We start from the raw sequence: 72089 nt of genomic DNA, 5'->3' as shown, positions 1-72089 counted from the left end.
TTGAGTACAACTCCCTGAAATTCTGATTTGAGCACAGATTTGGAACTTATTCGGGCGGAACGAAGTTATTTTTCCAGTGTGATATATTTCTTTTCTTCTTGAGATAAACTCAGCACGAATTCAGCAAGTTTTATCAATGTGCGTTTTTAAAGTTACTTAGTGTATAATAAATTGCTTACCTCTCTTCACGTCGAAAGAAGGAGGAAATTTTCGCTTGTTTTGACACGGCGAATTATTAACGCACGAGGAAATACTTGTAATTCACAACTAAAAAGACTGCAGCTACACTGGCAGCTTAAACATGCTTTCTAGTGCGATCGTGTTGCGCTTGCGTAGAACTGGGTTTTCGCGCCCAAACCACAGGAAGTCCATACAAGGTTAGAGAAACCCTAATGAGGCTGAGGTGACAATCTAGTTTAAAAAAAGTTAGAAAAATTACAGTGGGTGCTTTTCTAATATTCTTATGCGGCTATTGAAAACATTTGTGGTCCGACAAAGGGGGGGTCACGGGCACCCCAGGACCCCCCCAGCTACGCCCCTGAAATAGTGCACTTGCACTCATGTCATATAATTTTGTGTTTTGTTCCACTTTCTGATATTTTTTTATATTATTCTGTTGATTATCTGGAACTTCGGCACGGTGGTGTAGTGGTTAGCGCTGTCGCCTCACAGCAAGAAGGTCCGGGTTCGATCCCCGTGGCCAGTGAGGGCCTTTCTGTGCAGAGTTTGCATGTTCTCCCCGTGTCCGTGTGGGTTTCCTCCGGGTGCTCCGGTTTCCCCCACAGTCCAAAGACATGCAGGTTAGGTTAACTGGTGACTCTAAATTGACCGTAGGTGTGAATGTGAGTGTGAATGGTTGTCTGTGTCTATGTGTCAGCCCTGTGATGACCTGGCGACTTGTCCAGGGTGTACCCCGCCTTTCGCCCGTAGTCAGCTGGGATAGGCTCCAGCTTGCCTGCGACCCTGTAGAACAGGATAAAGCAGCTACAGATAATGAGATGAGATGAGATTATCTGGAACTTACAGTTGGCATATTTCTTTGGATTTTCTGGATCTCCGTGAACACTGGTAGTAGGCATCCAGTCATTTCTGCAAAATGTTTCATCGGTTATAGAAAGAAAGGGGACTTCATGAGGTAAAGTCTTTACACAAAGACCCTTAAAACTGACAGAATTCTCAGGTAGATGTTGTATATTGAAGGCTTTTTCATTTTAACTCGTAATGTAAATGTATGATATGAACACGACTGTTTTACTGGGAAGTACACCACTTGTGTTTTTCATACGCGCTCCATCCGAGACATGGAGAACCAAAACCATAACATAAATCTCTATATGTCACTTGTGATGAAATCAATGAATTGTTTTGATAAATGTGGGTACTTTTTGTTTGTGAATATGTCGATATAATAAAAAAAAATCGCATGTTGGCTTGAAAATATGAAGTTTATCTTCTTGTGTTAAAAACTTGCATTTTTCAGACAAAAGACATCGCAGATCTGAGTGAAATATTCAAATAATATTGGCTGGCTTTTTTTCATGGTATATCAGATATATTCTATTCACCTAGCATGATATTGAACGAGTTGAAGACGAGTAGCTAAATGAAATATATCTGATATACCATGAAAAACAGCCAGCCAATAATATTATTATTATTATTATTATTATTATTATTATTATTATTACACATTCCTTTCGGGTGTTCAACGCATCTTTCACTTTCAAAATTCTCTCAAAATCTTCTGTATTTAACGAAGCAAGCCTGGCAGCCATGTTTGTTTACAAATTGTCACAGTTGCTCACTAGCACGGAAGTTTTACATCTCTAACGTGTGACCTGGGATGTAGTGGTGCGTAAACGCACATGAACGCCGTTTACCCACCTCCAGATTTTAGGAAATAGCGTTTATGAACCTCTAAATATAGTTTACGCACGTCCAAGCATAGTTTACCCACCTCTAAATACAGTTTACGCACGTATGTCTCTTGTTTTATACAGATATTAAAACAGCTTTTCCGTTATTTTTCAATTGCCTACACCTAGTAGATCCTGCACAAGTTCTTGTGGGTTTTATCAACACTGCGTAGCCTACGCGTAGTAATTGTCTGTCTACCGCTTGCCCTCTTGCGGGAGCCAGCAGACTGCGAGGTTCATTAGTCACTGATTACGTGTGTGAAGAAATGGTGAAGAAATGGATATTAGGCGATTTCTGAAGCGTCGGAGCATCACCCTTCCAGCTGATACCAGCAAAACGTCTCGACACAGTGAGTCCAAAAAGAATCCTAAACTTCACGTTTTTAGGATAAACTCCCCATCGTTTTGGTTTGTGAACCATGCCACTAACTAACGTTAGGTTGTTAACTTGTGCCATCAAATTAGCCTACCTTTCTGGCAGACAAATGACATTGTTAGTGCAGTCTAAAGTTTTTGGTAATTATTATATCAACATAAATTCAGTATTTGTAGTGCATTGTAAGACAAATAGTTGTCATTTCATGTTAATCTCGAAGTCATGATGACCGCATGCTAGCTTCATGTCACGGACATAATATAGAGAACTTAGCCTAAAGTAACGTTAGGCAAGTCACTCCTCCCCGCCCTTCTCGGTGTGTGGGTGTGTGTGTTTTATTTTTTAAAGAAGGCTATAGCATTCAGATTGGGCAGAAATACTTGTCCACATGATTGGTGTACTTAGCCGTTTTAATTTAATTTTACAGATAGTGGTGGAGAGACAGACAGTGTTGCGGGGCCAGGAGAAACAGCAGGAGGAGAGACAGAAGGAGGAGAGAGTGAGAGGAGGAAAATAGGGCAAAGAGAGGATGAAACAGGATCAACTACAAGAGGAGAAAAGGGAGGAAAAGAGAGAAGGCAAATGGATGGAGAATCAGATAGGCCTTTAAGAGAAACTTTGATAGAGGAAACTGAGGGAGAAACAGAAGAAACAGAGAGGAGAAAATGAGGGAAGAAAAACATAGACGGAACAGAAGGAAGAGAAAATGAGGGAGGAGAATCAGACAGAGAAGATGCAGAGACAAACGAAATGGAGGCAGAGGAAACTGAGACAGTATCAGAAAGCATCAGATGCCATCCACACATCTGGACTGAAAGTATGTGTAATTTGCCATTCTTACACAGTCATTATTTTTCTCTCTTTATTGATTATTTAGATTTCATAAACACCACTCTACTTGGTGTCTCACACACACACACACACACACACACACACACACACACACACACACACACACATGCTTGGACTCACTCACAAATGCACACAAGTAAACACACATGCACATTCACACACACACACACACACACACACACACACACAAACACTTTCATACACACACATACAAAAGTTAACATTCTTCTAGTGCAAGGTCTACTGCTGTGATATATCTGTCAGCTTATGGATTTCATATGGCCTACTGTTGGTATGTGTAATTTGCCATTCTTTCACACTGACATTATTTTTCTCTTTATTAAGATTTAATAAACCTCAAACATACTTATTGTGTATCTTGTTTTATGAATGATATAGAGTAGAGACCTCAGGGAACCCTTGTCTCACACACACACACACACACACACACACACACACACACACATACATACATACATACATACATGCACTCACACACACAAGTACATGCACATTCACAAACACTCTGTCATATACACACACACACACATGCACTGTCATGCGCACACACACACACACACTCCTATGTGTCAGAAAAGTTGTTTCATACAATATGCATCGTAGCATCCTTGCGTCATGCTTGCGTCGACTATGAATTGGCCCTTACAACGTCGTGGTCCCCCGATCCCAAAATTTATAGTTTACCCACCTCTTTTTTTTACCACTACACCCCTGCGTGTGACGTCATGTTTTCTTGACAACCAGGCAATATCGTTAACCATATTCAACGCTTATTCTCCATTGGATAGAGTGACGTAATACACATAGGATAAGCGATATTCTAACAATATTGCATGCTGTCAAACCAAATGAATGAAACCCGCTAGAAGGGAATAGAACACGTTTTTATTCCATGGAAAAAGTGTCCTGTGTGTATAATAATTCCCAAAATTTCACTCCAACAATGTCACTCTCCGTGTTTTCCTGCTGACTAGACGTGCATTGTCAAAATGGTGAACCGGTTCAATATTAAAATTCTTTTGATTAACTTGTGTATTTTCTTGTGGATGTGTCCATATAATATAAAGAACATTACACGGTGGTGCAAAGATATAAAGTTTATCTTCTCATGTTGAAAAATATATCACTCGTTCACTTTGCTCACTTGTGAAATATACATACACCACTCACCAATAAACTTCATGTCTTTACACCATTGTGTAATATCCTCGATATATATATATTGTACCTTATGGAATCGTATTGCTGCCACAACAGAAAAAGAAAACATCAGTATCACGTTAAAACATAAAAATGTATTGTTATAACAAGATATCTTCATGTTATTGACATACAAACTTGTTATGTAATAACAAGAAACTTTTCTAGTTATATTTCAAAAAATTTGATATTATTTGAGATATAAATATCCCAGAAACTATATAGTCGAGGCAAATGAAACTGAACAGGCTTAGTGTTGAGCAATATAAGATTTATTCCTCAAAATTTGAATGAGAAATTCAAAGGTACACTACCGTTCAAAAGTTTGGAGTCACCCAGACAATTTTGTGTTTTCCATGAAAAGTCACACTTTTATTTACCACCATAAGTTGTAAAATGAATAGAAAATATAGTCAAGACATTTTTCTGGCCATTTTGAGCATTTAATCGACCCCACAAATGTGATGCTCCAGAAACTCAATCTGCTCAAAGGAAGGTCAGTTTTATAGCTTCTCTAAAGAGCTCAACTGTTTTCAGCTGTGCTAACATGATTGTACAAGGGTTTTCTAATCATCCATTAGCCTTCTGAGGCAATGAGCAAACACATTGTACCATTAGAACACTGGAGTGAGAGTTGCTGGAAATGGGCCTCTATACACCTATGGAGATATTGCACCAAAAACCAGACATTTGCAGCTAGAATAGTCATTTACCACATTAGCAATGTATAGAGTGGATTTCTGATTAGTTTAAAGTGATCTTCATTGAAAAGAACAGTGCTTTTCTTTCAAAAATAAGGACATTTCAAAGTGACCCCAAACTTTTGAATGGTAGTGTATGTGGATTCCATGAACGATTTCACAAATTTTCTAACACACAACACCTTTTCTTTTCCAGTGAATGGCATTTCTATACCTAAAAAGATAAAAACAAAAAACATTAAACATAACATTTTGACCACACATGCTGTTAAAATTTGAGGTCAATTGAACGAGAATTGGCAAAGTTATTAGATTGTGAAATTATGTCAAATTTTTTGAAACACCCTGTATTATTTATCTTGTTAAAATGCAATAAATTGTTGTAACAAACAGTTTCGCTTTATAACAAGATCATTTATATTGTTGGGCTGTAAGGTGAAACTCAGGTTTGAATAATGAAATGGAGTATGTACCGTAGAACGGGTAAGATGGAGGAATATGGCTTATTTACGTGATTTTTTTTTTTTTAAATTAAGTTCTATGTCATGTTTGGGTTGAAACATGGTGAGATTCTGCTGTTATTCAGCATGGTGAATGATATTGTAATAAGTGTGCGTAAGATAAATAATATATTATAACAAGAATAGTTATGTTATAATGTGATAAGTTGTATGTTATAATAATGTGAAAATATCTTGGAATAATATAAATATCTTGTCACAATAAAAATTTCACTTTATCACATGATACTGAGCCATTTTTTTTGTTTGTTTTTTGTGGCTACTGGCTCATGGGGCGGAGCCACTATGTCATCGTGTTGTAAGAATGAGTGTAATAATCACGCACTGTGCATACGCATACAGGTGTTCCAATTAAAATGGCCGGTGAGTGTATACAATTCGGTTCACCATTCGAAATAAATGGACTAGACTAAAGAAATCGCTTTCAGACATGTTTATGCTTATTACAGAGGGAAAGTGTGTTCCTATTTTAAAATATACTCCAGGTTGTCCCCCTTTCCTCACCTTCTTCGGCCAGTGGTCCCATGTGTGATGTCAATGTGATGCACTTCGGAGTTACTACGGGAAGTTGTCGAAAAGATTATTGAGACCACTGAGCTCTAGCGCAGGGCCATTTCTGGGAAATAAGAGTTTCGGTCATGTCAACCTCAGTTCGGAGGTTTCAGTTTTGAAAACTGTAAGAGGTAAGAGTAGAATAATATAAAGTACAGACACTTGGTATATTTTACTTCTGTGATTTTTTTTTTTTTTTAATTTTTCATTTTTGTGGCTACTGCCTCATAGAGTAAATATACAGGGTGTCCATAAATTCTCTTTACAATTTAAAAAAATTATTACAAAGGCAGTTGTTGAGATATTGTAACTAGATTTATTTTATTTTAATCAGTGTTTATTAAATTTTTTTCAACTGCAGTTAATAGACCTCTATATGGGCACCATTAGTTGCACGAAGCACATCAAGACGGTACTCAAACCAGGATACACATTGTGCCTTTTCTTGAGGAGTAGCCATTTTATAGGGGTTCGGTTTCCATCAACACAGTATCTGAAACACAAAATTGTAATGTGAATAACAACTTTAATCAACACTGATTAAAATAAAATAAATCTAGTTACAATATCTCAACAACTGCCTTTGTAATAATTTTTTTAAATTGTAAAGAGACTTGATGGACACCCTGTATATATATGCTATATTTACTGTCTGGACATGGGCTCAGAAAACTATTTTATTTATAAGCAGTAGCCACATGGACCCATAGGGTACCTATTTTTCTGATATGGCATCAATGTGCTGCTGTATTTCTAGTAGTTTAAAAAAAAGTCAGATCATTGCATGATGGGTTTAAATGTCCATACAGTATGTGGGTGGACGGGTGGGTCTAAGATAGAGATATGTTTGGCATGCTTGTAACTGGTACAGGCTGGCTTGATTATCCTCCGCCCAAACAAAGTTTGGCGGGGGATATAGAAACGGGTTCCGGCCAGCCGGTCATGTTTTTGTTTCCGGGCCATATCTTTAAAACTACTGAAGATATCTTCATGAAACTTTGTATACATATCAAGCAACATGTGAACTGGTATCTTTTGCTATTTTGGATTTTTTTTTAAGTATTTTTCTAATTTTTACATAAAAAAATAGATTTTGACTTAGTTTCTAAGAGCAATGTTCGTTTTCGGAGCATATATCCAAAACTATTCATGATACGGATTTGAAACTCGGTATACATGTTAACAAGGTGATGTAGATGTGCCTTTTCATCCTAATAAATGTGAAAAATTTTAATTTTTCATGTTTCCATGGAAACAATTTCAGACTTAGTCTCTCAGGTTAGTCTTAGCAGTAGGTTTTGATTCCAGAGCAGAACTTGAAAACTATGAGTGGTTTGGTCTTGAAAGTTGGTATATGTGTTGATTGAGTAATGTATATGTGCCTTTTGATACTAAGAAATGTGAGAAATTTTCATTTTTAGCTCACCTGGACCAAAGGTCCGGTGGGTTTATGCCATGGGCTGCTGAGGTCAGTGTAGAGTAGAGTTGGGTTCCTGCAGCAGAACTTGAAAAATGTGACAAATAATATCTTGAAACTTGGTATATACTGTAGTTGGTATATAGAGCGGGGGATCTAGATGATGCTGTCTTCTTGTTTCTACTTGTTTTGGTGAGTTCTAGTTAAATCCTTTAAATCTGCTTTCATAAGGCTGTCTTGATCAGTGATCAAATGCTTCATCAGCCATTGACGTTACTATGTCATACATAGACAGCTCATCAATCACATAACTCAGCTTCATCAGTCACATCTTCCAATCATTTAGCTACAACACACTCTTGAATGTGGATATATACTCATATTTGTCTGACGACAAACCGAGAAACATCTCTGAACAGCTGTGTTTGCGTCAGTGACTGTTCGGTGCTTCTGGATCGATCCGTGAGGCAGAATCTCTCAGGAGGCAGAGGTCTACATTCCTAGATCATACTTTGTCGATTCAACCTTTTTCAGTACAGACAGATCAAAACCTATCAGTATATTTTTAAAAATAGCTCAAGCAAAAGCTTAGCTCGAAAATGTAGCTTTCAGACATCATTAAATTGTTCTGGAAATGCCGTAAAACCATTTTATAAGAAGAAGAAATCGATTAATCTGAAGCTACTGATGTCCTTTATAAGGACAACCAATAAATCTGGTTCCTCTCATGTTTTTTTTCTTTGTGTCTTCTCAGTACATGTCCTTGTTTTGTTCGTTGTCACAATATCTCTTATTGAGCGCGATATAAATAAAATTTAAAATTGAGTTGATGGTTGCCATTTCTTTTATTGCTAGAACGTCGTCAATGTCATCTCCCGTTCAGATCAAGCTCGGATTAACCCCACTAATTATCACAAACAGAATTAACAAGAATATCATGTGCAGGCTGGAATAAACATCCATACATGTAGGACCATCAACAACTCAATCATGTTGATGCAGAAATTAAGAAATTGACTGAAAAAGTAAAACACCATCAATCAAATCTGCTTCCTTTGCATTTCCTCCTGAGGATTACTTTATTATCTCCTCCTAACAGGTAAAGTGGAAATAACGACAGCAACAGACAGATCTCTGTACAAGGAGCTCGAAACAATCCCTATCGGCCCGAGAGCTGATGGAGCCCGAAGAGCAGCAGATGTTGCATTTTCCCCCGACGGGACTTGCTTTGCTGCTCTTCTCTGCCTCAGTTGCACACATGAGCAACACATGAAAGCCCAAAGAAAATTAAACATCAGGAAATTAAACCATTAAATATGATCTAGCCTATAGTTTTCAGAAGTCTAATTCTGTGAGTTCTGTTACAAAAAAAAAAGAAAGAAGAAGAAAGGCACAAGCATGGGAAAAAAAAAAACCTTCCATGACAACGGTAGTGGCAAAGAACCAACTCCTTAATGGCACAGCGTAAAAGGATCAGCAGGTATCGATCCATAACCTGGACAAGTGCCATGTTATCGACAGGAAGACAGAATAGGCCACAGTGAGTGTGTCTAAAGAGATGTGACTGTGTACTCAATCACCAGAGCAAAACCGACTTGTAGGGATAGAACAATAAAAGCATGTTATGCTTATTGTCCATGTAGATCAATGGTAATGCAGAAGGTTGCTGGAGATGATGGATGAGTCTGGCTGTGTACATTTAACCCCCATAAGTGCCAAACCAGCACAGAGCAGCTTAAACTGTGAGACACAGGTGTGGAACGGCATTAAAAATTAAATACATGATAAGCAATTGACAGAATATCTGCATAAAATTGTCTGTGTTTTGTAAACATTAGTCATGTAAAATGTGACTGAATTTTAAAAATATTATTTACATGTTCATATGATTATTATCTACCACAAAATAGAACATATGCATATAATAATAATAATAATAATAATTAGATATTTATTATTATTGTCATTTACATATTCTCTTTTGTAATAATAATAATAATAATCACAGCTACTCCTGTACATATCGGAATAATTCAGCTCTAAAAATCAATGATTATAAATCAGTATGAGAATAAGATAAGGAAATCGGGAAATGGTATGCTTTCTTGAATTTTATAACACAAGGACTTTGCTTCATCTGAGTCTAGTCCTTCATAAAATTAATTCTTCCTATTGTGCAAAATATAAAAGGATCGCAGAACACACAAATAAACTGCATCCAAAATATGGACTTTACACAATGGTTTATTTTGGAGTAACCAAAAATTACTCAGAAAAAGCGTCCTTGTTTGACAGTAAACGAACTGCGAGCTAATGACCTATGAAAATGAGTACAGTTTTTAATTAGACTATACACACGAAAACGATGTAAGCGAACTGGCAGCATGCCTGTGTCATAAATAATAAATGATTCATTTATTCATTCTTCTCTCTCATTAGCCGTATTCACAAATGGATCTATACATACACTTAGTGGCCACTTTAACACGGCACAGCTCTGTAGGACTGAATCTGTATACTGCAGGAATACATCAACAAATACATCAACAATAGCAATAAGGTCAAAATCACTTTTTATTTTATGCATGTTATGTAATCCCCCCGTTCTTGGCTGCAGGAGTGGAACCCAATGTGGTGTTCTGCTGTTGCATGCTGAGATGCTTTTCTGCTCACCATAGCTATAAAGAGTGATTATATGAGTTACTAAATCCTGCCTGCCACCTCGAACCAATCTGGCCATTTTCCTCTGACCTCTCTTATCAACAAGGCGTTTGTTTCCACTCACAGAACTGTCACTCACTCACTCAATGTTTTTTGTTTTTCGCACCATTCTGTGTAAACTCTAGACACTGTTGTGTGTGAAAACCCCAGGAGATCATCAGTTTTTGAAAAACTCAAATCAGTCTGTCTGGCTCAAACCAACACCCATGCCACAGTGAAAGTAAGCCTACATCCACACGACAATGGCAACGAGATTTTAAAAAATATATATATATCGCGTCCACATGGGCAACGGATCACTAAAATATCAGGTACATATGGCAACGCAACGCTTGCTGAAAACGATGCAATACACATGCCACACCTCTAGGTGCGCTGTAAGACGGTCCCATCGGAGACACCAGAACAGTAGAAGTAAGGATGCATGCGCATAAACTGTTATGCGCGAGACTTCATATTAGCCACAAAGTCAGAAAAATCTGTTCGTAAAATTACGTTATAATGACCAAATACAATGAAAAGTATTTTTCCAGTCTCACTTGTGAAAGGTAATCCCATGTGATCTCGTTTGGATGGCAAACCTGTTGGTACAGTTAAATGCAGCACATGAATGAGGCATCTTTATTCTCCGCTTTGCCCCATCCAATATGGCGGCGAGGATGACGTATGATTCTACACGGAAGGCGGCGTCTTTAATGGTCTGGAATAAATTGAATGCTACACGTTGATGGATTAATTTGTTCTTCTACGCCCTTTTTGAGGAATGTATTGTAGGACTTAAACCAACATCTGAAGAGGTGAGATCGCTCCTTTTTTTCCCTATTTTTGCTGGTGGGATTGACTCTGCCCTAAGGGCTATTCTCTCTCTCTCTCTCTCTCTCTCTCTCTCTCACTTTGCACCATTACACAATAAATATTCACAGTGAAAATATTTTGTAAGCGCGTTTCATGAACCAAGTTATAGGATTTGTTGACAACTCGCATCGAGTTCGTTACACTTCTAGGCGTGAAGCACATGTGGTTGTGACGTCATCGTAAACAAATCCGTTCTACTCATCCAGACGACTTCGCAACGGCGCCGTTGCCAGATCTTTCCACTCTGGAACCCGTTCTCAAAAGATTTCGTTTTGGGGCACCCAAAACGCCGGTGCCGTGTGGACGCCAGGCTGAAACGATAAACAATTTTATCAGATTCAGGGCCTAAGTCACACTTTGAGATCACAATTTTTCCCATTCTGATGTTTGAACATTAACTGAAGCTCTTGATTTGTATCTGCATGATTTGCTGCATTGTGCTGCTGTCAAGGGATCGGCTGATTAGAGAACGGCATCAAACAGCAGGTGATTGAGTGTTCCTAATAAAGTGGCATGTGTGTGTATATAAACAAACCTCGGACTGCCACAGCTGAGGAACTCTAGCCTACAGTCTACGAAAGATTATTGAGGCCTTCCAGCAAACACATAAATCACATGTCACACGACAAGATGATGAATTAATTTTCTTTATGTCTGGTAGCTATGGGTGTAACTATTTCTCTTTCACTGCTGCTCCAGCAATCCTTAATATTTAATACAATATTCAATGTATTTAATATCATATAATATCAAACACACAATGATGTTCATTAGAAACTCATAATACAGTACTATAATCCTGTATTTGGCTAAAAGAACAATGATTTGCTCTTATAGTTGCAAATGAGAATATTTTTCACTGTCAAGTTGTCAGTAAAATGGTACAGAGAGTCGTGTTGCCACCTCACAGCTCCAGGGCCCCCGGGTTACTGTCTGTCTGGAGTTTTGCATGTTCTCCCCGTGTTCACACACGTCTCCATTGGGTTCTCTGGTTATACATGCAGGGTGTGTTTCCACCACATGCCCAATGTTCCCAGGATAGGCTCTGCATCCACCACGCCCCGACCAGTTACTGAAGATGAATGAATGAATATCATCAGGAGCATAAAGCAGTTCACTGCTTGAGACAAATAGAGTTCATTCGACATAAACATTCATATAATACAGGTTCAGTTCATATTTATTTGCCATGATGCATAAAATGGGGTATATAGTCTAATCCCACATATTTTCAAATAACAATTAAATTACCGGGGCGGCACGGTGGTGTAGTGGTTAGCGCTGTCGCCTCACAGCAAGCAAGAAGGTCCAGGTTTCAGCCCCGTGGCCGGCGAGGGCCTTTCTGTGTGGAGTTTGCATGTTCTCCCCGTGTCCACGTGGGTTTCCTCCGGGTGCTCCGGTTTCCCCTACAGTCCAAAGACACGCAGGTTAGGTTAACTGGTGACTCTAAATTGAGCGTAGGTGTGAATGTGAGTGTGAATGGTTGTCTGTGTCTATGTGTCAGCCCTGTGATGACCTGGCGACTTGTCCAGGGTGTACCCCGCCTTTCGCCTGTAGTCAGCTGGGATAGGCTCCAGCTTGCCTGTGACCCTGTAGAACAGGATAAAGCGGCTACAGATGATGAGATGAGAATTAAATTACCTTCAAGTAACTCTCTAAGCTATTGTTTCATGTACCTCACAATATTTCTCTCTCTCTCTCTCTCTCTCTCTCTCTCTGTAGAGCTTAAGTGGCCAACATATAGCCAGTTTAAAGCCTATTAGTTATGCAAGTGCAAATAATAGGGGATACAATTACAGTCTGTATACACTGTGTACTGCACTGCATGTCCAACAGGGAGTCATTTAGAATGTTCAAATAACCTGATGTATACACTGCCATCAGTTCATCAAACCGTGTTCAGGGGAAGGGAAAAAAAAGAGTGATGAAACTACATGTGTGGTTTGAAAGTACCATGAGAAATATTTTATTATAATTAATTATGAAATACTGACACCTAGTGACAGCTTTGTGTTTACACAGATTAGATAGATTGATTGATGTCTTTTATATAGCAAAATTAAATTACATATTTTAAAGTATTTTAAACAAACATATTCAACAAGTTCACTGTTTGGTCAATTGAATGAATGAAAGAATGAATGAATTCTACAACAGAGATAAACACATTCTCTTTATTCCAGTCCACAAGGGCCGTGTGTGTGTGTGTGTGTGTGTGTGTGTGTGTGTGTGTGTGTGTGATATATACACACACACACTCCTATACAGTACTCTGTGTCACCTCATTTTTGTTCCCCAGTTAATCAGGAAGTCATTGATTACAACTTGAAAGTTCCTACACACTCCAGTCAACTCAAAAATGTACAATTTAAATGGGAAACATGCTTCAGTTACATTGTGTTCACTATAATTTCCAGGAGTGCCAATAATAGTGGCACATGTGTTTGTTGTTGAAAATAATTATTTCTTGGTGCAAGATTTGTTTTTCTGAATAAATTTATTTCAGTTAAAGGTGGATTTTTTGTAGCCCTTTTTACTCATCTGTTCAAGGGGTGCCAATAATTGTGTAGGGCAAGATAGATAGAAAGATAGATATAAAATGTGTGTGTGTGTGTGTGTGTGTGTGTGTGTGTGTGTGTGTTGCCATATAGTACAAGTTTTTCTAAATGTTAGCATACTTAAAGCATGAAGGGGTTCAACACACACACAAAGTATTTTTATTTTTGGGTGAGGTATTAATGCATATTTTGAGCAAATTCTGAGGAAATGTAGTGTTAGAGGAGTTACTCTTTCTACTTTTGAAGGTTTTGTATTAAAAAAAAAACAGACATTTAATCACATACATGCACACAAACACCAAAGCAAGTTTATTTATTTTTATTTACATTGATATTTTAACAGGATGCTTCTTCGCCAAAGTGATTTTCAAGAAGGTCCTGTGCACTGATGACACATCATATCGTGTTTTAAAAGATCACTTTTACTCTTCATTTTCCATTTTGAAGCCTGTGGTCAGTCAGCCTGCCTGCTTGTGTGTGTGTGTGTGTGTGTGTCAGGCCTCAGTGGTGGTGCTGGGTGGAGATATTTCTCTGAGTGAACACACTGAAGCTCCGAGTCTCTCTCCAGCCCTATCAGACCCAGCTCAGCTGCCTGAGTGCATTTACTGAGGGATCATCATATTGCCACACCACTATACCACACACACACACACACACACACACACACAGAGAGAGAGGGGACCGAAGCAAGGCTGAGGGGTTACGCTGCTATAACCCATCCCAAACTATACCCTGTGCACTTCCTTTAGATCCCTATTTCTTACTTATGGATAAATTTCACAATAATATCTGAGGTCTTAACTGTCCCTCAATCTCTGTTCCAATAAATATCGCATGTGCCTTCACTCCTCATTTAATTTATTTATGTATTTAGTTTATATTGTAATCTCGACAATTCCTCGATTTATTTTTAAATCTTTAAAAAAAATTTCAAAATAATTCCTTTTATTCTGATTTCATTTTTCATTATGTATGTGTACACTTGGGTGGGGGTGGGGGGTCTCTGAAGCACTCTTTGGTTGTCCCTCTCTGGAACATCTTAAAGGTTTTATGTAGAACCCGACAAATGAGATTTTTCCTATCATGTTTACTCCTTCCAAGCACGATCCTTTTAGGAAGTTAAGCACCCATTAAGTATAATTTAAGAACCCATAAAAGCTTCCCTTTTCTAAGCGGACTCATATACTGCAGTTGCATGCTGCATGCAGGGGGGGAAAGGGAGGGGAAATGAGACCATTCCAATACTTTTCTTGGATTTTTTTTAAAGATGGTGTAATGAAAAGGGAAATCGAGACTGAATTGGTGTAGAAAATAAGTGACTATCCACCTTCCAGATTTGTTCCAAAATATATTCTGAATTTTCTTTTTTTTTCCCCAGATTTGGACTTGAGTGCCTTAAATCCCCATGCTTTTCTATACTTCCCAGTTCTGCTCAATGATTTCTATCAAATTTATCATCTATTATAGTCAGTGAAAGTGAATTATTTACTTACTTCAATCCACATTTCTGTTCATTTGATTCACCATCTTCCTCTTACCACAGTGTAAAAGGGTCAAAAGTAAAAGCATAATTCTCTAGATGAACATGTTCTGATCTATGGTCCGTGTGGGTTTTATATTATGAAAGATAATAACGAAACCCTTCACTATTTATAAAGTTGTATTTAAGGAGCTGATCTCAAGGTTGGTTGAGATGTAGAAGGAACAGACTGAGGATTTACAGGAGCGCAGCTACGTCTCTCTCCATCTCTTCAAAAGGGTGATTGGGGTCATAGCTGTCCAAAACATAAAATAAACACAACAGTCAGAATAGAATAGTCCAGAAAAGAAAACTGAAAAAAAAATCCAAGATTATTTGGATAATGAGTCAATATAGAGGTGGTTTACAGTAAAAAAAAAAAGTTGATGAGATTTATGTAATTATTTTCAATAAATATTAACATCACACCAATTAGCAGGTTTGCTTTTTTTTCATTTTTAATTTATCCAGTTCGGGTCAATCTGTAAACGAAGATTATAATAAAAGACAAAAAAAAATGGAATTTTAGCATCATGACAGATAAGATATTAATTTTTATGAAGTGAGGCAACAGAGGGCGGCATGGTGGTGTAGTGGTTAGCGCTGTCGCCTCACAGCAAGAAGGTTCTGGGTTCGAGCCCCGGGGCCGGCGAGGGCCTTTCTGCGTGGAGTTTGCATGTTCTCCCCGTGTCCGCGTGGGTTTCCTCCGGGTGCTCTCGTTTCCCCCACAGTCCAAAGACATGCAGGTTAGGTTAACTGGTGACTCTAAATTGAGCGTAGGTGTGAATGTGAGTGTGAATGGTTGTCTGTGTCTATGTGTCAGCCCTGTGATGACCTGGCGACTTGTCCAGGGTGTACCCCGCCTTTCGCCCGTAGTCAGCTGGGATAGGCTCCAGCTTGCCTGCGACCCTGTAGAACAGGATAAAGCGGCTAGAGATAATGAGATGAGATGAGGCAACAGATGTGGTCTCAATAAATACTAGTTATACTGTAGATATAAAATCTAAAATCAATTGAGCAAATAAATGTCATTTAAATCACAGGCACTACTGTATTTATATTCCTAAATATGAGGATAAATAAAACCTACCAATATATTTACTTCAGTTCACCTTAAACTCATATGAAATGATTACAAATATTGAAAATATATTGAATAGAGCAAATGTGTCTGAATTCTGTCATTATGAGATTATGATCTAATACTAGGCATATCAGGTGGAAATTCAAATTCAATCCAAATTGCTTGAAACTGCTCACTGAATTCAGAATTGAATGTAGAAGAACAAACTTTTTAAAGAATTAAAATGTTTGTCCGTTCTTGAGATATTACAAATCAAAGATTGAAAAAAAAACAGCTTAATTTTTAGAAAACTGCCGTAATATTCTGTATGAGGATCACATGGTCCAGAATGGGCCTCATTAACCAATGAGATCAAATGTTTTTTTCTTAACTTTTTTCTATTTTTCAAAATATTTACATGGAGATTGGCAGGCACAGACAGTTATATACGTAACAAAGTTTGAAAAATTACTAAAAACAAATTATGGAAATTCGTATTTAATTAATATTGATTATGCTAATTAGGTAAAACATTAAATCGGTACACTCAATAAAAAAGTAATAAAAGATTATTTCTAATGCCCACTTCACGCTCTGTAGGCCTTTGTATTTCTCAAAAGTAGGGCCTAGTAGTGCTTAAAGAATATAAATGATTATTTTGATTAATATTCACAGCTTTCAAGGCAAACCTCGAAAAAACTGTCTGATCCACATCCAATAAACAATTCACATTAAATGAACTGAAATTGAGACTCGCATTTCTGACTTCTGGTTTTTTTTTAATATCATTCCGACCACTAAGATCTCAATATTTTTCATCAAAACAACTACAGTTATATTCTAAAATAGTTATCTATTTACAGGAATCAGTCTGATTTGAAAAATAAGTAGGTAAAGCGATGAAAACTCACTTCAAAGTCTCCTGTGAATCAACATCAAAACTAGCAGAACATTTTGCGAAACAGTGCGAGCGAGAGAACATCCCTATAAAAGTTATCTGATTTGATATTCACAAGTAATCCAGTCAGAAACCCATCAGAAGAGAGAGAGAGAGAGCGTGACCGCTTTCCCGTGACTCAAAAGAAAATCACTGGCAGTTTTCCGACGTCACGAGAGCAAAGTTTTTACTCTGTTGTACCGACTTCAGCCTGCTGTTACTCCCAAAGTACAGAGCAGATCTTAAAGAGAGAAATTTCTTTGGAAAGGAGAGATTATAAGCTTTTTAATGATAGTATTCACAGTAGAAAATATTCAAGAGTTAAGCAATGACACATTTGGAAACTTAGATGAGCGTCTGCATGGACAATTTTCACAGCACGGCCAGCGAGCGTCTGATATGCCTACTAATAAATTTAAGGTTATTAATACTATTTCTAGACATTTTAATTACATTTCTCATTTTAAACTTGAAAATCTATAGTCTCTTAGCAGCTCATTAATCTAATATTCTAATTTGTTTTATGAGAAACATAAAGGAAATACATACGTTCAATTGAGGTCATGTTTTTTTGCCGTGTTGTTTGATGCAAAAAAACAGACAGATTTTAGTTTTCTATTCATCATCAGATGGTCAACTCGATTTACTTAATATTAAATTCGCTTGATAGCCAGATATAGACCATTGTCTGAAAGTATCAGCAGTTTATAACTGTATGTTTCATACCGTCTGTATGGCAACCCATCTGCAGTGACAAGAAACTTCTCAAAGTTCCAGCGGATGTCATTGACTTTAATCGGAGACCAGTAGAGTCTCTTGATGTCTCCAATGATAGGGTTCATGGAAGGCAGAGACTCCTGCAAACAATTCAGAGGTGAACATGGCATCTCTTCTGTTAACTAGTTAATACTACCTGTTTACACACCTCCCAAAAACATGCATAGGCTTTGGAAAAAATTGCATCAGATGTGAATGTGTGTGTGTGAATGTGTGTTTGCATGGTGTCAAGGTGTGTATCCTTTATAGGAGTGTGTGATACAACCAATACAGTGGTACTTGAAAGTTTGTGAACCCTTTAGAATTTTCTATATTTCTGCATAAATATGATCTAAAACATCACCAGATTTTCACACAAGTCTTAAAAGTAGATAAAGAGAACCCAGTTAAACAAATGAGACAAAAATATTATACTTGGTCATTTATTTATTGAGGAAAATGAGCCAATATTGCATATCTGTGAGTGGCAAAAGTATGTGAACCTTTGCTTTCAGTATCTGGTGTGACCCCCTTGTGCAGCAATAACTGCAACTAAACGTTTGCGGTAACTGTTGATCAGTCCTGCACACCGGCTTGGAGGAATTTTAGCCCGTTCCTCCATACAGAACAGCTTCAACTCTGGGATGTTGGTGGGTTTCCTCACATGAACTGCTCGCTTCAGGTCCTTCCACAACATTTCCATTGGATTAAGGTCAGGACTTTGACTTGGCCATTCCAAAACATTCACTTTATTCTTCTTTAACCATTCTTTGGTAGAATGACTTGTGTGCTTAGGGTCGTTGTCTTGCTGCATGACCCACCTTCTCTTGAGATTCAGTTCATGGACAGATGTCCTGACATTTTCCTATAGAATTCGCTGGTATAATTCAGAATTCATTGTTCCATCAATGATGGAAAGCCGTCCTGGCCCAGATGCAGCAAAACAGGCCCAAACCATGATACTACCACCACCATGTTTCACAGATGGGATAAGGTTCTTATGCTGGAATGCAGTGTTTTCCTTTCTCCAAACATAACGCTTCTCATTTCAACCAAAAATTCTATTTTGATCTCATCTGTCCACAAAACATTTTTCCAATAGCCTTCTGGCTTGTCCATGTGATCTTTAGCAAACTGCAGACGAGCAGCAATGTTCTTTTTGGAGAGCAGTGGTTTTCTCCTTGCAACCCTGCCATGCACACCATTGTTGTTCAGTGTTCTCCTGATGGTGCACTCATGAACATTAACATTAGCCAATGTGAGAGAGGCCTTCAGTTGCTTAGAAGTTACCCTGGGGTCCTTTGTGACCTTGCCGACTATTACACGCCTTGCTCTTGGAGTGATCTTTGTTGGTTGACCACTCCTGGGGAGGGTAACAATGGTCTTGAATTTCCTCCATTTGTATACAATCTGTGTGACTGTGGATTGGTGGAGTCCAAACTCTTTAGAGATGGTTTTGTAACCTTTTCCAGCCTGATGAGCATCAACAATGCTTTTTCTGAGGTCCTCAGAAATTTCCTTTGTTTGTGCCATGATACACTTCCACAAACATGTGTTGTGAAGATCAGACTTTGATAGATCCCTGTTCTTTCAATAAAACAGGGTGCCAACTCACACCTGATTGTCATCCCATTGATTGAAAACACCTGACTCTAATTTCACCTTCAAATTAACTGCTAATCCTAGAGGTTCACATACTTTTGCCACTCACAGATATGTAATATTGGATCATTTTCCTCAATAAATAAATGACCAAGTATCATATTTTTGTCTCATTTGTTTAACTGGGTTCTCTTTATCTACTTTTAGGACTTGTGTGAAAATCTGATGATGTTTTACGTCATATTTATGCAGAAATATAGAAAATTCTAAAGGGTTCACAAACTTTCAAGCACCACTGTATGTAATGTCTAGTTGAACTCTACAGCAATTGAACTCTAATCATCCATCAGCAAACTTTAGTATCTTTTAATTAAACTGCAGTTTCTGTTCCAAGGTAAAACACACACATGCTTGTCATCTTCAGAATATTAATAACTTGCCTTCAGGAAGGAGTATAGTGGTTCCTCATTCAGCCCATTAACCTCGATTTTACTGAACATGGGGAACTTTGGGATGAAACCGCCGCCAGGTCTGACACACCGCAGGACGTCCAGAGTCTCGTGATTCTCCTCTGAGAAAGAAGAAAAATGGATGTAACACAATTACAGGGCTTTTAACCACTGTGATATTCATTCTATGATATTTACACTGCCTGTCAAAGGTGCCTTATGTTTTATTACCATTTATTCACCGAAGACAATGCAAGATGTTACAAAATATGCAAGAACAAAGATGTAAGTCCGGAACAAACTCCATCTCAGCATGCCTCTTGTTCAGTTCTTCCCTCAGCAGCATGCATACCCGAGTCCTAACACCTGCAGCTTGTTTCCTACTCATCGTGCAGCATTATACTCTTCTTAGTTTCAGTACTCTTATTAGGTTTTGATCATAATTCCATTCTATACACATCCAGAGAATATTTTCATTTATTTCTATATTATTTGTAATTTAAATTATTTATATTTTTATAAGCACTTGTAAATTAGGTATGAAGACCCAGTTTTGAGAACCGAATAAAGATTAATGTGTTGTGTTACACCATAAATGTGCTCTCATGCTATTTCTTTGTCAGAGATCAGAGCTAATATTCTAGTTAAAGTGTTTCGTGTTAATCCCTGCATTCTGTCTGTGCTCGTTTACTCTACGTATCACTCTGAACCTGAAATAGAGGCTTTGCACCATCATGTGACCCCATAGCAACAGTAACTACGCCACCATGACAGGAGGCACGCTTGGAGTGGTTAATTCAGCCGAGTTAGTTGTTATTGACCGGTATGGGAAGATTTTGCAGTGTTTTTGGATGTGCAAATCATTTTGAATGAAACAAAGACATCGGATTTTTTTAATTTACCAAAAATAATTCATTATCCGGGGGAAAAACAAGAGATATTTCTAAATGTAGAAGGGAAAAATGAGGAAAAAACATTCAGCAGGACTTGATGTCGAACAAAGAGGTCAAAAACCAGATTAGTATACTCAGTTCATTTGCACACACAAAAAAAGTTCACAGCTGCAGCAGGGTGGCACGGTGGTGTAGTGGTTAGCACTGTCACCTCACAGCAAGAAGGTTCTGGGTTCGAGCCCCGTGGCCGGCGAGGGCCTTTCTGTGCGGAGTTTGCATGTTCTCCCCGTGTCCGCGTGGGTTTCCTCCGGGCGCTCCGGTTTCCCCCACAGTCCAAAGACATGCAGGTTAGGTTAACTGGTGACTCTAAATTGACCGTAGGTGTGAATGTGAGTGTGAATGGTTGTCTGTGTCTATGTGTCAGCCCTGTGATGACCTGGCGACTTGTCCAGGGTGTACCCCGCCTTTCGCCCGTAGTCAGCTGGGATAGGCTCCAGCTTGCCTGCAACCCTGTAGAACAGGATAAAGCGGCTAGAGATAATGAGATGAGATGAGACAACTGCAGCACGGTGCTCATTCTTATACAGTGAAGTGAACATGAGCCTCAACACAGCAGCTCTGCATAGCCTCACCTTCACTGAGACTTAAAGTGCATTTAAAGTACATTCGGGGATCCTTCAGAGGGCGTTGTGCATGCACTTGGGAGCCAGTCATTATGGGAAACACCTGATGATGATTTGAGTGCAGTCAGGACACTCATATAAGGACTCCGAGGCTTTGGGAAGTATTATCATTATTACTGTCACATTAGTTTCTCGCCATGTTTATGACTCTGCTTTCAGTTTCGTTTGTGTTTTGTTTTTGTAAATATCACACCTGCTAATAAACACTCTTCCTCCACTTAGATCCGTCTACCATCACATACCTGACAGAATACTTCGCAAAATCTCTGTGAAAACAGCGTCCTTATATGCATGTGCTGATTGTGCTCAAATCAGCATCAGGTGTTTCCCATAAAAACTGGCTCCCAAGCACGCGCACAATGCGCTTTAAAGGATCCCTAAATGTACATGCGCTTTAAGTCTCGGTGAAGGTGAGGCTGCACAGAGCTGCTGTGCTGCTCATGTTCACTTCACTGTATATGAATGAGCACCACGCTGCAGTTGTGATTTTTTTTTTTTTTTTTAATTCTTACCTTGTGGAAATGAAATGAGCATGCCGTTGGATTTTTGACCTCTCCGTTCAACACCAAGTCCCGCTGAATGTTTTTCCCCCCTTCTACATTAAGAAACTTCTCTAGTTTTTTCCCCGATAATGAATTCATCTCATCTCATCTCATTATCTCTAGCCGCTTTATCCTGTTCTACAGGGTCGCAGGCAAGCTGGAGCCTATCCCAGCTGACTACGGGCGAAAGGCGGGGTACACCCTGGACAAGTCGCCAGGTCATCACAGGGCTGACACATAGACAACCATTCACACTCACATTCACACCTACGGTCAATTTAGAGTCACCAGTTAACCTAACCTGCATGTCTTTGGACTGTGGGGGAAACTGGAGCACCTGGAGGAAACCCACACGGACACGGGGAGAACATGCAAACTCCACACAGAAAGGCCCTCGCCGGCCACGGGGCTCGAACCCGGACCTTCTTGCTGTGAGGCAACAGCGCTAACCACTACACCACCGTGCCGCCCCTGATAATGATAATGAATTACTTTTGGTAAATTAAAAAAATCTGATGTCTTTGTTTCATTAAAAATGATTTGCGCATTCAAAAATGCAGCAAAACCTTCCCATATCGCTCAATAACAACTAACTTGTCTGAATGAAGCATTACAAGTGTGCCCCCTGTCATGGCGCCCTAGTTACCACTGCCGTGGGGTCACGTGATGGTGAAAAGCCTCTATAGAGTTGTGTGATGTACTGATTACAGTCATGTCTGTTCACTTCCAGGTTTCACCAGCTAGTCTTTACTGTAAGTTCTGTGTCTATAATCCAGTTTAGTTTTGTTCCTTCTTCACTCACTGTTTTCATAAAATGTCTACAGTTATATAGTCTTTCATTGTTACAGATATTTGTATTTAAGCATTATTAAAAGCAAGTGTGTTTGCAGAATAAACCAGTTAAGCCTACAAAGGACTTCAGGACAATAAAGCACTTCATGGGGGGAAAAGTGGAAGATTGTAGACTGGCCAAGTCAATCACCAGACCTTAACCTACACTCCCAGTCCACTTTATGATGCAGTTATCTAATCAGCCAATCCTGTGACAGCAGCACGATGCATAAAATCATGCAGATACAAATCAAGAACTTCAGTTAATGTTCACGATGTTCAAACATCAGAATGGGAAAAATTGTGATCTCAAAGTGTGACTTTCTTTCACTGTGGCATGGGTGTTGGTTTGAGCCAGATGGACCGGTTTGAGTATTTCAGAAACAGCTGATCTCCTGGGGTTTTCACACACAACAGTCTCTAGAGTTTACACAGACTGGTGCGAAAAACAAAAAACATTGAGTTGAGTGAGCAACAGTTCTGTGGGTGGAAACAAACGCCTTGTTGATAAGAGAGGTCAGAGGAAAATGGTCAGGTTGGTTCAAGCTGCCAGGAAGGATATAATAAATCGTATAATCACTCTTTACAACTGTGGTGAGCAGAAAAGCATCTCAGCATGCAACAGCAGAAGACCACATTGGGTTCCACTCCTGCAGCCAAGAACTGGGATCTTAGAATCAAGAACAAGTTCCTATTAAAGTGGCCGGTGAGTGTAATTGACCATCATTTCACCTCCTGAAGGGTGAAACCACTCCAGAACAAACAACAACTGAAAGAAGTTGTATTATAAGCCTGAAAAAGCATCACAAAAAAAAAAAAATGCAACAGTTAGGTGATGCAGTTATTGAAAGCAAGGGATATGCAACCAAATATCAAATGTGTTCCAATACTTTTGTTCACCTAAAGACTTGGATGGTCTGCCACCAAAGGTACCATGTTCTAAGTTGTTTAAGACATCTAGATGTAAATATCAGGAAATGAATGCTGAAATTCTGATCGATCATCTCATATTCATCTTTAATCTCAAACCCAAATGTTTTCAATGTGTAGCAAAAAAAAAAAAAAGGCATTGCCATTCCAATACTTTCAGAGGGGACTGTATGTGTAAAATCATGCAGATACAGATCAAGAGCTTCACTTAATGTTGACATGAAACAGAATGAGGGGGTAAAAAAAGTGATCTCAGTGACTGACCATGACAGGTTGTAGGTTCCAGACAGGTTGGTATGAGTATTCCAGAAATGGCTGATCTCCTGGGAGTTTCATGCACAACAGTCTTTCGAGTTTACACAGAATGTAATGTGAATATTGATGAGCAGAGCAATATGATCATCATCATCACTTTCTTCTCCCTTGTCCAGCACTGTTGCCAGGTCAGGGTCCATGTGGACCCTATTAATCCACAAGTCATTATTAATTGGAGCATAGTTTTACGCCAGATGCCCTTCCTGCCGCAACCCTCCCATTTCTGGGTTTGGGAAACAACTGTTCACACACATGGACAATTTAGAGTTGCCAGTTAGCCTGACTGCATGTCTTTGGACTGTGGGGGAAACCGGAGCACCCAGAGGAAACCCATGCAGACACGGGGAGAACATACAAACTCCACACAGAAAGGCCCTCATCAGCCACTGGGCTCAAACCCAGAACCTTTTTGCTGTGAGGCGACAGTGCTAACCACTACACCACCGTACCGCCCAGCAGAGCAACATGATGAAATGATCAAAAGAACACCAGCCAAATACAAAGGTCTGGTTCATCCTGCAGATCTTCAAGACTATATTTCAGTAGTTAGTTCAGATTCCATGGCCCATGCTGAATCAAAGTGTTGGTTGTTGTTTCTTTTCTTACCAGGTGCCTGTAGTCCAAACTGATTGCATGAGAATCCCAGAATGGTGAAGTTCTCACCACCAAACCTGTCCATGAGTGCATTCAGCTGATGGTACTGAAATCACAGGAACACACATCACATTACATTACAGGCATTTGGCAGATGCTCTTATCCAGAGCGATATACAACATACCCAGAGCAGCCTGGGGAGCAGTTGGGGGTTTGGTGCCTTGAGGGCACTTCAGCCATTCCTGCTAGTCCAGGGAATTGAACTGGCAACCTTTTGATCCCAAAGCTGCTTCTCTAACCATTAGGTTGTGGCTTCTCCCCACACACTGCTCTTCACTGAGGCTTGCTGTCATGAATACCTCACCATTAATCTGTTCTTGTACTTTTTGATAAAATTGCTGATCTATGACGCCTTCTAAATTTGTCGTGGATGAAGAATCTTAGAAATATTGTATCCTGATATATTCATATACAGATCTACGAGAATTTTGGCAAACATTTGACATCACATTTCAATCATTTCACTGCACAATAACGACACAGTTCTTTCATAAACCTGAATACAATTTATTTAAATTAAATGAAATATCTTTTTTTTTAAGATTGCTTGAGCTTCCCTGAATATTATCAGACTTTATTATATCCACATTCACTAGATATGAACAATTGTGTGCTTTGATTGACTACTCTACTACTAGGATATCAGCTCATATACCAAGAGTAGAGAAAAACAAAATGGCAGCGCGTGTTTCTGAACCAACCGAGGACGAAATAAAAACTCTACTTGGAAAAAAACCCAAAAAAAATACAAAATAAAAGCAACAAAATATGGAATAAAAGTGTTTGATGATAAGAATGTGTCTTTTTGTTATTTTTCAAGAATTCTTATTATGATAGCATTTTTCACAAATTGCTCCGGTCATTTCACCGGTTTGTTTAAATTCGAAGCGGAAATGATTTTGTCGGACATTTTGTATAAAGAAAGTTTTTAATTTATCGAATTTGCAAAAAATAAAAATGTTCTGTTTCTCAAAATCCAGTGAATGTCGATAGAATAAAACAGTTATTCCATTCAATCTTGTCATGCATGGATTATAGCTATCAGCTCATGTACGACTCGATTTCGTGGAATAACTTGTATATCTGAAATACCGTCACACATACAGTATAGTATATTCTTCAGATTCAGTTACCTCCTTGATAGTGGCACCTCAGAAGGTGGCCACATTGACGATAAGAAGAACTTTCCCCCTGTAAACCCCAAGAGAAACAGGTTTCCCTTCCAGCGAGTCCATGGTGAAGTTGTAAACCGAATTGCCTGCCATATCTTCCATGTGTGGCTCCAATATCCTGCTTCGCTTTAAAGTAATCTTCTGCGAGCCCACCATGCAGTCCAGCTTCATTCACAACCAACAAACTCATGGCTCAGCAGTTGTTCCACTCAGGTGCCTCCATTGTAATTTAACCCTCTCAGTGAATTGACATGTTGAGTTTTTTGTTTTGTTTTGTGTGTGGGGGGGTTCTGTGTTTGCAGAGGTATGCAGATCCTGGCCGTGACACGAGTATTAATCACAGAATGGACAGGTATTATTAGATTACAACTTGTCAAGGTCTAGATTAGATTAGATAAAACTTTATTGATCCCTTTGGGCGGGTTCCCTCAGGGAAATTAAGATTCCAGCAGCATCATTACAGATAAACAGAGAAAAGAAATAGAGAAAAACGTCTAGATAAATTAAAATAAATTAAGTATTTACATATACAAATATAAAAAGAATAAGATATGGGGAAGAGAGGAAGGCGGGAGAAGTGGGGTTAGGGTAAGTGTGTGTGGGGGGGAAGCAGGAGAGATATTGCGCTTTATATTGCACATTGTACGGTATTGCTTATTGTCAGGCTAGGCTACTGCTCCTTCCCATCCTCTGTCCTCCTGTTATCCCTCCTCCCCCCTAGAAAGGAGTTGTACAGTCTGATGGCGTGAGAGACAAAGGAGTTTTTGAGTCTGTTCGTCCTGCACTTGGGAAGGAGCATTCTGTCACTGAACAGGTTCCTCTGGTTGCTGATGACGGTGTGCAGGTGACTGGCGTCGTCCATGATGTTCAATAGTTTGTCCATAGACCTCTTCTCTGCCACCGTCACCAGAGAATCCGGCTATATGCCGACCACAGAGCCGGCCCGCCTGATCAGTTTGTCCAGCCTGGATGTGTCCTTCTTGGATGTGCTGCCCCCCCAGCACACCACGGTGTAAAACAGGACACTGGCGACCACAGACTGATAGAACAGCCACAGGAGTTTCCTGCAGATGTTAAAGGACCGCAGCCTCCTCAGGAAGTATAGCCTGCTCTGTCCCTTCCTGTACAAGTGATTGGTGTTGCAAGTCCAGTCCAGCTTGCTGTCCAGCCACAGCCCAAGGTACTTGTAGGAATCCACAGCCTCCACCTTGACTCCCTCGATCAGAACTGGTCGTGACCTTGGTCTGGGCCTCCCAAAGTCAATGACCAGCTCCTTGGTCTTCAAGGTGTTGAGCTGCAGATGGTTCCTGTTGCACCACACAGCAAAGTCCCTCACCAGGCTCCTATATTCCTCCTCTATACTAGAGGAGGAGAACCAACATACATCTATCCAGTTAGGAGTCTAGAACCAACATACATCTGTGGGTGCAATCAGTCAATTATTGAAATTAAGTGATCAATCTCATTAAATCAGTCTCATTAAATTTGAAGGTTAATAATTAAAATGAATCAATCCCATTGAATCGTTTACTTTGACTCATTTGAATTGAATCATACCATAGAATCAGTCTCATTTGAAGTGAATCATTCAGTGAATCATTTAGTGAATCGTTCAATGTATCATTTAGTGAATCATACCATTAATCCTGGTGCTTAATAATAAATTACCAAACAGCTAAATTATGGTATATTTCCAAATTATTACGATCACTTACCATATTACATAACTTATATGCACCTTTTTGAATTCTTTGAGAGATTGGGGACTTCAGAAATATTGGAACACCAACAAGATGAATACACACAGCTTTGATAATAAATGGATTTATTATAACAAAGATAAAAATGGATAATCAATATATACAAATATGATATGGTGTGTGTGTGTGTGTGTGTGTGTGTGTGTGTGTGTGTGTGTATGGCCTAGCTTGTTGCGAGCTAAAACAAAGGAATATTATCTAAATAGAACAAAGGATTAGCTCTGTTGCTAATGTGTGCTTGTGTGTGTGTGTGTGTGGGAAGGACTTGACCATGTGTTTAGCCTCTTGTAGCTAACTACACGTGGTGGAGGCCTAGATTAGCCTTGTGTTGCTAGTGTGTTTGTGAAAGGCCCTATGGCCTAGCTAAAGTGTGTTTGTTAGGCCTGGTGAGGCCTACTGAGCACGTGTTGCTAAAGACAAAGGAATTAGCTTTGGATGCTAATGTGTGCTAAAAGAAATCAACCATAGGCCAATTTCACTAGCTTATAACAGTACTGAATCCCCTGAAATCTTAATGCGGTCAAGATGTATAATAAGAGAACTAAATATGTTAGTAGTAAGGAAAAGCATGCACAACCTATCTATTAAAAACAATTGAGAGATTAACAAAATAAATCAACACGCTGCATGTTTTAACAGTGTAACAATAAACCTGGGTTTAAATTCACACTATTTCAATAAAAGCAAATTCCTAAGACTATCTTAATTATGCCCAAATGCCAAAATCTTACTTAATCCTGCCTTTAGCAAGATATGAAGAAATATTCGCCGTTGTAGTTTCGGGCCTCGCCGTTGGAGCACGTGAGCCGCTCGTGATGGAGGCGTAGAGAACTTTCTGGTCCAGCGGAGCACTTGGGTGGTTCCTGTGGAAAGCAGAGGATTCTTGGTCCGAACTTCAGCGTTCGTGAGGAAAAGTCTCTGATCAGAATAAAATGCACAGCGCTTTTGAGTTAAAAAGGATTCAATCGCTTCTTAACTTTTAACTGCCTGGGCTGCAGTCGTGACGTCACTTCTAATACGAATAAACTGGTTGTAACTCAGGTTGAGTTTAAAGATCGCGCTATTCTGGACTTTTACCTTGGCCAGTGGTTAAGCACAGAACGCGCTGGATGGTGAATCTTGCAAGAAGGAAGTGTTTTCGGGTTTGAGAGCATCTCTTTTGTGCGTCTAGATTCCTTGGAATCTGGACACGAGAGACAAAGAGCAGAGCTTCCGCCTGGACTTGTGCGCGCATGGCGGACTGACGTAGATGATCCCGCCCACGCGTGACGTAGGTCACGCAGAAGAGGACTAGGAGTTGTAGTTCTTAGAGACAAAATGGCGGCATGATACCTACACATCTATCCAGTTAGGAGTCTAGAACCAACATACATCTATCCAGTTAGGAGTCTAGAACCAACATACATCTGTTATGTCCCTCTTCTACCTCTAGGTGGCTGTAGATTCTCTCGTATTTTCTTGTGTTTTGTCTGTTGATTGTCTTCCAGGTGTTCCCTGTTGGTGGGCCATCTCCAATTGGTCTACCTGGCACGTTGTGCACTATAAATGGGAGCTGTGACCAGGAGCAAGAGGGGGTTGCCTTCACGCCAGCAGCTGATGCTGTTATTTACCCTTATTATATTTAGTTATTGTCTTTATTTTTATTTACTATTTTCCTATATTGTAAACTCCTTAGTTGTAATAAATCCCCTAGACTTGAGCCTGTTGGTTTTTTTTGGTCATTCGTGTGTTACGCTGGTTAGCTGGTTGTAACAACATCTATCCAGTTAGGAGTCTAGAACCAACATACCAGTACGTCTATCCAGTTAGGAGTCTAGAACCAACATACATCTATCCAGTTAGGAGTCTAGAACCAACATACATCTATCCAGTTGGTTGTGTGATGTGATTTGGTTACGATACTTTTTTAACCTGGCTCAGCAGGCCAAGCTGCTTTAGACTCATCTGAAAATGTCTTCATTGTTGTGACATTAAAGCAAGACGGCCGTTCGATTTCAGAAAATCGGTGAAATTTAGTTCGCTCTGAAATGTGGTCATTGTGATATATGTTTATTTCTGCAATATCTAACAAAATATCAGGCCATTCTGTTCTGTGGCTGGGAAGTTATTTAATTTGAAGGGATTAAAGCAAATAACGTGCATGAAATCGCTCGCTTCATGCAGTCAAGCAGACAGAGGAAGTCCGTGTGTGTGTGCGCATGCGCAGGTTTCCCTTTGAGTGTGCACTGACAGTTCCATCGTTCTGTTGCTAAATGAACAGCTGATCACACCGAGGTGCTCGCTGACCGCCGATATTTATTAGTTTGGTCCTGCGTTTCCTTTCCTTCATATATAATATAACGTCTTTTCTTCTCGCTTTCCGTTACTGTCGTCACTCTTTCACGTTTCATTCGCACACTCACGTCCTCCATTTTTCTCTCCTGTTTCAAATTTGTATCCCATAATGCCTTGCGCAAACGGGGGAAGCCCACCATGTCATGCATGACATAGTATCTTGAATCGGGTCATGGTGAATCAGGAAAAAATAGCAGAGAATTTTGAGCCACATGGCCTAAAATTCATTAATTGTTCTATTTTTAAAAACCTAATAAAATTGGAAGTCTGTGATTGGAATTCAGTAGCTTTTTGTCCACTAAACAAATTGGGTGATGGGGAAAATTCTATTTATGGCCTACACTTAAAATCTGAAAGGCGGTCTACCTTTAAATTAACATTAAATCACTTTAAATGGATAAAAATCACGTCATTCAAATTAAAAGTTGTAATCGTTGGCAAATCTCTGGAGTATAAAAGTAATAGAACTCTTCAGTACGTGCTGTTTTAGGAAAAGAATAAACTTCAGGATGGTAACAGGAACGCCGCTTTGCATCGGGCCACATCACACAAAAATAGCACATCACGGTCAGTCATGTTGCAAGTTGTGCGCTGATGTTTGCTAGCTACTAATATACATAACTTCAGTTCCAGTTATCTAGCGACTTTAAGCAAACTTGATGGAGAAAAACTCAAAAAAATTAATTTACTGTTTCGAAATTTCATTAAAAATGTTTATTATTTAGTGTCGGTAAATATGCAAACGATGAGAAATTGACATAAATATGGATTAGATAAATATAGCTTTCAGGCTGGGGCGGCACGGTGGTGTAGTGGTTAGCGCTGTCGCCTCACAGCAAGAAGGTCCTGGGTTCGAGCCCCGGGGCCGGCGAGGGCCTTTCTGTGCGGAGTTTGCATGTTCTCCCCGTGTCCGCGTGGGTTTCCTCCGGGTGCTCCGGTTTCCCCCACAGTCCAAAGACATGCAGGTTAGGTTAACTGGTGACTCTAAATTGACCGTAGGTGTGAATGTGAGTGTGAATGGTTGTCTGTGTCTATGTGTCAGCCCTGTGATGACCTGGCGACTTGTCCAGGGTGTACCCCGCCTTTCGCCCGTAGTCAGCTGGGATAGGCTCCAGCTTGCCTGCGACCCTGTAGAAGGATAAAGCGGCTACAGATAATGAGATGAGATGAGATGAGCTTTCAGGCTGGAGACTCTGCCACACCCTCCCTCATCACCCTTGACTCTCCAGTAACCTCAGTGGTTACAGTATTTCCACTTCCTGGGCACTAAATCACTCACGACCTCAAGTGGGAGAAGAATACCTTCTCTCTCACCAAGAAAGCACAGCAGAGGATGTTCTCCCTGCAGCAGTTGAAGTTGTTCAATCTGCCAAAGACAATGATGGTGCACTTTTACACCACCATCATCGAGTCCATCCTCACCTCCTCCATCACCGTCTGCTACGCTGCTGCCACTGCCAGGGACGAGAGCAGACTGCAGCACATCATTCGTCCTGCCGAGAGGATGATCCACAGCAACCTTCCATCTCTTCAGGACCTGTACGAGTCCAGGACCCTGAGGAGAGCAGAAAAGATCATGGCTGACCCCTCCCACCCTGGACACAAACTTTTTGAATCACCTCCCTCTGGTTGGAGGTTGTGGTCCATTGGAACCAAAACCTCACTCCATCAGGCCAGCTTTTTCCCCACTGACCCTAATCTCACATTTTCCATCTATGACATTAATGCACTTCGTCTCTGAACTGCGATTCTGCACATTTCATAGTCGTGTCATACATCTTCCTTCTCATCTCATTCATTATCTCTAGCCGCTTTATCCTGTTCTACAGGGTCGCAGGCGAGCTGGAGCCTATCCCAGCTGACTACGGGCGAAAGGCGGGGTACACCCTGGACAAGTCGCCAGGTCATCACAGGGCTGACACATAGACACAGACAACCATTCACACTCACATTCACACCTACGGTCAATTTAGAGTCACCAGTTAACCTAACCTGCATGTCTTTGGACTGTGGGGGAAACCGGAGCACCCGGAGGAAACCCACGCGGACACGGGGAGAACATGCAAACTCCACACAGAAAGGCCCTCGCCGGCCCCGGGGCTCGAACCCAGGACCTTCTTGCTGTGAGGCGACAGCGCTAACCACTACACCACCGTGCCACTTTTTATTCTGTTTATATAATTACTTTTGTCTATTTTTAAATTCTTTTATCTTAACTGTTCAAGCATCAGCCACCAAAGCAAATCGGCTCTTTGCAGCTAGAGGTCACGTGCTTGGATACCGCATAGCAACGCCATACTGGAGAGCAAGCTTTCAGAAAACCCTCAATAAGGTCAAGCACAAAAGTTTCAGTGTGTGTGTTTATAGCACTTAATCTTTTTCCTTTTCTTGGAAGAATTCCATTCCATTCCAGGCATTTAGCAGACGCTCTTATCCAGAGCAACATACAGCATGCCTAGAGCAGCCTGGGGATCAGTTGAGGGTTAGATACCTTGTTCAAGGGCACTTCAGTCATTCCTGCTGGTCCAAGGAATCAAACCAGCAGCCTTTTAGTCTCAAAGTTGCTTCTCGAACCATTAGGTCATGGCGTCCCGTCTGGAACTGTCAAAATAGTTTCCCAAGTTTACTTTAGGCTCATTTTTACAGGAAAAAAAAATAATTTTATCGCAAAGGCATTGACCTTTAACAGACAGCGTTTAGATCTCTGTAGCCAAACAACATGACGACTTTGGTTTTGTTTTTCGTATGTCTACCAAAAAAAAAAATTATAAAAGCACTTATTTTAATTCTAACACCTCAAACAATTCCATAATAAACGTTTTCATGGTATATAGTTGTTTTTGTAAGGTTTGGTTACATCTTGAAGATATAACTGAATAATTTGCTGCGATGATAACATGAAGCTCGGCTTCCCTCCTCCTTTCAGCTCTTTCCCCCTTATCAGCTGTGTGTGTGTGAGACAGATAACGGCTTCTAATTCTAAAAATCTAATCAGAAATTTTCTGCAACCGTGTGACCTTTACTCGCAACAAAATACATGAATCATAGACATATAAACATAGACGCCGCCTTCTGCGTAGAATCATACGTCATCCTCGCCGCCATATTGGATGTGGCAAAGTGGAGATTCTTCAACCGTCTCTGGTATAGCGTCTAGACAGTAGTTGAGAATAAAGATGCCTCATTCATGTGCTGCGTTTAACTGTACCAACAGGTTTACCGTCCAAACGAGATCACATGGGATTACCTTTCACAGGTGAGACTGGAAAACTACTTTTCATTGTATTTGGTCATTATAACGTAATTTTACGAACAGATTTTCCTGACTTTGTGGCTAATATGAAGTCTCACGCATAATAGCCGCTCGGTGAAACCTGTCTCCAAACAATGAAGTATTTCCTTCGTAACTACGCTGATTGTTGTTAGTTGCTTAGCTAACTTTTTACATACTATGTATGGTAGGTTTCCCAAAAATAAAGCCATGAAAAAGCAGTGGGAGACAGCTGTGCGACGGGAAGGGTTTTCTGCTCATCCATGCTCTGCAGTGAATACTTCAGAACGGAGGATTTTGACAGAACAGGTCAGACAGTCAGGATCAGAGAGGGAGCTGTTCCTTCAGTCTTCAGTTTCCCAGCTCATCTCCACCGGGTAGGTGTAGAGTTATAAGCAGTGAGAATTAGATAATACAGTGCCACACTATGATGAACGTTTTTGAACGTATGATGAATGTTTTTAACCTTTTTGAATGTGAAGGAATCGGTGATGTATTTTGTTTTGGTATGACGTTAGAACCTGGCCGAACTCAGTTTGGCGGTCATTCAGAATATTGACGGGTATTTCGCACACTATTTATAACCATCACATTAAAAGTTATATATGTTGTTTTGATGCCTGTTTGTTTCCCAAATATATACGTGTGTGTCTTAATGGGTGAATAAAAGGCATCGAGTTAAATATTATTGTAGAAAGGGGCTTTATGAAGTTCAGTCCATTTACTTGCACTGGTTTACGGGGAAGATTTGCCACATCCAATATGGCGGACACTCTGACGTATCCCAGCAACGGGCCACCAGCTCAATGCGGCGTCTATGTTTATATGTCTATGACACGAATCACCAGACTTCACTTTTATGACATTTAAATTGCACTTAGCGAGATAAGTAAACAATCCCGTTGCCATAGCAATGTGGATGTTGCCATCTGAAAAGGTCACTTTTCTCAGTGAATAAAAACGAACAAAAGCATGTCACATAAAATGATCAATGATCCATCGATGCGCTGTAATAAGTACGTGTTATCATTACTGTCATAGTAAACTGTTTGTTTATATCTTCAAAATGTAGCCAAACCCTACAAAAGCAACTATATACCTCGAAAACTTTTATTATGAAGCTGCTTTGAGCTGTTAGAATTTCAATAAGTGATTTTACAAGGTTTTTTTGGTGTACATACCTTGTGAAGTCGCCATGTTGTTTGGCCACGAAGATCCAAACGCCGTCCATTTAGTAAACTTCAATGCCTTTGCTATTTTTTTCCCGTAAAAATGAGCCTAAAGTAAACTTGGGAAACTACTTTGACAATTCTTTGAGAAAAGGAAAGATCTTAAGTGCTATAAACTGCTGAAACTTTTGTGCTTGACCTTGTTGAGGGTTTTGTTTTTGCAACCTGAAAGCTTGCTCTCCAGAATGGCGTTGCTATGCGGTATCCAAGCACGTGACCTCTAGCAGCAAAGAGCCGTCTGTGAGGACGGATTGATTCTGATTCTGAGACACTACCTGTTGCCGCACGCTAGATGGCGGTATGAAGCTGAACGAGTTAAACTCCAGGTATGTGAGTAAGAAAAGAAGAAGGCAGTGTGCTGTTTTATTCCGCTGCCTTGTAAGTCTTGCTTTGTTTTCCTGTCAGTAATCTGATTGGAGGAACCGAGTCACCTGTGAACAAACTGTTTCCGAGTTTTGTGGCTGATTCTGACTTAGTGACGCATTTGGTAAACTTGCGAGCTTAATTGGTTATCAGTCTTATTTTAAATGTCATTGATTTCAACCCAAGTGAACCAAAACATCCTGTGAATTTATTTTTTTTTTTCAAAATATAAGTTCAATTTTGAACATGAGTCATGTTTGTGTTTCTGGGAAAACAAACGAATCAAGAGAAATAATAATAATAATAATAATAATAATAATAATAATAATAATTTTATTGTTTTTATTTTATAATTATTTTATTTTCTTTTTATTGTATTATATATTTTATTTAATTATTTTTATTATTAAATAAATATTTAGTTTAAAATAATCCAATTTTAAACATGAATTATGTTTGTTTCCTGGAAAATAAGCGAATCAAGAGAAAATAATAATAATAATAATAATACAATTTTATTGTATTATATTTTTATGTTATTGTTTTTATTAATAAATATTTTGTAAAAAAAATTATAATAATAAAAAGTCCAATCTTAAACATGAATCATGTTTGTGTTTCCGGGAAAATAAGCGAATCAAGAGAAATAATAATAATAATAATAATAATAATAATAATAATAAAATTATATTATTGTTTTTATTTTGTATTTTCTTTTTATTGTATTATATATATTTTTATTTTATTATTTTTATTATTAAATAAATATTTGGGGGGAAAAAGTCCAATCTTAAACATGAATCATGTTTGTTTCCGGGAAAATAAGAGAATCAAGAGAAATAATAATAATAATTATTATTATTGTTATTATTATTATTTATTTTTAATGTATTTTATACATAACACACTTTTTTCTCCGTAAATAGCATATATATATATATATATATATATATATATATATATATATATTACGGAGAAAATAATATGCTCGTGAGGTTTTATGATTTTACATCAGGCGGACACGAGAGCTACTAAGCGGTCCTGACGGGTCCTGAGGGTGCAGGTTGTGTAGAGGGATGATCAGTAACGCATCACCCCGGTTAGGAGAACTGAACATGACCGACAGCAGTAATCGCCTCTCAGCTGTGACTTCCACTGCAGTGGGGGCAAAGCCGGAGGAAAGATCCGGGTGGTCCAAGTACAAAGACTTTTTTTTAAATATATATAATGCGGAAATAGTTTTTGTTAGTGCATGTTGTTGTTGTGCAGGCTTCCTGAGTCTGTCAGTGTCATGTTGCTCTGCTGGGCTTCACTGCTTTCTGCAAAGTACAAAACATATTTCATGAATGCTTTTATTTTTATTACAGCAGTTATAATGGACATACAGTAACTGCAGGATGTTCGAGTTGGGATGGGCAACATGGCAGTAATGCATGTATATGCAATACATGGTCTGAAGTACTAGTGCATCTCAAAAAATTAGAATACCATGAAAAAGTTCCTTTTTTCATAATTTAATTCAAAAAGGTCAACTTTCATATATTCTATATTCATTACATGTAAAGTGAAATATTTAAAGCCTTTTTTGTTTTAATTTTGATGATTATGGCTTATAGCTCATGAAAATCAGAAATCCAGTATCTCAAATTATTAGAATATTCCCTAAGATCAATCAAAAAAAGGATTTACAATACAGAAATGTCCAACTTCTGAAAAGTATATTCATTTATACACTCAATACTTGGTTGGGGCTCCTTTACCATGAATTACTGTATCAATGCGGTGTGGCATGGAGGTGATCAGTCTGTGGCACTGCTGAGGTGTTATTGAAGCCCAGGTTGCTTTGATAGTGGCCTTCAGCGTATCTGTATTTTTGGGTCGGGTGTTTCTCATCTTCCTCTTGACAATACCCCATAGATTCTCTATGGGGTTCAGGTCAGGCAAGTTGGCTGGCCAATCAAACACAGTAATATCATGGTCAGTAAACCATTTGGTAGTAGTTTTGGCACTGTGGGTAGGTGCTAAGTCCTGCTGGAAAAGGAAATCAGCATCTCCAAAAAGCTTGTCAGCAGATGGAAGCACGAAGTGCTCTAAAATCTTGTGGTTGATGGCTGTGTTGACTTTGGACTTGATAAAATACAGTGGACCAACACCAGCAGATGACACGGCACCCCAAATCATCACAGACTGTGGAAACTTCACACTGGGCTTCAAACACCTTGGATTCTGTGCCTCTCCACTCTTCCTCCAGACTCTAGAACCGTGATTTCCAAATTAAATGCAAAATGTACTTTCATCTGAAAAGAGGACTTTGGACCACTGAGCAACAGTCCATTTCTTTCTCTCCTTAGCCCAGATAAGACACTTCTGACATTGTCTCTGGCTCAGGAGTAGCTTGATATTAGGAATGCGAAAGTTGTATCCCCTTTCTTGAAGATGTCTGTTCGTGATGGGTCTTGATACACTGACACCAGCCTCAGTCCACTTCTTGTGAAGCTCTCCCAAGTTCTTGAATCGACTTTTCTTGACAATCCTCTCAAGACTGCGGCCATCCCTGTTGCTTGTGCACCTTTTCCAGCCACCCTTTTCAGCAATGACCTTTTGTGGCTTACCCTCCTTGTGGAGGGCATCAGTGATCATCTTCTGGACAACAGTCAAGTCAGCAGTCTTCCCCATGATTGTGGTTGTGTGTACTGAACTAGACCGAGAGATACACTGTGTTCATACTGTTTTACTCAAACTCGAAATGAAATATTCTAATATTTGAGATGGTTTTTTTTGTTTTTGTACTGTATGCCATACTGATTAAAATTAAAATAGAAAAATGCTTGAAACAGTTTAGTTTATGTGTAATGAGTCTATAATATATAACATTTTCACTTTCTTAAATAACTGATGGAAAATATTGAACTTTTTCACAATATTCTAATTTTTTGAGATGCACTAGTATGTTCTTGTTGAAAATTCCCCAGTTTCTGTTAAAATAACCTCCACTCTTCCGGGAAGGCTTCCCACTAGATTTTGGGGTGTGGTTTTGGGGATTGATGCTCATTCAGCCACAAGAGCATTAGTGAGGAGACCTGAGGTGCAGTCAGAGATCCAGTCCATCCCAAATGTGTTCAGTGGGTGATGGGTTTTGATCTGTCTGTAACGAAGGAGGTCGAATTGACAAAGTATGATCGAGGAATGTAGAGCGCTGCAGCCTAAGAGATTCTGCCTCACAGATCGATCCGGGAGCAAACATCACATCACATCAATCACGTGGCATTTAGCAGATGCTCTTATCCAGAGCGATGTACAACGAGTGCAAAAGTCAGGTACACGAAGTGCTGAACTTCTAGACAAGAAAGTTCTAGTGCCAACGGAACAAGTGACCACAATACCTTGTGTAATATTCTGTTGAAGTACCAGTACTCAAACAGCCGAGGAAACCAACCAACCATGTAAACTACAACTAAATGGAGAACCCAACCCATTAACCCAAGGTTCGACAGTACACAGTCTGGGTTGGTCTTGATCAAAACACAGTTCCACAGTGAGCAGGGAGTCGCTCAAACAGTCACTGATATGAACACAGCTGTTCAGAGATCTTTCTCAGTTTGTCAGACAAACATGAGTGTATATTCATATTAAAGAGTGTGTTGTAATGATGATGATGATGATGATGATTTAATTGATGAAGCTAAGTTATCTGTGTATAACGTAAAGGGGTGATGAAGCATTACGTCACTGGTTTAGATGACATGACTGTATGAAAGAAGAGAGTCATCTAAGTCAGATAGAATCTCATTATTATGCAATTACAAATCATAATTGTGATATAGAGTCAAGATTAAAGAGAACTTTATTGTCAAACTAAAGGAAGTCGTGGCCTCATGGTTAGAGAAGCAACTTTGGGACCGAAAGGTTGCTGGTTTGATTCCCTGGACCAGCAGGAATGGCTGAAGTGCCCTTGAGCAAGGCACCGAACCCCTAACTGCTGTTCTGTTGTACGTCTCTCTGGATAAGATCGTCTGGTAAATGCCGTTAATATAATGTAATGAGACATTATGTACCATTACATCACGTGTCAGGGTCAGGATCATAGTCTTATGAAAAGGAGAAAAAAAAAGACATTACTGGTCAACATAACCTTCATTAAGCAGAGAGCAGAATGTGCAAGCGAAGATAAATCTCAAGGATTTAACTTAATCAAAACAGCCTGTCCCAGCTTCAAGAACAAGTCAAATAATAAGTGTTGCCAGGCAAAACAAACCTCGCCCAGTAGCACGTATGATGAATATGAAGGAAGATATTACGAAAAAAAATAGGTACCCTATGGGTCCATGTGGGTACTGCTTATAAATAAAATAGTTTTCTGATCCCATGTCCATACAGTAAATATAGCATATATATATTTACTCTGTGAGGCAGTAGCCACAAAAATGAAGCATAATGCAAAAATGAACAATTTAAAAATCACCGAAGTAAAATATACCAAGTGTCTGTACTTTATATTATTCTACTCTTACCTCTTACAGTTTTCAAAACTGAAACCTCCGAACCGAGGCTGACATACACACACTGTCACCATGACCCAAACTCTTATTTCCCGGAAATGGCCCGGCGCTAGAGCTCAGTGGAACGCACTTTCCCTCTGTAATAAGCATAAACATGTCTGAAAGTGATTTCTTGAGTCTCGTCCATTCATTTCGAATGGTGAACCGAATTGTATACACTCACCAGCCATTTTAATCGGAATATGTGCAGTGCACGATTGTTACACTCTTACATTCTTACAGCACAATGACGTAGTGGCTAGCGCCTCTATATGAGGCAGTAACTACAACAAAAACGATTTTGACCTTTTTGGTGACCTTGACTGGATGATGCTCAAAATGTTGGAGGGTCTATTTGAGACCAATGTCCATCTATCCTGAAAGTTTCATGAAGATCGATCCAGCCATTTTCCCGTAATATCATTAACCAAAAAAACAAAGAAACCTGACCGAAAACAATACTTCGCCCTGCTTACTCCATAGCGGGCGAGGTAACAAATATTTCTATCAGTGGGGTTGACTTCCAGTCAGGGCTCTGTGCAGGACACCAGAGTTCTTTGACAACAAACATGGCAAAACATGTTTTCATGGCGCGCGCTTTATGCACAGGGGCATTGTCATGCTGGAACAGGTCTGGACTTCAGTCTTAGTTCCAGTAATGCTACAGCATGCAGAGGCATCCTGGACCATTCTATGCTACCAAAATTGTGACAACAGTTTGATGAAGAACCACATACGACTACAAACTTTTGGTGGTATAATGGATATTACCACATATACTTGAAGACGTTTTCACGATGCAAGAAACAAAAACAGTAATATTTCACCCTGAAACACATTGGAGATGTTTATATTGTAATATTATTGATGATTATGCTAATTTGTTGGTTGATGCTGTATTTCTGTTCCAGTGAGAAGTCTCTGATATCTCGGGCTGCAACGATTCACCACGGTGCACCAAAAATCGAGTTCGTACCTGCCGTACCGATTATCGATCCATGTAGCTGTATTTTCGGTTCAACATTTTTTATTTCAATTTTTACTGATTTATAAACGCACTTTTACCGCATAACCATTACACATACATTGTTAAATCTATGTGAGAAACCGATCAGCCGGAATAGACCGCAGCTTTGCTTCTAAGTAAAACATGCAATTTGATTGGTTTGGGTCCTTGCTCTTGTCCAATCAGAGTAGCCAGCACTTTACATGGCAACGCTGTTGCTGGGCACCAAAATGGCGGAAGCCAACCTTAAAGATACTTTGTTTCATCTTAAATCGAAAGTTTGGCTACGTTTTGGGTTTCGAGAAGACACGAAGGACATTGCAACGTGCCGCATGTTATGTTGATGTGAAGTATAACGGAGGGTCGACTACAAACCTCGCACATCATTTAAAGCAAAAACACAACGTGGATTTAAACAAAGTAAATGTGGCTGAATTGAAAACCGAAAGTATTAGGAAAGTATTAAAACCAGGTACGCAAGAACGGTTAAAACTGACCGATGTTGTCAACAGACCAAAAGGGAATGAAACTAGAAATAAAGCTATTTCGAAGGCTATTAGTGGCTACCTCGCCTATGATATGCGGCCATACTCTACTGTATAGAATGACGGGTTTTAAAACATGATAAATGAATAAATGAACCCTTTATTGTCACTGTTACCAGTGAAATTGACCATTAACCTGTCCTTACAGAGGGGGAACAGGACAGGAAGACAGGGATAAAAGAAAAAGAAAAGAAAAAAAGGAAAGATGAGGAAAAAAGAACACCCCCCACTATGCTCCTATCAGGAGTACAGTGTGGGAACATTTAAAAACCTCCGCAAAAGCACACAATAACACAAGTACACTTTGAAACATGGGACTTGAGGGGGGGAAAGGCGGGAAGAAGGGGGCAAAGGGGGTAGGAGGGGAGGAGGTAGAGGTAACCCAGCGCAAGCAAGCAGCCGTCCGCTCCTGCAGCCATGCAAACGGCGCTGGTCACGCACCCGCTTGTCACACTGGGGGTGAAAAATGGCGACCACGGAAAATTGGGGAAGGAATGCGGCGAGAGTGTCTCCCAGTAGTGACCTTTTGGGGGAAATGTTATCCCAGCAACAGCCTTGATCAAGGCCAGTGCTGTTCAGGGAGCCGAATGTCGATAAGATAGAGATTGTTTAGTCTTTCAAACAGACGCAGTCTTTACACGTCCACACCACTCGTCCATATCTGTCCATTTCGTCCATTCTGTTCAATTCAATTCCATTTGGTCTCCGAAATACGTATTCCTTGCAAAGCTGAAAGCTGCTCCAAGATAACAACCATTTGTGGTTAAAGTTCTGAATGTCCACAGTTCAAGTGCCAACAGCTTTGCCCACCACTCCAATCATATCGGGCAGCTTTGTGGGGCTTTGAACAGCTGTCACCATTGTCTGATTTCCTCGATATACTAGGGCAATGCCTAATCCAATCAGCAAAAGTCCTGTAATCATGGTTCCGAATAGGTAGATATCTTCAATGTCCTCCACAGACGTTCCGGCAGGACAGGTGGGTTCCCCCGAACCCAGAAACTGTGTCAATTTCGTTAGGAGACCAGTTTATCAAATCCATACTTTTTAGTTTAGAAATTCAATGTGGAGAGAGTCTCTCAAAAAAAAAGGTATAGGCAGATGAGACGAACAAAGAGCACAAGCAGGAAAAAGAGGAGAGGAGAGCAGAGATGTGACCGCCTTCCGTGAGAACACAGAGGAAAAAAAATGTCCTTGAGCCAAGATATTCCATTCCTAGTAGGACATATCTCAGCAAATGCTCAGGAATTCATCAGTTCAAGTTGCCAAAATATCCTTATTATTACCTCGCCTGGGATGGAGTCCACCAGGGGACAAGGTACTGTTTTCGGTCAGGTTTCTTTGTTTTTTTTTTGTTAACAATATCACAGGAAAACGGCTGGATCAATCTTCATGAAACGTTCAGGATAGATGGGCATTGGTCCCAAATGGAACCTCCAACATTTTGAGGGTCATCTGGCCAAGAAGGGGGTCATCCAAAAAGGTCAAAATCATTTTTGTTGTGGCTACTGCCTCATATAGAGGCGCTAGCCACTACGTTATCGTGCTGTAAGAGTGTAACAGTCGTGCACATACAGTGGCATGCAAAAGTTTGGGCACCCTTGCTGAAAATGTCTGTGAATGGTTAAGTGAGCAGAAGATGAACTGATCACCAAAAAGCATAAAGGTAAAGACGACACATTTCTTTTCAGCGTTTTCTGCAAGATTTGTGTATTATTTTTGTTTTGTACAATTGGAGACTGAAAAAAAGAAAAGGAACACCATGCGAAAGTTTGGGCACCCCAACACATTTGAGTTCTCAGGTAACTTTTACCAAGGTTCCAGACCTTAATTAGCTTTTTGAGCTGTGGCTTGCTCAAATTCTTCGTTAGGAAAGGTCAGGTGATGCAGATTTCAAAGCTGTATAAATACTGTGACTCCTCAAACTTGTCCCTAAAATCAACAGCCATGGGCTCCTCTAAGCAACTCCCTCGCATTCTGAATAATAAAATAATTGATGCTCACAAAGCAGGAGAAGGCTACAAGAACATAGCAAAGTGTTTTCAGGTAGCTGTTTCCTCAGATCGTAATGTTATTAAGAAATGGCAGTTCACAGAAACAGTGGAGATCAAGGTGAGGTCTGGAAGATGAAGAAAACTTTCTGAAAGAATTGCTCGTTGGATTGCTAGAAAGGCAAATAAAACCCCCTGTTTGACTGCAAAAGACCTTCAGAAAGATTGAGCAGACCCTGGAGTGGTGGTGCACTGTTCTACTATGCAGCGACACCTGAACAAATATGACCTTCATGAGAGAGTCATCAGAAGAAAACCTTTCCTGCGTCCTAGCCACAGAATTCAGCGTCTGAAGTTTGCAAATGAACATCTAAATAAGCCTGATGCATTTTGGAAACAAGTCCTGTGGACTGATGAAATCAAAATAGAACTTTTTGGCCACAATGTGCAAAGGCATGTTTGGAGAAAAAAGGGGGCTAAATTCCAGGAAAAGAACACCTCTCCAACTCTGAAGCATGGGTGTGGATCGATCATGCTCTGGGGTTGTGTTGCAGCCAGTGGCACAGGGCACATTTCATTGGTCGGGGGAAGCATAGATTTGAATAAATACCAGCAAACTCTGGAAGCAAACATCACACCATCTGTAAAAAAGTTGAAGTTAAAAAGAGGATGGGTCCTACAATAAGACGATGATCCAAAGCACACCTCAAAATCTACAATGGAATACCTCAAGAGGCACAAGCTGAAGGTTTTGCCCTGGCCCTCACAGTCCCCCGACCTAAACATCATTGAAGATCTGTGGATAGATCTCAAAAGAGCAGCGCATGCAAGACAGCCCGAGAAACTTGTAGAACTGGAAGCCTTTTGCAAGGACGAATGTGTGAAAATCCCCCAGGTAAGAACTGAAAGCTTATTAGCTGGCTACAAAAAGTGTTTACAAGCTGTGATGCTTGCCAAAGGGGATGTTACTAGGTACTAACCATGCAGGGTGCCCAAACTTTTGCTTCGGGCCCTTTTCCTTTTTTGTCATTTTGAAAATGTAAAAGATGAAAATAAAAAATTTGTTTTTGCTTAAAATATAAAGGGAATGAGTCATCTTTAACTTTATGCCTTTTGGAGATCATTTCATCTTCAACTTGCTTAACTGTTCACAGTAACAGCAATTTTGACCAGGGGTGCCCAAACTTTTGCATACCACTGTACGTGTGTTCCAATTAAAATGGCCGGTGAGTGTATACAATTTGGTTCTTTGCAACTCTTTCTCTGTAACTAGTGGAGCACTTGTCTAGTCGTTTTTTTATTGTAAAGTTCTTGCATGTTGTTGCAGGTATCAGCTGTTAGACTTGCCCTGGGAGGACGTCCTCGTGACACATGTGCTATGCTACTTGCCTTTACGACACCTGCTCAGCCTACAGCGAGTGAGCAAAAGCTTCCGCTCTCTCGTTCAGGTTTATCTGGCCAGCTGCCGCTCATTCAGCCCTGCACAGGTGAGCTGGGGTCATTTTCTCTTGTAAAAATCATGTTGGATTCACATGTTGAATGTATGTGTGTGTGTGTGTGCTTGGTGTCAAGGCATTTAAGGCTTATGTACATACAGTTCTCAAAATACATTTGGAGGCAGGAAGGTGTCTTTAATCAGTTGAAGTTGGACCATTTTCTCTCTTCGGTTTGAAAAAAAATTCATACTGAGTAGAATTTTCCCCTCAAGCATTTAAGTGCTAGTCTCACGAAAACTGCTTCATAAAATCCCGGGTTTTGTGTGTGTGATATGGTTGTAAAGTTTACGATAAATAAAAAAACGGTTCGAAAAATAAATTTTTTGCATCTGAATTCTGTTCCAAAAATCACTAAAGGCTTGTCCGCCATTATGAGATCGCAGCGATTTACAGATCCGCGGTGCTGCATGTGTGACGTCATATGCGCCACTGCCACCTTTTGTGTCCACGCTGACTCTATTGAGGTATTTCACCTGACGTCACAGGGTCACGTGACGCCCCGGTGTCCGCCATTTTGAAGGTCAAGCTAGCTAATGTCAACAACATAGTAGCTAGTATGTTACTGTAGCAATGTTTACGTTCAGTCATTTGGATGACTGTTAAAACCTTTCAGTTAAGTTTTTCCTTTACTGTATTTACTAATTTACTGTAATTATGATCCGGCAGCTATTTACACCAGATCCAGTGTAAATAGCTGCCGGAGCGCGCTCTGGCTTGCTCCCCCTCAAATTAAGCAGCGCGCTCCGGCTTGCTCCCGGAGTGCTCCGGCCGAGGTTCCGGAGCGCGCTCTGGCTTGCTCCCCCTCAAATTAAGCAGCACGCTCCGGCTTGCTCCCGGAGTGCTCCGGCCGAGGTTCCGGAGCGCGCTCTGGCTCGCTCCCCCTCAAATTAAGCAGCGCGCTCCGGCTCGCTCCCCCTCAAATTAAGCAGCGCGCTCTGGCTTGCTCCCCCTCAAATTAAGCAGCGCGCTCCGGCTCGCTCCCCCTCAAATTAAGCAGCGCGCTCTGGCTTGCTCCCCCTCAAATTAAGCAGCGCGCTCCAGCTTGCTCCCGGAGTGCTCCGGCCGAGGTTCCGGAGCGTGCTCCGGCTTGCTCCCCCTCAAATTAAGCAGCGCGCTCCGGCTTGCTCCCGGAGTGCTCCGGCCGAGGTTCCGGAGCGCGCTCTGGCTCGCTCCCCCTCAAATTAAGCAGCGCGCTCCGGCTCGCTCCCCCTCAAATTAAGCAGCGCGCTCTGGCTCGCTCCCCCTCAAATTAAGCAGCGCGCTCCGGCTCGCTCCTCCTCAAATTAAGCAGCGCGCTCTGGCTTGCTCCCCCTCAAATTAAGCAGCGCGCTCCAGCTTGCTCCCGGAGTGCTCCGGCCGAGGTTCCGGAGCGCGCTCCGGCTTGCTCCCCCTCAAATTAAGCAGCGCGCTCCGGCTTGCTTCCGGAGTGCTCCGGCCGAGGTTCCGGAGCGCGCTCCGGCTCGCTCCCCCTCAAATTAAGCAGCGCGCTCCGGCTTGCTCCCGGAGCGCGCTGCTTAATTTGAGGGGGAGCGAGCCGGAGCGCGCTCCGGCAGCTATTTACACTGGATCCGGTGTAAATAGCTGCCGGATCATAATTACAGTAAACTAGTAAATCCAGTAAAGGAAAAACTTGAGACTGAAAGGTTTTAACAGTCATCCAAATGACTGAACGTAAACATTGCTACAGTAACATACTAGCTACTATGTTGTTGACATTAGCTAGTGCTAACAGCTAGCTGCTAGTACACTGCTACAACACAGACACCGACCCTAATAATACAGTTCTTGGTCATTGCCTGGTAACAGCAAATTTATAACGGGCCATGTCTCAACAGACTAAGAAGTTATTTCAATGACATTTAATAACATTTTGTTTATCCTGAGGACCGAAAGTAAATGAAAATGTGAACAAACCTTAGCTGTAATAAGATGGCGACCACCAGCTCCAGGGACGACCTGCTGATGTAGGCATGTTACCCAGCCTGACACAAAATATTTGTAGGCATCCAAACTTTTTTTTTTTTTAAGATTTTTTTTGGACTTTTTTCACCTTTATTGGATAGGACAGTGTAGAGACAGGACAGGAAATGAGCGGGAGAGAGAGACGGGGAGGGATCGGGAAATGACCTCGGGTCAGAATCAAACCCGGGTCCCCGGATTTATGGTATGGCGCCTTAGCCACCTGAGCCACGACGCCCCCGGCATCCAAACTCTTATACGCTTTCAGATCAATACCTGTGTATGGCGATGGGTTTTTAACGACATAGGTATCCAGATCATGTGGGCCGAAGTCAGGTAAAGACGAGGGCTTCGTGTACTTCCGTACGTCAGTGAACAATCCTGGTGGAAGCAGGTAAACGTCGTTCTCTAAGCCTGCTAACCTCAATTTTTGCAAATACCTCTCCCTCTGCTCGCCCTGTAAATGCCCTACGTCGCTGGATAGTGAAGGTGTTTTCTGCATCTCGCTCCTTTTATGTTTTTCGTTTGTCGCCTTCCTCGCATTCAAACTGATTCGAGCCGTGACGTCCAAAATGGCAGCCTAATGATGCATCACATGACTTGGTCACATGGGTGAAAAACCTCAATAGACCCTTTTCACTCACGTGACCTTCGTAAACGCGACCGCCATTTTGGACATGAAGAAATAACGGTTTATGGCACAGACCCTTTCGGTTCTCGCTCATCTAGCTGCTACAATGACTGCTTAGACTGCAACAATAATACCTAACGCACATTTAAGTATCCGTCGTAAAGACGTGAAACTCGTCGAGTGACAAGTGTGTTCATTGATAAGCTAACACAATCTAAAAGTAGACATACCATCACACTGCCCTGGCGCTGTGTACAGTTTACCTTCTATGGTTTGTGCACTCACTATTTGCCATTACTTTCTCCAACCCAGTGTTCGAACTATGCCGATATTTTCGGGGGGTCCCTTTTTTTCCCTTGGGGGGGGGGTGCTTGCGCTTGTCTCAGAGCGCGGATCTCCAAACACATGAGAAGCCTATCTTACGCACATATCACGCGGACTCCACACCTCCACACACGCATCGCGTCTGAAGTCATAACTCATCAGGGGAAATCGTGTCCACATTGGCATGTTCAAAAAACAACCTCGCGTCAACAATGATACCACACGCAAGAAAAAAAAAACAGTCAGGCTACTCAACACATCTGATCCAAAGCAGCACCAAAGCATCACTGGAAATCATGTCAACAACCAATCTTCCATTTCAGCACGCGTCAACAAACAAATGGCACCACAAACATGAATGAATCGGTCAGGCTACTGATTCCAAACCCACAGCAGACGAATAATTAAATGCATCTTACCTTAAAGCAGAATCGACCACAAAGGAAGTGTGTTGGCACTGTTGGCACACTTCCTTTCTACTAGTTTGTGTCCCCAACCTGGCAGCAGCAGTCATTGTCATATCGGTTTATTTTATCTTTGATGTAAACACAACACTTCGGATATGCAAATACTTCCCATTACACACGATTGCTATGTCAATAAACATCATTTTGCCAATATTTTAGAGACCATCCATCTTCTCCGTCGGTCAGCATCTGTCGGGATCCGATAAAATGATAAATCTTGCCTTGTGTGTTGATGGTTACTACATCCAGGTGCACAACAATATAATGGCATGATGGAAGTCTTGCTGAAAGTAAAAACTTTCTTTGATGGCTATATTCCTTTCGATGCTTCGCCATCGTTCCTCGTTGTTGGCTGTGGTAGACTACTGGTAGTACATGTCCAAAATGGCAGCCACATTTGTCGTGACGTCACGTGGGATGGGTCTATACTATTCTCTGCAGCGGCGTGAGTTCTTGATTCTGATTCTTTTGAAAGTTGTAGACCCTTTTTATTTTGTGCTACATTACCGTTTATTTCTTTTTTGCTAAAATCACCGTATCTCTGCAACCATAAAATATTTTTTTTTCAAAATTCAAAATCTATGATCATCTAACGACGTCCCTTTACAGAGAGCTAATTTTAAGGCGACCTGAACCTGTTTGAAATTTTAAAGTGAAGTCCCGACAATAATCACGGAATTGGCGCGAAGGAAAAGGCCATTGCAAGATTAATTTATAATCAGGGATGAAAATTTTCCGCTGATTGGCGAATTTCCGACTTTTTCAGACCAAAATGATCGTTTTGAGATCGATGTAAATCCGTTGAGAAATTTTTTTTTTTTTTGGGGGGGGGATGATTAACGATCTGTGGTCACCTTATAATGCAGACATCCCAAGTCTCCCGGAAGTTCCAGGAGTCTCCTGCATATTGATAGAAGCGAGCAAGAGCGTGCACGTGCAACATAAAGGTCTGCATCACGCATCTTAGAATGTGCGCGCGCGAGGGAGACTATGTGCAGTGTTGCCAGATACTGCTGACGTTTTCCAGCCCAAAATGTGTTCAAAACCCGCCAAAATGCACTTAAAGCCACCCAATCTGGCAACACTGCCTGTGTGCCTGTTCATGTAGCGCATGCCAGACAAAGGGCATCTTGATTGGGTTACTCAGCAAAATAAGCCAATCAGCTTTCAGTGTTGGCGGGCTTTTATCTCTTTTCTCGAGGACCGGAGTTTTCAGTTGAGTCAGTGCAGCCTACAGGATCGGCATAGCAGAGAGAGAGCGCGTGCCCCAAAAATATATATATCAATTACATGTCATATATATGTGTGTATCTTTTATAAATGGGGTTAGCTTATCTAATGTAGCATGTTGGGGAGAATCATAGTATCATATCTATATTTCTGATGAAATTTTAAGTATGATAGCATGTATAACTCTCCTACTTATTGCTCATTTCATAGAGGGACGGAATTGCTGGCATGTGCCGCGCGGGAGCATCTGCCCAAATTTTTTAGGCCGAGATGAACTTAATTTTTTTTAAATCAAAAACTATTTCAATATGTAATGCCCATTGTACATGCCTGTTCTTTAATTCAAACTCACCATCTCGATCTTCAAATTGACCATATGGTATCTGTATTACATTACACAACATCCTGTCCAGTTAAAACCTAGTTAGTCCACACAACAGTTGAAAGGGAAGTGATGAGTGATGTCGAATGTTGCCTGCTTAAGATGCAAAACCTCCTGCTACCATGATAACATCAGAAGAAAGCTTAAGAGAATTATATGATAGAACTTTTTTCTGGTTTGCACTTCATTTTAAAGGATTAGAGTATTCAAAGACATGAATAGCTAAAATGCAGAAATATAATACTGTAGAGCTCGTTTATATTAAAAGATGCAGAAATATAATACTGTAGAGCTCGTTTATATTAAAAGGTGCATTGATTTTTTGAAATCATCAAATGTGAATTGATTAAAAACAAGTCTCTTGTACCATATTAATCATTTTCACCTGGGAGTCCACCAAGAAGGGGAATTTATTTCCAAATAAATTGCAAATTTTTGCTGATAAAATTAATGGTTTTGGGGTAAAAAAAATAGCCAAAAATCATTAGCCAAAAATCATTCTATTGCATCTAAAAACATGATTTCAATATCAAATGAATGGACAGGCCGTCCTGTTATCTCTCTCAACTACCTTTCATTTTTTGGGGGGGTTATTTTCTGTATTTATAGGCTTTGAAAGAGATTCTCTCACAACATGAGCAAAATGTACACTATTCAGTTCTTCCATCAAATATTGCCTGTAAACAGAATAAACTGTCTAAACAATCACTCTCTTCTCCTTTCGGTATTTTATCCGAGTGTAGGCAAAACAGCCGAAGCATCTGTGTCTACTGTAGTACAAATAGCAGCTCCTTCTTCAAATCCTGCATCAGGCACAAACAGAAACAGCCTTTCCACCCTCTCCTTCATCTAAAGCGTCGGTGTTTTAGTCAAAAAATAAATAATGGTGATTGCGCGCTGAGACACCCCCACTTAATGTTGTAGCACAAAATAGAAAGGGTCTACATGGTTCTAATTGGTACTGTTAGAACCAGAAAAGGTTGTAGTTTTATGAGCAACTTAGTTTTGGTGGTGAACCTTAAGAGCTGCTGTGCACTCACTGCGCACCATGCATATGGTACAACGTAGAGGTCTGCGCGGGACAGAATTTGCAGTCCCGCTCCCGCAAAGAATTATGATTTTCAGTCCCGCTCCCGCCCGCGCCTGACATATTTTGTCCCGCTCCCGCCCGCAAATCCCGCATGACGCAGACGTTCACGTTATTTCTCACGAAAGTTCTTGTCATTGGCTTGGGGAATTAAACATGCTGAGCTTAGCTGAGCTCTCCACTGACCGATCCTTCACCTAGCGCACGTAGCGAGGGTGCGCGTTGCCAGGCGGCATGCGCAGCTGAGGCTTTACAGAGATACCCAACACACCTACCAAAATCTACAGTGGATATTAAGAATATTGTACATTGCACATAGCTTATATGTCACTCCTCACATTTACATTCTCGGAAATACAAGTAGGCCTATAAGAAATTAATATAATTTAAAGACACAGCGTGATGGTGCCCCGCCCCCTACTTTGAGTGGATTTGAGCATAAATATCTACAGCTCACGTTCAGGGGTGCGTTTCCCAAACACGCAAATATACCTCTTTTTAAAGCAGCACTTACTCCTGAAGCACTGTGAGCTTCACTAGAGGAGCTCTGCTCTTCTGCCATGATCGGAGATCTCAAACACGGAAGAGCGGAAAGGAATCGGAAACGTACGCGAGATTAGACCACATCCGCAAATTTAGGCATCTTAAAATGTTTTTATTAATGCCAAATAAAATATCCAGCACAAATTATATATGATAGACATAAATTAATAATTTATAAATTTTATTTTAAACACGTTTTTAGTTAGCGGGACTGCAGATTATCACCTCTCCCGCCCGCGCCCGCAGTGAGCTTTCAAAATTTGTCCCGCATCGCACTGCTTTGCGTCGGGTCCCGCGGGTCCTGCGGGACTCCCGCGGGAGTGCAGGGCTCTACCAGACATCACTCAAATCCTTCGATGTGAATCTGCCTCAGAAATTTATCTTTTTCAAAACGTATGGCACAGACGCCAAACAGTCCTGTCGGCTTGAAGTGACCTCTCTTTGTCCGTACAAATCATTCATTCATTCCGTAAGTGTCCTGCCGACTTTGGGCTATAATGGATCGAACTTCCACTTTTTTTTATCAACTACACTTGAACAGCCTTGAAGGACTCGCCTCTTAGGAGACATACTTTGGTTTTAGTTTTGTTGTAGAATAAAAAGAATCTTTACAGACATGCTACACTTTGCAAAGCAGATGAAGCTGAAATGCCACAAACTTTCAAGTGTTGCGTGTACGACGCCACTTCCTTTGAATTAACAGTAACGCGTTCGTGTAATGGCGGACTCAAAGAGCCAAACTTTACCAGCTAAATAGAACATGTTCCCGGGCTCCTATTAAAATACAATTTAGACACTAAACTATTTTTAACATGTCTAGTTTTATAAGGTATAATTTCCAGGGGTGATGTCATTTTCATAAGACAAGCACTTTAAGAGTCAAGTCCAAAATTATTAGCACTGTTCAAGAAAACGGGTAATAATTTCCATCATAGTGTGGCTAAATTATTGGCACCCATAACTGTATTTAAAGGAGAACTGAAGTCATATTTAAACTTGTCTTATTTCTTAATTAACGTGTTATTCGATTACGTTTTCGGTTTTAGTAGCCTTATATCGAGACTCGTAGTACTGGCAACTAATTAATAATAATAAATAATAATAATAAGTTCAACTTGTATAGCGCCTTTCAAGAAACCCAAGGACGCTTTACAATTATAGACAAAGAAAAAAATAATAACAATAAAAAAGAATAAATAAATGAATAAATAATAAAAAATAAAAAGTCCACCAAGTAGGGGTCAGGATGTAATTCCAGCGGTGTAGCAGCCACAGTCCCACCAAAAGGCGCATGAAAACGAGTCCCACATCTCCAGCACAGCCGCCGTGATGCCGTCAGCCACATCGCTCGAACACCACACCGTGGATCCACAAAGCGGGCAGAGAAGCTCCGCCACGCAGAGCGCTGGTGTGTCCCAAACCGCCTGCACAGCCGCCGCGATGCCACCGAGCAACATCGCTCAGAACATCACGCCAAGCATTAAAGCGCAGAGCGCTGGACAACCACGAATGTTAAATGAGCAGCGAGCTCACTGCAGTCCACAGCTGGGAGCGCAGGCACAGCGAACCAAGGCCTAGAGGGAACCAACGCCCAAAACTGGGTCCTGAGCTACACCACAACTGGCGGACAAAACACTCAAACATCAAACTACACAAACACACAGAAAAAAAATAAATAAAATGAAAATTGAAAAAGAAATTGCAATTAAATATTAAAGCCGCAAGCGGCCTCGACGGGCCCTCGCGCCAGCGGCCAAGGGGGGCGGGGGCATGCGTCCCCGCGAAATACCTTCCACAGCTTCTTCGGCAAGAGACATTACTCCCACAATGGCGACAAAGCACAGAATTGGGCACATGGCAACAATAGGGTCTCGCACTGTACGGTGCTCGGGGGGCGCTATAGAGGCCCTGAGGCCCGCCTGGATCTGGGCTTCTGGTTCTCAGTAGCGGTGGCAGTCTAAGAAAAAGGAGCCAAATTTCGTGCGTTGTCGACCATGGCAAGCGCCCCAATAAGGGTCTTGTAAAGAGTTTGCTTGCCAAGTTTGACAAATCAGAAGCTGCAATATCCTTTCTGCCATAACCAGCACCCCCAGGGGCGAAAGTGCACAAAATTTGGCGAACATGTCAGGTGAGCTATGAAGAGTTTGCATATGAAGTTTGATGACAATTGAGTAAATAGAAGATGAGATATAGATTTTTGAAGAATAAATTTTTTGGTTTTTCCCATGCCAGTAGGTGGCGCTATGCTGTACATGAGCGATTATGAGTTGGAAAAATAAGTGTCTACAACAGCAACGTACTATCACAAGGGAGTGGTGTGAAGGAAAAGCATTATGGAATTATTTACCAAAAACCCCTTTTGGAGCAATTGCGTCGGCAAAAAACAGCGCCCCCCATGGACGAAAATTCCCAAAATGTGGTATACATGACATGGGAGGTAGTAAGAGGGTGGACGTGAAGTTTGACCAAATTTGAGGAAAGATTGGATTTTTCGCCCAAAAATAGCGCCCCCAGTGGCGAAATATCACAGAAATTGGGTAACATGTCAGAAGCCCAATGAGTGATTTACGTGTGAAGTATGAGCAGTTTTGAGCAATCAGAAGATTTGTTATGAATTTTTAAGCTTGTAAAATTTTGCATCGAAAATTGATTGACGTATAACTTCTGAACGGTTTATCCTATGTGAAACGTATTTAGTAACTTTTGTCAGCGATGTCTGAAGATGATGTGTATCAATTTTGGTGACATTCCTATGAGCGGTCTAGGAGGAGTTGTGCCGTCTTCGTGGCCACGCATTTCGCACAAAAGTGAAATTACCTCACTTCCTGTTGGGCGTGGCTAATGCAATGGCATTACATTTTTGTCCGGCTTAGTGAGATACATATGCGTACCAAATGGCATGCCACTACTACAAACTACATGGCACCCAGGCACCTTAACGCGGGAGGCCAAAATCACAACGACTTAGGGGGCGCTATAGAGGCCCTGAGCCCCGGCCAAGTTTGGGCTTCTGGTTCTGAGTAGCGGTGGCAATTCTCGGAACTGGTGCCAAATTTCGTGCGTTTTCGCCCATGGCAAGCGCCCCGAAAATGGCCCAACAGCGGAGAAAAATAAAGAAGAAGAAGAAGACGGAAGAAGAAGAAGAAGAAGAAGACGGAAGAATAATAATAGTGAACTCTTACAAGAACAATAGGGCCTTCGCCCTATAGGGCTCGGGCCCTAATTATACTCATCGGCCTATTCGGTTTTTAGCCGTGTTGAATTTAGTTCGTTTGGTCCACGGCAGGCGTCGCTTATCCGCGCGATCTTCACGAGACTTGTGCGAGACTTTGAAACGTGAAGAGTCAGCCAGGTGTCAGTGCCGCCATTTTGAAAACTGTTTTCCAAACAAAATATTGCACAAAAACGAGTTTAAATGACGATTATTGCCTACTTTTTTCAAACTTTCCTGATTACTATCAAAACAAACAAAACTTCCGGCTTGATTACATCAGCATTCGAAAGAGGGCCCGCGCGTCTTTTGACGACGATGGCAGATGTTGGTCGCTTTGATTTCCGCTGTACGTTTTACTTCCGTCCTACGATGTCTCGCACAGGTCTCAACGAATCTCGTTTACGGCCGTTGCTTTGACATATGGACTGATGTATTACAGAGCATATTTCAAACACTCATAACTTGCTACAGCAGCGACAAAATAGCGATCGAAAACGCATTCCGATATTTAGTAAAATGAGAGAATTAGAATTTTGATGAGGGCGGCACGGTGGTGTAGTGGTTAGCGCTGTCGCCTCACAGCAAGAAGGTCCGGGTTCGAGCCCCGGGGCTGGCGAGGGCCTTTCTGTGCGGAGTTTGCATGTTCTCCCCGTGTTCGCGTGGGTTTCCTCCGGGTGCTCCGGTTTCCCCCACAGTCCAAAGACATGCAGGTTAGGTTAACTGGTGACTCTAAATTGAGCGTAGGTGTGAATGAGAGTGTGAATGGTTGTCTGTGTCTATGTGTCAGCCCTGTGATGACCTGGCGACTTGTCCAGGGTGTACCCCGCCTTTCGCCCGTAGTCAGCTGGGATAGGCTCCAGCTTGCCTGCGACCCTGTAGAAGGATAAAGCGGCTAGAGATGATATGAGATGAGAATTTTGATGATAAAATTTGCCTTCAGTTCTCCTTTAAAAGAAATACAAACTCTTGTTGTTTTCAACCATGTCCTGTTTTTAAGCAAATGTTAGATGTCGGGGTGCCAATAATTTGGAAAAGACTGTTTTATAAGCACAACTTAAAAATGCACTATTATGTTGTAAAACAAAACTATGCAGTGTCTCGTTGCACTTATTTCTGTGATAAAAGTACGACTTATTTCATATGGTAATTCATTTTTATATTCATTTTAGCCCATTTTTATGAAGGGTGTCAATAATTCTGTTTTATGTTTTGCATGCGGTTAGATGTACTGAAATATTTCAAGCACGTTCTATTCTGTCTCTGTCTCATTTTAGACAGGTCCTTACATTCCTAAAGAAGCTTTTTGTTCCATGCTCTGTGATAATAGAGTCCTCCAGAGCCTCTCTGTACATGGCTGCTGCGACTGGATCACTGATGAGGAACTGCTTCCTGTGATTGGGCAGAACCAGCAGCTGCAGCGTGTGGACCTGCATGGTTGTGTCCACCTCACTCGGCATGCTCTGGTGGCTGTGGCTCTGAGCTGTCCCCGCCTGCAGCACCTGGGCCTGGCGCACTGCGAGTGGGTGGATAACCTGGTGCTGCGCAGTGTGGCGGATCACTGCACTCAGCTGCGGACGCTGGATCTCACCGCCTGCAGGCAGCTGAGAGACGAGGCTGTGTGTTATGGGGCAACGCGCTGGCCCACACTGCGCTCGCTCTCTGTGGCCATCAATGCCAACATCACAGACATGACAATAGAGGAGGTGGCCAAGTGCTGCAGGGAGCTCGAACATCTCGACCTGACCGGCTGTATGAAGATTCGCAATGAGGCCATCAGGTGAGCCAGGGAGTGTGTGTGTGTGTGTGTGTGTGTGTGTGTGTGTGAGAGAGAGACTGAGGTTTCTGAAGGCTAATGGAAAGGATGACGCTGTGCAAAATAGTTGGTTTTTGAGAGCTTGATTTCTGTAAACAGTTCTGATATGACGTCTGGGTTGTCCATAATAAACATAATTGCCTTATTTTAAGTATATATTAATTGTTGTTAAGTATTTAGGCGGCATGGTGGTGTAGTGGTTAGCACTGTCGCCGCACAGCAAGAAGGTTCTGGGTTCGAGCCCCGTGGCCGGCGAGGGCCTTTCTGTGTGGAGTTTGCATGTTCTCCCCGTGTCCGCGTGGGTTTCCTCCGGGTGCTCCGGTTTCCCCCACAGTCCAAAGACATGCAGTTAGTTTGACGTGGGGCGGCCTTGGGCTGAAGTGTCCTTGAGTAAGGTACCGAACCCCTGACTGCTCCCCGGGCGCTCTAGTGTGGCTACACACTGCTCTGGGTGTGTGTGTGTGTGTGTGTGTTCACTGCTTCAGATGGGTTAAATGCAGAGGATAAATTTCACTGTGCTTGAAGTGTGCATGTGACAAATAAAGGTTTCTTCTTTTACTTGGCCAATAAACATGGTTCTGATTCTCATTCGCACACCGTACTGCTCTCAGCCAATCAGAACACACCGTACTGCTCTCAGCCAATCAGAACACATCTGAATGAATATGAAAGAAGATATCACGAAAAAATGATTTTGACCTTTTTGGTGACCTTGACCAGATGACCCTCAAAATGTTGGAGGTTTTATTTGAGACCAATGCTCATCTATCCTGAAAGTTTCATGAAGATTGGTCCGGCTGTTTTCCCGTAATATCGTTTACCAACAAACAAACAAACCCCACCGAAAACAATGCCTCGCCCCCTGGTGGACTCTGTCCTGGGCAAGGTGGTAATAATAATAATAATAGTAGTAATAATAACAATAATCTCATCTCATTATCTCTAGCTGCTTTATCCTGCTCTACAGAGTCGCGGGCAAGCTGGAGCCTATCCCAGCTGACTACAGGCGAAAGGCGGGGTACACCCTGGACAAGTCACCAGGTCATTACAGGGCTGACACATAGACACAGACAACCATTCACACTCACATTCACACCTACGCTCAATTTAGAGTCACCAGTTAACCTAACCTGCATGTCTTTGGACTGTGGGGGAAACCGGAGCACCCGGAGGAAACCCATGCGGACACGGGGAGAACATGCAAACTCCGCACAGAAAGGCCCTCGCCGGCCACGGGGCTCGAACCCGGACCTTCTTGCTGTGAGGCGACAGCGCTAACCACTACACCACCATGCCGCCAATAACAATAATAATAATAATAATAATAAAGCATTAATTTATATAAATTGTAACTCGATTATAATACATTGTATGTTAGTGGTGTTGTTGCTATTATTAACATACAATGTATTATCGAGTTACAATTTTTATAAATGAATGCTTTATTTTTTTATTATAAACAATAAAAGTATATAATAGTAATAATGCATTAATTTTATAAATTATAACTAGATTGTAATACATTATGTATTATTATTATTATTATTATTATTATTACCTCACCCTGGACAGAGTCCACCAGGGGGCGATGTATCATTTTCGGTGGGGATTGTTCATTTGTTTCTTTTTTTGTTTTGTTTTTTTGTTAATGATGTTACGGGAAAACAGCTGGACCAATCTTCATGAAACTTTCAGGATAGACGGGCATTGGTCTCAAATAAAACCTCCAACATTTTGGGGGTCATCCGGTCAAGGTTTTTGGGGCTCCTGCCTCATATAGAGGTGGTAGCCCCTATGTCATCATGCTGTAAGAGTGTAACAATCGTGCAGTACAGTGAGTTTTGATTGGCTGAGAGCAGTATAGTGTGTTCTGATTGGCTAAGAGCAGCAGAGAATCAGAATCAGAACCATGTTTATTGGCCAAGTATGTTCACACACACGGTCAAGGTCACCAAAAAGGTCAAAATCATTTTTTTGCGATATCTTCCTTCATATTCATCATAAGTGCTACCGGGCGAGGTTTGTTTTGCCTGGCAGCATGTTGTTGTTGTTGTTGTTATTATTATTATATACTCATTATTGTTGATGGTGGTAATAATAATAATAATAATTAAGCATTAATTTATATAAATCATAACTAGATTATAATACATTGTATTATGTTATTATTATTATTAACATAGCGTATTCGAATTGAGTTATATTTTTTAGAAATTAACGCTTTATATTGTTAACAATAAGAGAATATAATCATAATAAAGCATTAATTTATATAAGTTATAGCCAGGTTATTATTATTATTACTCCAACTTAAAATACAAACAAACCAGCAACCTTTCATTTACTGATTTTGTGATATTTAAATGTGAACAGTTTTGTTCGTTCCTGCTTTTATAAGCCACTGGTATCCGTGTGTGTGTGTGTAGGACCGTGGCTGAATACTGCACTAAACTGCAGTCTCTGAAGGTGAATCACTGTCACAACATTAATGAGTCCAGTCTGTGTGTGCTGCGACGGCGGAATGTAGACATCGATGTGGAACCTCCTCTCCAGAGGGCGCTGGTGCTGCTACAGAACGTGGTGGGCTTTGCTCCCTTCATCAACCTACAGATATAACAGCACACGAACACCTGGGTCCATGTGTATCACACATCTCAGAACAAGTGTGCTGATCCGCAGTCAGCTGTTTCTCAGTGAACATCACACTCATTAGTCAGGTGTGTTTTTCTGAGAGGTGTGGTACAGATGACCCCAAAAACCAGCCTAGCTGAAATCAGGTGAGTGATGAGTACCCCATCTACTGTATTCAACTACGTGTTTGAAAAGACAGGATTAAAAAAAAAACACAACATTTTACTTTGTTAGTTCATGTTCCTGGTCTTGTTTTGCAACACTCATTTCCAATAAAATTCATACACTATTAGAGTAAAAAATGTTTTATATAGTTCTTTGCTTCTTAAAGAGATTCTGCATGAAACTCTCTCTCTCTCTCTCTCTCTCTCTCTGATAAGAAAAGTCCGTTATAGGATTCAACATAGAACTTTTTCCCCAGAGAAACAAACTGAAACATTTGATGATTATTATTCTTCACTGGAAAGTTGCAAAATCATACAAAAATCCAGGATTTCTTGCTTGACTTGGAAAAAAATGATTTCGAATTCACGCAATTTTTAATTCCCTTTGACAAAAAAGGTTAATTCGGGCCGCCGAGTGGTGCAGCCGAAAAGCTTTCATCATCATCAGGAGATCACAAGTTTGATTCTTGTTAATGCCAATGCCATGTGCTCTGAGTGGGCATGATGAGGCATTGGCATGAGTGTCGGTCACAGTGACTCTAGCCAGTCTTGGGTGTGTGTGAGATTATGTATGCAGAAAAGAGCAGATATGGCTTTCAGTCTGAGTGTGTTAGATGTATTACTCTGCGTGTGTGAGACAACCTATGACGCAGCATGAGCAGCAGTTTGAAAAGATGCCGTAGGCTGGCTTTATGTGTCTCGGAGGAAGCACGAGTTAGCCTTCAACCTTCCCAAGTGGTAGCTGTCATGTAACAGGGAAGCGTTAGTTGGTGGGTGGAGATTGGTAGGTGAGAAAATTTGGGGAGAACATGTGGAAAAATCACAAGTCAAAAACACGATCTGAGAGAGGTCTTTAGGGAGTAAGGAATTCCTGACTGCAACCACAATTCCAAAAAAGTTGGGGCAGTGCATAAAACATGGATTAAAAACAGAATGTGAAGCTTTGCAAATCATGGAAACCCTATAAAAGTTAAATAAAATAAAAAGTTGTGTGATGCTTAAAAAAAAAAAACCACTAACTAGGTTAATTGGCAACAGGTCAGTGACCATGATTGGGTATAAAAAAAAGAACATCCCAAAGAGGCGGAGTCTCTCAGAAGTAAAGATGGGGGGGTTCACCACTCTGTGAAAGACTACATGGGCAAACAGTGCAACAATTTAAGAATAACGTTCCTCAATATAAAATTGCAAAGAATTTGGGGATCGCATCATCTGTGGTCCATAATATTGAAAGATTCAGAGACTCTGGAGAAATCTCTGTAGGCAAGAGACAAGGCTGAAAACTGACGCTGGATGCTTGTGATCTTCAGGCCCTCAGAAGACACTGCATTAAAAGCAGACACGTGTCTGTAGTGGAAATCACTGTATGGGCTCAGGAACTCATCAGAAAACCATCATCTGTGAAAACATTTCATTACTGCATCCACAAATGCAAGTTAAAACCAGATATAAACAATATCCAGAAACACCGTCACCTTCTCTGGGCCCGAGCTCTTTTATGATGGACTGAGGTGAAGTGGAAAATTGTCCCGAGGTCTGACGAATCAAAAGTAGAAAAAAAATTTTTTTAAGAAGTCATGGACACCACATCCTCCAGGCTAAAGAGGAGAGGGACTATCCGGCATGTCACAGTTCAAAAGCAGCATCTGTGATGGTATGAGGGGTCATTAGTGCACATGACATGGGGAGCTTGTACATCTGGGAAGGCATCATTAATGCTGAATGATATAAACACATTTCAGAGCAATATGCTGCCATCCAGACAAAATCTTTTTCAGTGAAGGCCTTCCTTCTTTCAGCAAGACAATGCCAAACCGCTTTCTGTACATGTTAAAACTGCATGGCTCCGTAGTAAAAGAGTCCAGGGGCTAAACTGGCCTGCCTGCAGTCCAGACTTGTCTCCCACTGAAAACATGGCGCATTATGAAAAAAAAAAAAAGACAAAGGAGACCCCGAACTGTTGAGCAACTGAAGTTGTATATCAGGCAAGAATGGGACAACATTTCTCTTTCAAATCTACAGCAGTTGGTCTCCTCAGTTCCCAAACATTTACAGAGTGTTGTTAAAAGTAGAGGTGATGCAACACAGTGGTAAACATGCCCCATCTCAACTATTTTGAAATGTGTTGCTGACATCAAATTCAAAATGAGCATATGTTTTTCAAAAAAAATTTTTTTTCTTAGTTTCAACATTTGATATGTTGTCTTTGTACCATTTTCAGTGAAATATAGGGTTTCCGTGATTTGCAAATTATCGCATTCTATTTTTATTTACAGTTTACGCAGCGTCCCAACTTTTTTGGAATCGGGGTTGTATATTGTATTGTAGGGGCTGCTAGAAAAACATTATGTGCCAAGTGCGACTAACTTGCAATTGCTTTCTAATTAATTCATTCTAAAGCTGAACACAATTTGAAAGAAATGTTTAATTCGTATTAAGGAGGTTAATCTACTCGTACTTGTAAGTAACACAGGAATGTTGTACAGTGGTGCTTGAAAGTTTGTGAACCCTTTAGAATTTTCTATATTTCTGCATAAATATGACCTAAAACATCATCAGATTTTCACACAAGTCCTAAAAGTAGATAAAGAGAACCCAGTTAAACAAATGAGACAAAAATATTATACTTGGTCATTTATTTATTGAGGAAAATGATCCAATATTACATATCTGTGAGTGGCAAAAGTATGTGAACCTCTAGGATTAGCAGTTAATTTGAAGGTGAAATTAGAGTCAGGTGTTTTCAGTCAATGGGATGACAATCAGGTGTGAATGGGCACCCTGTTTTATTGAAAGAACAGGGATCTATCAAAGTCTGATCTTCACAACACGTGTTTGTGGGAGTGTATCATGGCACGAACAAAGGAAATTTCTGAGGACCTCAGAAAAAGCGTTGTTGATGCTCATCAGGCTGGAAAAGGTTACAAAACCATCTCTAAAGAGTTTGGACTCCACCAATCCACAGTCACACATATTGTGTACAAATGGAGGAAATTCAAGACCACTGTTACCTTCCACAGGAGCGGTCGACCAACAAACATCACTCCAAGAGTAAGGCGTGTAATAGTCGGCAAGGTCACAAAGGACCCCAGGGTAACTTCTAAGCAACTGAAGGCCTCTCTCACATTGGCTGTTAATCTTCATGAGTCCACCGTCAGGAGAACACTGAACAACAATGGTGTGCATGGCAGGGTTGCAAGGAGAAAGCCACTGCTCTCCAAAAAGAACATTGCTGCTCGTCTGCAGTTTGCTAAAGATCACGTGGACAAGCCAGAAGGCTATTGGAAAAATGTTTTGTGGATGGATGAGATCAAAATAGAATTTTTGGTTGAAATGAGAAGCGTTATGTTTGGAGAAAGGAAAACACTGCATTCCAGCATAAGAACCTTATCCCATCTGTGAAACATGGTGGTGGTAGTATCATGGTTTGGGCCTGTTTTGCTGCATCTGGGCCAGGACAGCTTGCCATCATTGATGGAACAATGAATTCTGAATTATACCAGTGAATTCTAAAGGAAAATGTCAGGACATCTGTCCATGAACTGAATCTCAAGAGAAGGTGGGTCATGCAGCAAGACAACGACCCTAAGCACACAAGTCGTTCTACCAAAGAATGGTTAAAGAAGAATAAAGTGAATGTTTTGGAATGGCCAAGTCAAAGTCCTGACCTTAATCCAATCGAAATGTTGTGGAAGGACCTGAAGCGAGCAGTTCATGTGAGGAAACCCACCAACATCCCAGAGTTGAAGCTGTTCTGTACGGAGGAACGGGCTAAAATTCCTCCAAGCCGGTGTGCAGGACTGATCAACAGTTACCGCAAACGTTTAGTTGCAGTTATTGCTGCACAAGGGGGTCACACCAGATACTGAAAGCAAAGGTTCACATACTTTTGCCACTCACAGATATGTAATATTGGATCATTTTCCTCAATAAATAAATGACCAAGTATAATATTTTTGTCTCATTTGTTTAACTGGGTTCTCTTTATCTACTTTTAAGACTTGTGTGAAAATCTGGTGATGTTTTAGGTCATATTTATGCAGAAATATAGAAAATTCTAAAGGGTTCACAAACTTTCAAGTACCACTGTACATGCAGTTAACTGACTGTAAGAAAGTCATTTTGATGTGCTGTTTTTATCTTTCAGGACTTTCTTCATCCTTGATTTATTTGGAGTGACTCCCTGTGCTGGCACAGTGCAATAACATGGACGATGTACCCGTATGAAATATTGATTTCAGCTGTATGATTGAGTAGCTGTGTCCTACCAGGAGTTCCACCAGCTCCGTTTCAAGTCACGATCGTGATCTGTGAACCGAGTCAGGTGCATTAATACAAAGAGAACAAAACTCTTCCAGCTGCTGTTGCCATGCAGGACTGATTAGGAACAATTAGTTTAGAGACATTTACCTCTCAAAACAGTGTGTCGTACTTATTGGATCTGTCATACTTGAGATTTGCATGTGTAAATGCAACGTCTTTTAGCGAATCAGATATGCCGTGTTAAAGTTCTGGTTCTACCCTGAGCACTCATTTCGATTACATATCCATGAATTCCATGAATTGGGATTGAACTTACTTTCATAGGTAATTTTGGGAAATGTAACGTTTGTTTAATATTTTATTTATTCTTTTTTTTTTATATGGGAAACGACAGCTTTGTATAATTTTGCACTTCATGAGCGACTGAAGCAAACAAGTTGTACCTTTTCAAAGCATCTCTTCAGAGATCTGTTGCTTTTGTGTTATCATTTACTGAGTAAATCGGTTCAGGAGACGGATTTTGATTTTGTGTCTCAGGGTTGGTAGATACACAAGAACCTTCTACAGTTGATTTTGCAAAAGTCTTCAAATACCTAAAAAAAACCAGCTGTTATCTGTACAGGAATAACTCGAAACTGTCAACATGCGGCATACCAGATTAGCTTTAAACCAGAGTGAATGTGTTTCGTCACATTTAACTCATTCTAGCGATAATAGCATTTCATTATAATACCTTTAGATTTAACGTAAGAAAGAATTTGCACTAGGGTTGGATCGGTCTTCGTAAGAAGTGGATTATACAAAACGTGTCATTAACACTGAAGATGTTCAGGCATTTTATTAAGGCGTTCTGTGATCCACAAGAATTCCAGATTATTCCAAGGATTAGTGTTTTATGATTGTTTTCTGTCAAAACTTTAGTATTATAACATAATATATATCGAGCAGCAGTTTTATACTTGTCCACTTATGGGACGTCATGACACTGCAACTGTGTGACTTCTCACAGCGAGTCTGATTTAATTCAGTCTACAGGATCATACGTACATGGTGTCCAAGCTTTGTATTTGACATTGCTTTAATGTCTTGTCCTGTTTAATGTTTATTTGTTATAAACGTGTGAATATGCTATTGGTAATATGCAATAATATGCAATATTGATGAGCTTTTGGAAACCCTTATTTAATTTTCGCTGAGATCATGTTTGCTCAATTAGTAGTCAACGTCGAATCACATTTTATGAATTTCACATTTTGAAATGTTTACGGACTTTCCATGACCCGGATGCACATAATCGGCATTTTGTCTGCACTGTAATCATTAAAGAGAAATTAAAGTCCACAAAGCTTGTTCTTGAGAAGTTTATTTTCTATGTTTTAATTATATATAATATAGATTGGGGGGGGGGGGGGGGGGGGGCATGGTGATGTAGTGGTTAGCGCTGTCGCCTCACAGCAAGAAGGTCCGGGTTCGAGCCCAGTGGCCGACGGGGGCCTTTCTGTGCGGAGTTTGCATGTTCTCCCCATGTCCGCGTGGGTTTCCTCCGGGTGCTCCGGTTTCCCCCACAGTCCAAAGACATGCAGGTTAAGTTAACTGGTGACTCTAAATTGACCGTAGGTGTGAATGTGAGTGTGAATGGTTGTCTGTGTCTATGTGTCAGCCCTGTGATGACCTGGCGACTTGTCCAGGGTGTACCCCGCCTTTCGCCCGTAGTCAGCTGGGATAGGCTCCAGCTTGCCTGCGACCCTGTACAGGATAAGCGGTTACTGATAATGGATGGATGGATATATAATATAAATAGCATGGCTAAATCTTTCAAGAAACACACATTTGGGAATATGGAAATTGGAAAAACACACACACACTTTATCTACTTGTGGTAAATCAGTGTTCAGTCCTGAATTAGAGTTGTTGTGGGGTTTTTGTTGTTGTTGTGGTTTTTTAAATAGCGCTTTTAACAATAGGCATTGTCGCAAAGCAGCTTTACAGAATTTTAAAGCACATTTTATCCCGAATCTATCCCCGATGAGCAAGCCTGTGGTGACGGTGGTGAGGAAAAACTCCCTCAGACGACATGAGGAAGAAACCTCAAGAGGAACCAGACTCAAAAGGGAACCCATCCTCATTTGGGTGATAACAGATAGCGTGATTTTAACAGTTTTAACACAAAGTCTGTTTTGTTGAAGTTGTAAACTCTTCATTGATGGAAACTTGAGTGCAAAACTCTTCATGACAACTGCAGTGCTAAAGTTAGCAAGTCAACTGAAGTCCTCAGCCATAAAAGCATTACTGTAAGTGTCCAGAGCGTCCTCCAAGTGCAACTTTCAACTGTCCATATGGGGCCGTCCTTTACAGGAGCGATGACAGTAACTCAGAGTTACTGTCTGTGTGAGTTTCATATGACACCCACCACCACTCCCTGTTTCTCAGAAGAAGTCAAGTCGATCTTTGTCATCTCAGCCACATGCTGTAAAACACACAGTCGAGATGAAATAACATCCTTGAACCATATGGTGCAACATAGACAGACAGCGTGTTCAGAATGCAATAAAACTGCAGTTAAATTTCTTACTAGGACCAGTCTGAGTGTTCAAAATAATGTTCTTGAAAGGACGATAGATAAATATAGAAAGACGTGTTTTGCAAAGTTTGAGGTGAATGTGAGTAGTGCTGGAACCCAGTATAATAATCATGTGACCACTTGAGGTCAGTAGAGGCTGTAGTTACTGCTTACTGAACTCAGAACATCAGTGCTATTTTTATCACTTGTTCTGCTGATCAGCATTTCAGCATTATATTAGGTTCAATAGGGAGGCATTTGGAATTCAGCCCTCTCTCTCTCTCTCTCTCTCTCTCTGGCTAAATATATTTGTCTGTTTAAACTGCTTCATTGCAGTTGTACCAAAATACCACTGTCGTGTGAAAATTGTGCATGTTGTCACAGCAGTTTAATTCCCTGGGCAGCATGTTTTGCACCATTCGGAACTAAAAATAAGACTTAGGTATATGCAAGTAGCTGATCTCAAAATAATTTCTGACCACGACGATTCATAATTCTTTAACTGACCATACTGTTACTAACCATAGTTTCAGTGCTGTGATTTTCCTTATAAATAATCTCATCTCATCTCATTATCTCTCGCCGCTTTATCCTGTTCTACAGGGTCGCAGGCAAGCTGGAGCCTATCCCAGCTGACTACGGGCGAAAGGCGGGGTACACCCTGGACAAGTCGCCAGGTCATCACAGGGCTGACACATAGACACAGACAACCATTCACACTCACATTCACACCTACGGTCAATTTAGAGTCACCAGTTAACCTAACCTGCATGTCTTTGGACTGTGAGGGAAACTGGAGCACCCGGAGGAAACCCACGCGGACACAGGGAGAACATGCAAACTCCGCACAGAAAGGCCCTCGCCGGCCACGGGGCTCGAACCCGGACCTTCTTGCTGTGAGGCGACAGCGCTAACCACTACACCACCGTGCCGCTCTTATTAATAGGGGCTGCATGGTGGTGTAGTGGTTAGCGCTGTCGCCTCACAGCAAGAAGGTTCTGGGTTCGAGCCCAGTGGCCAGCGAGGGCCTTTCTGTGTGGAGTTTGCATGTTCTCCCCGTGTCCGCGTGGGTTTCCTCCGGGTGCTCCGGTTTCCCCCACAGTCCAAAGACATGCAGGTTAGGTTAACTGGTGACTCTAAATTGACCGTAGGTGTGAATGTGAGTGTGAATGGTTGTCTGTGTCTATGTGTCAGCCCTGTGATGACCTGGCGACTTGTCCAGGGTGTACCCCGCCTTTCGCCCGTAGTCAGCTGGGATAGGCTCCAGCTTGCCTGCGACCCTGTAGAAGGATAAAGCAGCTACAGATGTTGGATGGATGGAATAATAATAATAATGCATTTGACAGAAAATGGCTTAATCTGGAATAACCTATGAGCACTATTAACATTTAAATGGTTTACTCTCCAACTAAGATCTAAATGATTGACCTTTTTGTTTGCTATGAGCGCATCTGAGTTAGGAATTTTACCAGGTTTAGCTTGCATTAAATGGCAGTGACAAACTGTATACGCAGCTCAGATAGAGCTCCAAGAAAGTGATATGAGAGATCTGATTTGACTAATCAAGCTTTTTTAGAAGATCGTGATTGAGTGGATTAGGTGTATCAGTTTTGGCTTGATATTTCTCATTGTTGCTGAGTAATAGATTACTATATCTCGGAACTCTATAGAGAGGGAGAATGTTTTTGTTTATGCTTCTAATAACCAACTAAATATTAAGGATATAGTGTTTTTAGGTGCCAATTTCTCAGTAAAAATGACATATGATGGTGCATAATTTTCACGCTAATTTGTAAATATGGTACTATGATCTATTTTTAATATTGCTTGCTGGCACAGTTGTGCATTGCTACCTCACAGCAATCCTGAGCTTGGGTTACACTCTGTGTAGAGTTTCACATATTCTTCTTGTGTCCTTATTAGTTGCCTCCCAAAAAGCATGCCCACGGGGTAGCAGCACAGTAGCCTCACAGCAAGCAGGTTCTGGGTTCGATCCATTTGGTCGACTGAGGCCTTTCTGTGCAGAATGTGCGTGTTGTTCCTGCGCCTGCAGGGGTTTCCTCCAGGTGCTCCAGTTTCTTCCCACAGTCCAGAAACATGCATGGTCTGGCTACGCTAAATTTCTCATAGGTGTGAATCTCTCTCTCTCTCTGTCTTCAAATGTCAGCTGGGATTCACTCGCAGACTAGTAACCTGCAATGGATAAACAGGTAGCTAGAAAATGAATGAATGAATGAATGATGTCAGTACACTATCAGAAAATAAAAGTCCATTATTGTACCTTTAGGGGTACACCAGCTTGTCACTGGATCAGTACCCTCTGAGGTACTTATTCGTACCCTTTATATACAGTGTGTTTTTGCTTGCATACTGCGATGGCTTATTTAATTAGCTACTCATTTTGTGTATGATCTAACCTTTAAAAGATTAACAGGGATAAGGAGTGTCTTTAACTCAAATGTTTTGAAGAAATGCTCTTTACTTCATATATGATAAGATAAAGTGTGGAGCCGTAGAACAGGTTATCTTTAAATTAGCTGATTAACTGTGATGAGCAATTATGATTTCAGTGGAGCCTGAAATATGTGGAGAGAGACTCAGAGAGACTCTCCACATATGATATGTGTGTGTGTGTGTGTGTGTGTGTGTGTGGAGACGTATATCATATTAATATATCATACCTGGTATGTACCTTTTTGGCCCTAAAAAGATTCATATAATTAGCTTGAGGTATAATAATGAGCGGGCGGCACGGTGGTGTAGTGGTTAGCGCTGTCGCCTCACAGCAAGAAGGTCCTGGGTTCGAGCCCCGGGGCCGGCGAGGGCCTTTCTGTGTGGAGTTTGCATGTTCTCCCTGTGTCCGCGTGGGTTTCCTCCGGGTGCTCCGGTTTCCCCCACAGTCCAAAGACATGCAGGTTAGGTTAACTGGTGACTCTAAATTGACCGTAGGTGTGAATGTGAGTGTGAATGGTTGTCTGTGTCTATGTGTTAGCCCTGTGATGACCTGGCGACTTGTCCAGGGTGTACCCTGCCTTTCGCCCGTAGTCAGCTGGGATAGGCTCCAGCTTGCCTGCGACCCTGTAGAAGGATAAAGCGGCTAGAGATAATGAGATGAGATGAGATAATAATGAGCCCTAGGGGGTATATTAGTGCAGATTGTGCCTTGGGGGACAGAAATGGACTCCTACTGTACCTTTATTTCTGACAATGTAGGTGGATTCACTACTACACTAAATTGCTCAGTGTGAATGAGTGCATGCATGGTGCCCATTCGGGGTGTGTCCTCGCCTCGCGCCCAGTATTCCCTGGATAGGTCCTGGATGCACCATGATCCTGTCCAGGATAAAGCAGTTCCTCAAACAAGCTGCTTTGAGTACTAATGGGGGACAGAAATAGACTCCTACTGTACCCTTATTTCTGATAGTCTAGGTGGATTCGTGTGAATGAGTGCATGCATGTATGACGCCCATTCGGGGTGTGTCCCCACCTTGCACCCAGTGTTCCCTGGATAGGCTCTGGATAAAGCAGTTCCTTAAAATGAATGAATGAATATAACCCATCCCTATAACTGGCTGCTTCGAGTACTAATGGGGGACAGAAATGGACTCCTACTGTACACTTATTTTTGACAATCTAGAAGGATTCGTGTGAATGAGTGCATGCATGTATGGCTCCCATTCGGGGTGTGTCCCCACCTCGCACCCAGTGTTCCCTGGATAGGCTCTGGATGCACCATGATCCTGCCCAGGATAAAGCAGTTCCCTAAAATGCATGAATGAATGAATGAATGAATGTAACCCATCCCTATAACAGGCTGCTTTGAGTACTAATGGGGGACAGAAATGGACTCCTACTGTACACTTATTTTTGACAGTCTAGGTGGATTTGTCTGAATGAGAGCATGCATATACAGTATGGCACCCATTCAGGGTGTGTCTTCGCCTTGCGCCCAGTGTTCCTTGGATATGCTCTGGATGCACCATGATCCTGCCCAGCATGAAGCAGTTCCTTAAAATGAATGAATGAATGAATGAATGAATATAACCCATCCCTATAACTGGCTGCTTTGAGTACTAATGGGGGACAGAAATGGACTCCTACTGTACACTTATTTCTGACAGTCTACAGTATGAAGACTGTCAGAAATAAGGGTATAGATGGATTCGTGTGAATGAGTGCATGCATGCATGGTGCCCATTCAGGGTGTGTCTTCGCCTTGCGCCCAGTGTTCCCTGGATATGCTCTGGATGCACCATGATCCTGCCCAGCATGAAGCAGTTCCTTAAAATGAATGCATGAATGAATGAATATAACCCATCCCTATAACAAGCTGCTTTGAGTACTAATGGGGGACAGAAATGGACTCCTACTGTACCCTTATTTTTGACAGTCTAGGTGGATTTGTCTGAATGACTGCATGCATGTATGGCGCCCATTCGGGGTGTGTCTTCGCCTTGCGCCCAGTGTTCCTTGGATATGCTCTGGATGCACCATGATCCTGCCCAGCATGAAGCAGTTCCTTAAAATGAATGAATGAATGAATGTAACCCATCCCTATAACTGGCTGCTTTGAGTACTAATGGGGGACAGAAATGGACTCCTACTGTACACTTATTTCTGACAGTCTACAGTATGAAGACTGTCAGAAATAAGGGTATAGGTGGATTTGTCTGAATGAGTGCATGCATGTACAGTATGGCGCCCATTTGGGGTGTCTTCGCCTCGCACCCAGTGTTCCCTGGATAGGCTCTGTATCACGGGCGATTGCTCTAAGACAACGAGGGAGGCTCAGCCTCCTCTAAAAATGACGAACATTGTGTAGGATGAATTGCGCTAGACTTATGTTAGAGCCGACCTTATAACATTGCTATTTCAGATCCAGAATCATAGAAATATATGTGCTCAACCCAACTACAGTGCGAAATCATTCCGTTATAACTTTCCCCAGTTCGCCTAATGTGTGCGTGAGTTTTTCCCCCTCGTGACAGCGCGATGCAGCGCAGCCTCAGTGGACTTCAATGGCATTTGGGAGCTCTGCGCTTTTCAATCTCAAAATGCAAGACGGTTATTGGACAAATACTGCGAAAACGCCCGCCCACAGACTCCCAGCCTCACAGTGGGAGGGACAGGGCAAAGCTTTCCGTGAGGAGACTGCTGATTGGTGAAAGCGGCCGGATATTTTCTTTGATTGACAGCTTGTTTCAAATATAGACAGGCAGCGGTGAATTTCAGTTCAGTCCCATGCGGATTCGCAAGTGCTGTGGTGTATTGTAAGAGATCAGCTTACATTTCGATTTCATTCATTACATACGGTTTCTACCAGCTTTTTTAGTTTGTATATATTTTCATTGTAAATAAAGTGTAAATATAGTGTCAAGTTTGCTATCTTAGTTCCAGAAATTTCGTTTATTTGAGTGACTGAACTTGAACTTGAGGGGGCTAGTCAGCTAGCAAGAAAGCTGCGCACGGATGCCAAGCATTGCTGATTTAATTTTGGCGAAGCCATTTGCCAGTCTTCCTTTCGAGGAAAAAATTAAAGAGCAGGGTAGACCAACGCCTCAAATTGACTTGGTGAAAAAGGTAGGGAATAATACTCGTTCCTTTCAGCTCTCCTGGTATGAGAAAGTGAATTGGCTAACAGCAAGTGACCCACATCAACAACAGTAAATAGGCTACTTTAGTAATATGTCATGGATGGACCAAAAATATAGAATCTATTTAAAATGTTTATGCTGAGTATATTATATTGGAATATATATTTTTTCTGGATACGAATTAAACACAGCTACAATTTGGAAAACATTTTTAAACAAAAACACAGCCGAGAACATTTCACACTACAGACCTGGATTAAAAGTGAAGGGTTATCAAAATTGTCAATAAAGCATTTCTCAGTCAAAATAAGTAAAATATAGGGAAAGTGTCATTGAATGAAATGTGTGGCACCCAGCTCTATGTTTGGCTCCCCAAGGTCAGTGCTTGTGCCTATTCCAGAACACTCTGCTGTTACTGCTGAGGTTCCTGACAAAGAGCTGCTTTCAATAATGATCAATTTTTAAACAACATGCCACAATTTTAAAATATAAAATGTTAAAATATACCCCCCCACACACACACCACCATCATGTATATTGGTCAGTAGGCTAATGGGCCAAATGAACCTGTTATTTCACAGTTTGTGACCCTGCCAACAATCAGCCAGATCAGAGGCAAGAGTATGGGCAAAATTGATGTGTTTTTTTTCTTTTAAA

General features: G+C 41.1%; 2 protein-coding genes across 3 annotated transcripts; one reads left to right on the top strand and one right to left on the bottom strand.

The window, feature by feature from the left end:
- Nucleotides 1–15407: 15407 nt before the first annotated feature.
- On the bottom strand, nucleotides 15408–24889 carry gpx9 (glutathione peroxidase 9). Its single transcript, XM_060939075.1, has 4 exons — nucleotides 24817–24889; nucleotides 20008–20138; nucleotides 17936–18066; nucleotides 15408–15465 (listed from the first exon to the last, which is right to left on the bottom strand). The coding sequence occupies exons 1-4, from the start codon at nucleotides 24887–24889 to the stop codon at nucleotides 15408–15410; spliced, it is 393 nt and encodes a 130-aa protein (XP_060795058.1).
- An 11192-nt stretch (nucleotides 24890–36081) lies between these two features.
- Nucleotides 36082–64613, top strand: fbxl15 (F-box and leucine-rich repeat protein 15). 2 transcript variants are annotated; one of them, XR_009656390.1, is made up of 5 exons: nucleotides 36082–36192; nucleotides 44402–44561; nucleotides 55682–56184; nucleotides 58647–58997; nucleotides 63163–64613. XR_009656390.1 is itself a non-coding variant. In XM_060939074.1 (4 exons), exons 1-4 carry the CDS (start codon nucleotides 36110–36112, stop codon nucleotides 58834–58836), a joined length of 936 nt encoding a protein of 311 aa, XP_060795057.1. In that variant the 5' UTR covers nucleotides 36082–36109; the 3' UTR covers nucleotides 58837–61518. The 2 variants fall into 2 exon arrangements, 1 of the variants encoding a protein (XP_060795057.1); XM_060939074.1 differs by lacking the exon at nucleotides 63163–64613 and having other exon boundaries at nucleotides 58647–61518.
- Nucleotides 64614–72089: the final 7476 nt, after the last annotated feature.

Source organism: Neoarius graeffei, chromosome 14 (assembly GCF_027579695.1).
Source record: "Neoarius graeffei isolate fNeoGra1 chromosome 14, fNeoGra1.pri, whole genome shotgun sequence".
Lineage (NCBI taxonomy): Eukaryota > Metazoa > Chordata > Actinopteri > Siluriformes > Ariidae > Neoarius > Neoarius graeffei.
This window is presented reverse-complemented; position numbering and strand designations above follow the sequence as displayed.

Excerpts from the sequence above, each read along its gene's own strand:
- fbxl15 (XM_060939074.1), top strand. The coding sequence starts at position 36,110 with ATGACCGACAGCAGTAATCGCCTCTCAGCTGTGACTTCCACTGCAGTG. Across the intron at positions 36,193-44,401 it reads GAAAGATCCGGGTGGTCCAA|GTATCAGCTGTTAGACTTGC; the intron begins GTACAAAGACTT and ends ATGTTGTTGCAG. Across the intron at positions 44,562-55,681 it reads GCTCATTCAGCCCTGCACAG|ACAGGTCCTTACATTCCTAA; the intron begins GTGAGCTGGGGT and ends GTCTCATTTTAG.
- gpx9 (XM_060939075.1), bottom strand. The coding sequence starts at position 24,889 with ATGGACAGGTTTGGTGGTGAGAACTTCACCATTCTGGGATTCTCATGC. Across the intron at positions 18,067-20,007 it reads CACTATACTCCTTCCTGAAG|GAGTCTCTGCCTTCCATGAA; the intron begins GCAAGTTATTAA and ends AATTGTTTGCAG. Across the intron at positions 15,466-17,935 it reads GATGGGTTGCCATACAGACG|CTATGACCCCAATCACCCTT; the intron begins GTATGAAACATA and ends TGTTTTGGACAG.